This window comes from Plectropomus leopardus, chromosome 4 (genome assembly GCF_008729295.1).
Source record: "Plectropomus leopardus isolate mb chromosome 4, YSFRI_Pleo_2.0, whole genome shotgun sequence".
In the NCBI taxonomy this organism is placed as follows: Eukaryota; Metazoa; Chordata; class Actinopteri; order Perciformes; family Serranidae; genus Plectropomus; species Plectropomus leopardus.
Window position 1 is genome coordinate 8,515,275 of NC_056466.1, and position 71,550 is coordinate 8,586,824.

The 71,550-nt window shown below is 38.0% G+C and overlaps 5 protein-coding genes across 8 annotated transcripts in view; 3 read left to right on the forward strand and 2 right to left on the reverse strand.

Moving 5' to 3' along the window:
- Nucleotides 1-1,354: 1,354 nt before the first annotated feature.
- On the forward strand, nt 1,355-14,127 carry mtmr7b (myotubularin related protein 7b). Of its 2 annotated transcripts, none has more exons than XM_042484318.1 (14): nt 1,355-1,641; nt 2,843-2,968; nt 4,515-4,677; nt 4,969-5,126; nt 6,544-6,672; nt 7,082-7,216; nt 7,336-7,468; nt 7,698-7,807; nt 8,745-8,870; nt 9,063-9,112; nt 10,128-10,328; nt 11,147-11,281; nt 11,582-11,708; nt 12,927-14,127. In XM_042484318.1, exons 1-14 carry the CDS (start codon nt 1,618-1,620, stop codon nt 13,299-13,301), a joined length of 1,992 nt encoding a protein of 663 aa, XP_042340252.1. In that variant the 5' UTR covers nt 1,355-1,617; the 3' UTR covers nt 13,302-14,127. The 2 variants fall into 2 exon arrangements, with proteins under 2 accessions (XP_042340252.1, XP_042340253.1); XM_042484319.1 differs by having other exon boundaries at nt 11,582-11,760; nt 12,927-13,085.
- A 3,848-nt stretch (nt 14,128-17,975) lies between these two features.
- pmm2 (phosphomannomutase 2) lies at nt 17,976-24,448 on the reverse strand. The gene is made up of 8 exons (XM_042484344.1): nt 24,156-24,448; nt 22,483-22,594; nt 22,301-22,377; nt 21,464-21,555; nt 21,214-21,313; nt 20,402-20,477; nt 20,105-20,220; nt 17,976-19,855 (listed from the first exon to the last, which is right to left on the reverse strand). Exons 1-8 carry the CDS (start codon nt 24,228-24,230, stop codon nt 19,751-19,753), a joined length of 753 nt encoding a protein of 250 aa, XP_042340278.1. The 5' UTR covers nt 24,231-24,448; the 3' UTR covers nt 17,976-19,750.
- Nucleotides 24,449-27,830: 3,382 nt separating this feature from the next.
- On the forward strand, nt 27,831-30,906 carry hmgb2a (high mobility group box 2a). Its single transcript, XM_042484346.1, has 5 exons — nt 27,831-27,869; nt 28,683-28,845; nt 29,180-29,328; nt 29,423-29,597; nt 30,206-30,906. Exons 2-5 carry the CDS (start codon nt 28,696-28,698, stop codon nt 30,380-30,382), a joined length of 651 nt encoding a protein of 216 aa, XP_042340280.1. The 5' UTR covers nt 27,831-27,869; nt 28,683-28,695; the 3' UTR covers nt 30,383-30,906.
- A 4,102-nt stretch (nt 30,907-35,008) lies between these two features.
- Nucleotides 35,009-62,767, forward strand: wdr17 (WD repeat domain 17). The gene is given in 33 exon segments (XM_042484351.1): nt 35,009-35,039; nt 39,876-40,004; nt 40,334-40,517; nt 40,635-40,823; nt 40,826-40,864; nt 41,324-41,434; nt 42,101-42,241; nt 43,765-43,887; nt 44,284-44,471; nt 44,572-44,740; nt 45,491-45,582; nt 46,148-46,230; nt 46,341-46,427; nt 47,424-47,588; nt 47,795-47,910; nt 49,093-49,179; nt 49,481-49,630; nt 49,714-49,844; nt 51,659-51,784; nt 52,468-52,623; nt 52,958-53,022; nt 53,609-53,741; nt 53,931-54,019; nt 54,435-54,534; nt 54,701-54,840; nt 55,059-55,170; nt 56,341-56,482; nt 56,854-56,956; nt 57,082-57,183; nt 57,790-57,888; nt 61,007-61,074; nt 62,110-62,207; nt 62,292-62,767. Coding segments are annotated over 32 exon segments (3,831 nt in total). The 5' UTR covers nt 35,009-35,039; nt 39,876-39,881; the 3' UTR covers nt 62,412-62,767.
- A 1,757-nt stretch (nt 62,768-64,524) lies between these two features.
- hpgd (15-hydroxyprostaglandin dehydrogenase) overlaps nt 64,525-71,550 on the reverse strand; it is a 22,919-nt gene continuing 15,893 nt past the window's right edge. For all 3 annotated transcript variants that reach the window (XM_042484342.1, XM_042484340.1, XM_042484341.1), the window contains 3 exons: nt 68,377-68,453; nt 68,079-68,242; nt 64,525-64,945 (listed from right to left, as the gene is read on the reverse strand). In XM_042484342.1, coding sequence (XP_042340276.1) covers nt 64,822-64,945; nt 68,079-68,242; nt 68,377-68,453 — 365 coding nt within the window. In that variant the 3' untranslated portion in view covers nt 64,525-64,821. The remainder of the gene's footprint in view (nt 64,946-68,078; nt 68,243-68,376; nt 68,454-71,550) is intronic.

Sequence of the window (71,550 nt, forward strand, 5' to 3'; positions counted from 1 at the left end):
AATTATAATATTTTCTTTACTTTTACTTTACTTTGTTTAACTGTTGATTTTGTTTATTTTTGGCTAAATTTCTACAAAATGCTAAAATTTTCTGCAGATATCTTTTACAGCACCGATCACCTCAACTGTGGACATTCTCATTTCTAACACTGTCATCTGGTGGCCAAACGTAGACTGACAATTGGAGTTTATGGGCACATTAGTTCAGGCTCAATTCAGCTTGAATTGTGGGTCAAAGGGTCATTTAATTACTTGGAGCAAAGTGACTGAGGTGTGGTACTGTAACAGTAAAACTGCAGACACACCCTCTCTCTATATTACAGTTTCAAATCAATGTGGTGTAAAAGTATCACGTAACAGTGTGAAAATGTTGTAATGAAACAGTGTGGCAGAGTTACTTAATTATGTAACAGTCGTGCAGTTGCAGTGTAACATAGAGTGTGAGTTACAGATAAGGAAGTAAACCATTTTCAAAATGTCAGATAACTAAAAACACAATTGTACAATTTAAACACGTTAAAAGAAGATAAAATGGAATGAATGAATTAAAATAAACATTTTAGGGAATATTAATAAAAAATATTACAGAATTTCATTTAATCTTGCTGTAGAAAGTTTCATTGAAACAAAATACAATAACTGCAGTGGCACAGAGTGTAGGGACTGTATGTGATCCCCATGTTTATGTTTAAAAATCTACATGGTTTATATGGTTATTTTGTGTCTTAAATCTGAAAATGAAAAGATATTATAAAAAGAATAATAGGCCTAGTGATAATAACATGCCCCAGATCTAATAATCTGTCATTCCCTTCAAACTTGGGCTTAATAAATTTACTTAGTTACAGTCCACCACTGTTAACATAAATATCTAACTATTTTTGCATGATTAGATTTTAGTATGTTTCTTTATTTTTTTTAATTTAATTTTTATTTTGGTCTGTATATCTGCAGCTAAATGCTATTGTAAAAAAAAAAGGACCAAAATAGAGCTTGCTCATCAAAAAAAAAAAAAAAAAAGTCCTGGGTGGAGGGGGCATCCAAGGTAACGCTCAATGTCCTCAATTTCTAGAAACGCCCCTGGTGCTTTTCTAAAAGATAAACATGACACTATGATGCAAATATAAATACAATTGATTTATATTCATGTTTTTCTTTTACAAAGGTTATGAAGCCGAAATGTCATTGCCTTACAAGAATGATCCAGGAATATTATTTTTTGTGCCTCCGAAAACAAAAATACTTTGTTTTATTTTGTAAGGATTAACCGGATGCGGTGCACGTTCTGGTCGTCACGGTGACAGTGTTGTAGTCACGCAGTAACGCAGCTGCTATTATCAGCGTCACCGTCAGTCGGAGGCAGACCGGAGAGCTCGGGTACCGTTAACAACGGGCAGCGGCGGTACAGGATCCCTTTACCTCCGGTTTAACAGAACAAAACCGGGATACAGGGACGCGGAGACCATGGGAAATAATCCAGAGCAGTGCGGGTACAGCAGCCACGGAGAATACAGCTCATTTATTGGCGTAAATCAGGGAATATAACCGTTGACGACCCAAAACCGTTGAACACATCGGGCCACTGCTTCTCCATCTCCACCATTTTGGTTGTCAGTGATGGAGCACATCCGGACGCCCAAGGTAACAACATTTCAGCTCCAGTAGCTCCCGCTGTCTTTTGTTTTCTCTCTCTTTCTCTGCTTTTCGTTTAATTTTCGATTTTTTTTTTTAAATTAATGACACGCGAGTTCCTTCTTCCCCCTCAGTCTCCATGTCTCCATCTCTTGTTTCTCTGATCAATATCTGGGAGGCATCTTAAAACTGACGTCTGTCTCATCATGGGACAGCCTGCAGGGAGACGTCCTTTCATCATAATGCCAGTAGTATCTACATTTTGTGGGCTCCCAACAGTGTAGCCCATTTTATTTTCTGCTCAATAAATACCTCCTTTATTTATTCACAGGAAACCTCTAATCTCAATGAAGCCAACAGCGTGTGTCCGATAATGGACTCACCCACTGACGTAGCTCTAAACAAACCTGGCGCATGTGGCTGTTGTGATGCTATGATTTTTTTTTAACTTAATATATTATATTTTGGACAGCCATGACGTAACATTGTGCTGGTAACCACCATTTTCTTCCTTTTTTACCATCCTGGCAAAAACACACAGGCCTTATATGGACCTCATCCTCCCTATATCACTATTGTGTAAAGGTTGTTAATAAAGGATATAGATTAGTTGATAGTGCAGGCAAAGTATGCAGATTTTTTAATTCTACATTATAATAATGCATTACAATAACAAATCCCCGTAACCACTTCTTATGTGCCAACACTTAACTGAATGACCTTGATATTTCAGAGCTCAGTGAACGTGCCAGAGGCTACAAAAACATCTGTGTTGTGTTTATGCACGTGTCTTTTTTTCCTATGATTCATCATGTGTGATCCTAGGGTTGCAGAGATATAGTAGTTAGAAGCAGTAGTAGTTAGATCTTCATATAAAATATAAGCAAGAAAATAAAGAACAACATCAGGATGCCCATCGGACATATTCAGTAAACAAACATAAGTATTTCATGTTTGAAAAGGAATAGGAGGAGGTGAATACTTATCAAACGCTACCCCCTTTTTTCACATGTATATATATATATTTATACTCTATACACACACACACACACACACACACACACACCTACTTTAAGGGTCATTCTGACTGATAATGATAATGATAATGATAATAATTATGTAATATTTTCTGAGACCATTATCGTATCGTTGAAATCTCATACTTCTGCAACCCTATTTGATTCTTCAACCACGTGTGTACCTCTGGCAGTTGGAAAATGTGCGTCTCCTGGACCGGTCGTCAGGACAGAGAAAGGCCAGCATTGGGACTCTCTACCTTTCTGCCACACACACCATCTTTGTAGAGAACAACCCTGAGACACGCAAGGAGACATGGGTAAGCTGGCAGCAGCATGAGCAGCACCTTTAACATTTGATCACATGGATCAAATGTTAGTAAAGCTGGATACGTATAATTAACAGTAATAATTGCTTGAAGAAAGGCATCATCAAGCTGTCTTCAAATGTGCAAGTTACTGACATTCCTAATTCAGTTTCAGGTCATTTCTCTGTTACTTATAGATATACAATTATCTTTGACATAAGATCACTCTAAAAAAATCAGCTTAAAGGCACTTCTTAAATCCTATGTAAAAAGAGAAGCTGTTATGCAATAGAAGAAATGAAATAATCACAGTGACACGGACGAGGCTCAGCACTAACGTTTGGTCTAGCAGCTGCATTATGTCATTTTACACTTCTTCCTCTTCTGTATTATTAGTAGAGGTGTCATTATGACAGAGCACTAAGCTGCCCATGGTTGCGCTTGAGTGTGATTTAAATTAAGCTCCATCTGGCATATTCACAATTTGCTAATAAAAAGCTTTTTTTAAGAGCTGGTGTAACGGCATCACTGTTAATGATGACAGATTGTGTGCTAAGATGTCGAGACACAGGAAGAAAAGCTGCCACCCTTCCTCATTTCAGATCTCCTGCTGAATGACACTGCCCTGTCCCCGTGGACCTGACTAGATAAAACAGGCATCCAGGGGTGTCACATTTCACCCGACAGGCACCAATAGTGTCGACTAGATTAGCAGGAACAAAGAAGACAGCTTCCAATTAGCTTGTGCAAAAACACAACTGCTAAAGAAACTGTCTTCTTCATCTTCACCACTGGGCATTTACGTCCTGTGAGAAAAGCCCAGGAGCTTCCCCAAAAACTGATGCTGACATTCTTTCCTGAATATTTGAGCTCACAAGACTGATTACACAATAATGTGACTTGTGATGATGACTGTTTTTTTTTTTAAAATTTGCTCTTTTTAATAGTGCTGACGGACTTCACTAGCTTGTGTGTTTTCCATTCAAGATCTTATGGTGGCAGTTTTAACATCCCCAGTTTTCTAGGCCACTTAGTCTGCAAGGTGTCTCAGTTTTGTTTGTTTTCTTTCATCAATATTTTATTGAACTTTTTTCCACTTAAAATTTCACCTATGGCCATCATATCAAAAGTCTCATATACACACATATATAACAAAAAACTCATTAAATAAAATAATAATGTACTTAACCCCAATCACTTATTGTAATAAACTCTTTTGACATGCGTACTAAACGCCCTTAAAGCCCTGTACCAGTTGCAAATAACTTTTACCTTTATTCTATCACAGAAATTATATGTTACAAATACAATATAACCTTAGCATAGTCCACGACTATACAGTATTCAAAATATACAGAAGATTTTGTGTAAAGTTAATATAAGAAGAAACTATTTAGCGTCACACACATTTTGCTGAAGTGGCTCTTACAGACTTTATTAGTGATTCACAAAAGGACCTGATAGAGATTTGTTTTGTTTGTGTGACCTCTTTATGTTAACTGAAAAATGTCCATAGTTGATAATAACAGGACAGGTGTGTGTGTGTGTGTGTTGTCAGGTGTTGCACAGTATGGTGAACAGCGTGGAGAGGCCACCCACCATCCCCGCAGGAAGTCAGCTGACCCTGCGTTGTAAAGACTTCCGGGTTTTTCAGATCCTCATTCCACAAGAAAGAGACTGTATGGACGTCCACACCTCACTGGTCAGATTGTCACGACCAGGTGTGTGTATCTATGTATTTAAGTGGGGTTTCATGAACGGGTGTGTCACCGTGCTGCTTTTACAGTATGTTAATATTAGAGTTATATATATAGTAATGGATGAGTTGAAAGAAAAAAGTGAGAAAGGGGTAGGGATATAGAAGTTTTACTTCTGCCTACTCTTTTTCTGACACTGTACTTTGGCCTTATTTGCTTGTTTATAATATATTTTAATTTTTGGTTCAAAATAAACTAATTCATTCATTTATTCACACTGATTTAAAATTGTTCTTGTGTCTTCTCGTCTTTTAGAGAAGTACAGTGAGCTGTACTGCTTGTCCTTCAATCCCAATGTGAACAAAGTGGAGCGAGAAGAGTCCTGGAACTTCATCGACCTCATGGCCGACTACAAGAGGATGGGAGTTCCCAATAACCTGTGGGTCGCTACAGCAGCTAACAGTGAATACAGGGTCAGTTTATTTGTGACTTGTGCCTAAGTAGAAAAAAAAAGAAAATGAAAGTATTGTCAGTAAGTTGGAGAGTTTGAAATTTTTAAGAGAAAGTGGGTAACTTGGGTAAAATGTGACTGTTTGAGATGAAACATGTTTCTGATGTTACTCTATGGTTCTCTTGTTAAGTGCAGTGAGCATGCCTTGTACTCAGGGCTTTTACAAGGTCATAGATAAGATACTCCAGCTCCAGCTGCAGCACTGAGAGCTTATCAGCAGCTACCTTCACTAACATGAGGAGCATACAGCTGCCCTCTCAAAGCAAGACCACAGAGTAACTCTTTCACTCACATTTTAAGCTGGAAAGAAATGCAGAAGTCTGTCCCTGACTGAATGAGTGAGTGATGAACTTACACCATTTGTCAGTTGAGTGTTGGCACTTCTTCACCGACTCTTTCCAAATGAAAAGCTGTGATAGTTTTAACTTGTAATATTTTGCCACTGTGATATTTTCCAGGTGAATGAAAAGCAGACAAGGTCAGTAAACAGTGCAGGCATTTAGTTTGCTAAATTAGCTAGGCTTTATGCCCGTGTGCATAATATCTAGACAATAGATTTTGTATATGTAGATGGATAAAATACCCACCTCTGCTCCACGTACAGAAACAAGGCCAAAATATCCCAGATACAGGCTCTGTCATCTTGTACCTATTGCAAGCAGTGCCATTCATCGTGAGATCACCAGCGGATACACATAGCTGTCAATCATGAAATCACACCCCCTTTTGTTTAGTTTCCCCATGTGACTATTTTATGCAGTTTCATAAACTTTGCACTTTTCCCTGTTTTAAATTCAAGAGTTTGTTCTTTTACTGGCATCCTGCCTTCTTTATATGAGATCATCTCCTTCATTAGCATCTTATCTGCTTGTTCATATGGTTATTTCTTTTACTCTTAATGATATCTGCTTATGTAAACCTAATTCTCTTATACACATTTTACTTATTTATGAAGTTGTATTTCTGTACTTGCACATAAACAGAGTGCTGTTTAATATTTGTGCTCTAAAGTTCTTAATGTTCTTAATTTTGGTTATGTCATAAGGGGGGAGGGGCTACACTTTCTGATATTTTATTTTAATTCTGTAAATCTTTTGATCTGGAAAACACGTTGTGCTTAAGCTTGACAAATGCTTTATAATTATTATTTATTTATTTATTTGTAGCATTAAATAACTAATGGGAATCAAACTTAACAATAAAAAACCAACACTAACATGAATCAGTGTGACAAGAACTGTGTAAAAAAACAGAATGGAAAATCCCATTAAAAGACCCAAATCAGCAAAGACTTGATCCTTTATCTGCATTATCTCCGCACATACAGGGTGGACAGACTGGGTTCATCAATGTTAACGTGTGTGTGTGTTCTCTCCCAGGTGTGTGACACGTACCCATCAGAGCTATTTGTTCCAAAGTTGGCCACACCCCCCATCATCGTGGGCAGCTCACGGTTCAGGAGTCGCGGACGATTTCCTGCTCTGTCCTACTTCCACCAGGACACACTGGTCAGTCTGATGCACCATAAAACACAAAGAAAGAAAGAATCAGGCTAATTTATGTTATATGATAATGTTAGACTGAATTAATCCCACTGCGAGGAAATTCACACGTTACAGCAGCTCAAGAGTCAGAAGCAAAAGAAAAAAATGACTAAGTGATAAAAAGAAATAAGATTTTTATCTTTTATCTCATTCAATTATATTAATAATAAAATAATATAAAATCTATAAACACTATTTGCACCATCATATACATCATAATAAATATAATTATATGTTGGAAAGATTTTTTTTTCTTCTTTAACTTTTGACCTTTCTACTGATGAATGAATGATGAATACTGAATTAAGAAAATACATTTTTAAAAAAATTGAAAAATTTGATGTGATAATGATGACGCTTCATTGTCATGCAGGCAGCAGTGTGTCGGTGTAGTCAGCCATTGTCCGGCTTCAGTGGACGCTGTCAGGAAGACGAGATGATGCTGCAGGTTGTGATGAAGTCCAACCCTGGCAGTGACTACATTTATGTCGTGGACACAAGGCCCAAGGTAACGTCACACATCACATTTCCTCCCTCACACATCCAAATAATAGCTATAATATTGCCATATAAAGTACTGTGTGTGTGTGTGTGTGTGTGTGTGTGTGTGTGTGTGTGTGTGTCCAGCTGAATGCCATGGCAAATCGAGCAGCAGGTAAAGGTTACGAGAACGAGGACCACTACACCAACATCAAGCTTCAGTTCATCGGCATTGAAAACATTCACGTTATGAGGAGCAGCCAGCAGAAAATCATTGACGGTAAGAAGGAGAGAGTGTGTGTGTATGTGTGTGTGTGTGTGTGTGTGTGTGTGTGAGTGTGTTTGTGTCTAATTTAACTAAGACGTAGAGTGAAATGGAGAAAGGGAAAGAGCTGAGTGATTAGGAGGAAATAAAAGTTATCACACAGAGCTGATATCAGTAAATACACAGACTTCCTCTGATAACATCTCTGCCTATTTTCCTGTGTGCGTCTCTCTTTTCCATGCAGTGGGCGAGATGAGATCGCCGTCCATGACTGACTTCCTGTACGGTCTGGAGAACTCTGGTTGGCTTAAACATATTAAAGCCATACTGGATGCAGGAGTCTTCATAGCCAGGGTGAGTAATGTTTTAGAGACTGATAAACCTTCAAGCTTTAGGATCTGTTACTCAATTTGGAATCCCAAACAAAACACAGCTGCTAACCCTGTCGCCAGCACGGATGCATTATGTATTTGGGTTGTCCATCCGTCCATCTGGCACTTTCTTGTACACGCGATATCTCAATAACACCTTGAGGAAATTTCTTCAGATTTGACATAAACATTCACTGCACTCAACTATGAGCTGATTAGATTTTGGTAGTCAAAGGTCAAGGTCCGTATGACCTCTTGTCTCATTCTTGTGAGCGCAGTAGCTCAAGAACACCGTGAGGGATTTTTTTCAAATTTGATGTTCACTTGGAATTAATGATGAACTTACAAGATTTTGGTGGTCAAAGGTCAGAGGTGAAGCTCACTGTGACCTTTTTTAGTCTCATGTGAACATGATATCTCGGGAACAGGGTGAGCTGGTTGAATTTTGGTCAAAGGTCAAGGTCACGCTGACCTTGCATTCCTCTCAGTCTTGTGAACGCGATAACTCAAGAACAGATTAAGGGGAATTAGTTTAAATTTGAATCAAACAGTCACTTGCACTCAATGAAGAGCTGATTAGAAATTTGAAGTTCAAAGGTCAAGGTCACTCTGACTTTGCATCCGTCTCATTTTTGTGAACGAAATATCTGAAGATGGCCCGGAGGAAGTTTCCTCAAATTTTGCACATCCACTCAGATGCAAGAATGAACTAATTAGAATCTGCTGGTTGAAGGTCAGAGGTCACAGTGACTTAGAGTGTTGGTGCGTGAAACTTTAAGTGCAACCTAAGTGGTGTGCAGAGGCACACAACCACGTGGCGGTATATTTAGTTTTTAACAGATGGCTGTTTTTGGTCTGAATGTCTGGTGAGGAAACTGTTGTCTTTTAACGGCCCCCTTTTCGTCTCTCTCTGTCTTCAGGCAGTAGCTGATGAAGGTATCAGTGTGTTGGTTCACTGTTCAGACGGCTGGGACAGGACGGCCCAGGCCTGCTCTGTAGCCAGTATACTGTTGGACCCGTACTACAGAACCATTAAAGGACTCATGGTAACACACACATGCGCACACATACACACACACACACACACACACACACACACACAATACTGACAATCTCTTATTCTAAGACCTTGTCCGTCTTTATCTCTGTTTTGATCCTCCTCTGTCTCCTCCCTTCCTTCCTTTCGTCTTTGTCCTGGCTTCCTTTATATCTCCACCTCTTCCTCTCCTTTCCTCTAGGTGCTGATAGAGAGAGACTGGGTTTCCTTCGGGCACAAGTTCTCCCACAGGTAAATAACTGCAAAAAAAGTCTGAATTTAAGGTTTCTATATGCAACACTCAGAGCATTGATTTAGCTTATGGACGAAGAATGAAGTCACGCTCCCTCTGTGTGTGTATTAGAAGCTTCTAACTTTGTCGTGGTAAGCTGGTCCCACTGTGTGTGCATAGAAGTGTAGAGTAACTATGGCTAAGATATATCACTATAATGAGGGCTCAGACAGGTATGAACTCTGCCCCTACACCTATCTCTTAAACTGAGGATTACAAATGATAACCTTTACATTTTTTTTATTTTTTAAAGATGACTTTTTTTGGGCTTATGTATGCCTTTAATTGATAGGACAGACTAAGTGTGAAAGGGGCAGAGAGAGAGGGGGCGACATACAGCAGAGAGCCGAGGCCGGAATCGAACCCATAACCGCTACAATGATGATACAGCCTCTGTACAGGGGGCGTCTGCTCTATTCACTGAGCCACTCTGAATTTAGTATTTGGCCTCACTATGTTTGCTTTTTTTTGGCACTGTGTCTCTTAGATAACTGAACACAACAAAATGACATGAAAATACAGACATAGGACAGAGTCTCTGCAGAAAAATACATCACCACACACTTCTAGTTAGTCTTAAGCAATGATTGAGAGGGAATCCTTCTGTATGAGTCTACACACTGTTTTTCCAGGAAAATCCTATATAATACATAAATAGTCAGACTTCCTGTCATCAGCTGCCTGCTTCTCTTCACCTTCCACTATTTATTTGTACCATATTTGCAAGAATGCCATTGTTGTATCTTAGGTTTTGTGCCGCCCAGGACTATTGTGATTGATTTAAAGAAATACAAACAACCCAGAGCGTTTTTTTTCCCCAATAGTATAGAACCATGACTGGTTCAGCCAGACCATTCTCCACCTCTTAGGCAAAGTGAGATATTTAATAAATAATTGGTACCAAAAATAAAAATTTGACTTTTTTGAAGAGCATTTTGTGTAACTGTCAGTTAAGAGTAATCTGTGCCCCTGCAGGTACGCTCACCTGGATGGAGATCCCAAAGAGGTGTCTCCCGTCATCGATCAGTTCCTGGAGTGTGTTTGGCAGCTGTCCGAGCAGTTCCCATGTGCCTTTGAGTTCAACGAGCGCTTCCTCATCGCCATACACACACACATCTACTCCTGTCAGTACGGGACCTTCCTGGGCAACTGCCAGAAGGAACGCAGGGATATGAGGTATAACTGATACATACAGTATAGATTCACACTGGATTGTCTGAAGAGATGTGTTAAAAACCTGGCTCAGGACTTGAGTCTCCACACTGATTAAAGGTGTCAAAAGGTGTCAGCCATTCTTAGGCCCTCCCTCTCCAGGTGCAACCAACCAACACTGACAGCATTTTTGGCACACCTGAAACACAACAGGAGAGATTAAAGAGGCTGTTAAACATGCTGTATCAAAGGTCTTCACTGTTTTGCTGCCTATGTCCGAAATAAGCACAGCACAGCACTTTTTTATTAGAGTGATAACATCATAAAATGACAGACATTCAAAGCTTCAATGGAAAACTTCAGTAGGAGCTTCAAATGTTAAAAATGACATTCGATAAAGCCGTACAGGACTATATAACTGATGCGTTGACTCATTTTTTTTTTGGTGTCAAAGTTGTCTTGTTCTGAATTAATTTCTGACATATGTGTCTGGATCAGCAGCTTTTAGTGAAGTCCTTTTCATTTTGTGAAGTTCTGACATCACTGTGATTTAGGCTGAGCTTATATTCACACAAACATATCGACAGTTGATTTTGACGATTCAGATTCAGTCTATGTTAGCTCCCTCATCTTTCAACCAAAGCTTGAGTTCTGTATTTTAGGTGTCATGATTTTTAGTACCTGGGAATATAATTTGTGACAGAAATCACCTAAAAATGAAGATGATTTCATACAGCTGAAAAGCTAAAGAATATAACGAAAAAAAAACAGCCCTCTTTTTTTTCCCCCTCAATGCAGTGCCACAAACTTGTTGAGTAAGTGTGTGTGTTGTGTGACTACAGACTTCACGAGCGGAGTCATTCTGTGTGGCCCCAGCTGTGGAAGGACAGAGCCGAGTACACCAACCCTCTGTACAAAGCCGAGCTGAGCCAGAGTCAGGGCGTCCTGAGACCCAACACCACGCCCTACTGCTTCAAGTGAGCTGCTGCCGCAAACACACTCACTGACATCACAGTAACACTTCTGTACCAAGAACAAAGTGTTACTGTGATGTCAGTGAGTGTGCTGTAGAAATATATATATATATATATATATATTATGTACGGTCCTATATATATATATCATTACTTCAGAAAGCATTTAACGGTCCTAAAAGGGGTCCTTACTACAAAAAAAGTGGGGTTAAAATATAGAGAAAAACATTTTAAAAGAATTATAATACTTTAATTTCTTTATTCTATTTTATTTATTTTCTCCTGCTCTGTCCACGTCTCCAGATTGTGGAAGGGTCTCTATAACCACGTGGAGAAATCGACGCCTCCTCGCCAGTCACCTGCTGACTTCCTGTCTGCTGTGAGGGAGGAGTCCCAGCAGCTGGAGGAGGAGCTGACCAATCACCAGGAGGTACCGCCAGGAGGAACCGCCCACCACCACCACCAACTGGGCTCCAGACAAGGCATACAACACACAAAGACACCCCCCAATACGACACCACCATAACTCCTGTTCAACATCCAAAGACTCAATTTAAATCTTACAATCTCTAGATTGTCCCCTTTTCCATCCTAATGTGAATTTAAAGCGAAAACAAGCAGCTTTTCAAACACCCCCCAAAACATTAATATTGATATTTAAATAAAGCATTAATAAGTAGTCTGGTTTTGTTACTTACTGATCCCATAAAAAAATGCCAACTTAATGCCAGTTATTTACCTTTTTGTGAGTTTCATGTAGGCACTATTTTCTTTCTACCGAACCACACCTGCCAACTGTATCAATGCACAGAAGGAAGCGTGCATCATCTGCTAGCTCACCTTGCACCACTGGGCCCCCAGGAACTGCACCGGGCTCTGAAGCCAATTTTTGTTGTGGCCTGCATCCGCCACGTGATGCCAAGTGGCCCAGAAATACTTTTTACATTTATCTATCGATCTTTATCTATTTCTGTAAGCAAGTGGAGAAATCATTTTGAGCATCACAATTTCTGCAAAAACGACTCATTTCACTATTTAATCCATTCAGTCTGTTGTTTTCTCTTTTTTTTTTGGCCTTTAAACACCACAAGCCGAGTGTCATATGTTTCCATCATATTGGAGAGGAGGCAAACATCTCTTTCGCCCATATTTCCAACACTCTGCAACTCTAACCAAAACAATCTAGATTTCTAACTAGCACTACAGGTGACGGGGATGATATGGACTTTTGATTTTTGGGGTGAAATGTCCCTTTAAAATATGTCTGGTGGGATCTTAATGTGAAATTAAATATAGGCACTCCAATGCTGCTAATCTGGCAGAATTTTTAAAAACTGAGGACTAACTACAATTGTGTAAACTGGTGGCTTCTCTTTAGAGAAATGCAAACCGTAAAGCCTGACATCTTCGGTCAAGTTCGAAAGAGAATTTGATTTTACACATCAAATAAATGTCAGATAATCCTAGTGAGAAAGAGTTGTGTCTCTGATCACTGGTGTCCAACTCAAGTTCAGCCAGCGACATTTCCCACCTCCTAACCCGCTCAACATTCATAGTGAGAGAGGGGTTAATATTAACACTGCGGAGAGATTAATTACAGAGCGCCATCATCAAAGACCATGTTTGTCTTGTTCTCTCGTCTCTGCAGAGGATAGCAGCCCTGACAGGGAAGCCAATCACGTGGGAGAAGGTCACGGTTCCGAGGAGGAGGACTAGCCAGCTGCGGCAGAAACACTGCGGGCCCGACCCGCCCACCACTTACACTGACCCAATCACCAGCCCTGCACAGGACAACGGTCACGCCCTCTCCTCCAAACCAGCCAACCAGAAGACTCAGACCAAGGACCCCGCTCTCACCCTGCCTCTGGGGCCACACGCCCAGCTCAAGAGTCACCACCCTGATGACCTCTCCACCTGCAGCGACCTGGAGTCGGGCGTGGCCGACCTCAGCAGCCGCTCGTCCAGCGGTGGGGACGACGGCAAGGACCCGGACTCGGATGAGGCTGTCTTCACTACTGCCTGAATGGATGAAAAGGGAACAATGCCACCTGTCTGGAAGATCAAAAAGGAAAGACTGCTCTCATAATCGATCCCCAAAAATATTTATTCAAACACCTGGAGGGGAGGCGGACTGTGACAAGTTAAAGATTGCTAATGACTGAAAGACAGTTGGATTTTATCTCTCGTTTCAAACTGTGTTTGTCTCGTTCCTTCTCCGTCTAAAGGGATTCGCAGTGAGTTAGAGAGAAACCTCACTGGCTGTTTTTCAGTTCACCTTGTTGACGAAGGCACTGAAAGACATTTAATTTAACTTTTTTTATTTTAAAAGGCCAGAAAGGCTGTTTTTTATATGTGGATGGACTCAGTTACTGTCATTTGTACATTGTTTAGGGAATGCACTAGTACTACTGTGAGAGGGATAAATGTAACATGAGCCTGAGACAATGGAGGACACAGGCTCGACGAGGGGACTGAAACAATCCGATGAAACGCTTTTACATTTTCAGAGAGGAGAACAAACACTCAATACATAAACAGAAGCTCTTATTATACCTATCATGTTATTTCTTCAACAAACACAGCCACTATTCAAACAAATCTAAAAATCATCTGCAATGTGATTTACATCCGGTCTTCCCTCCTTCTCAGTGTTAAATAATATTCAACATGACAGAAGTCAGATTTCTTTGTAGAGCCATTAGACATTTTAACTTTACACTCACTGGAAGAAACAGATGCTGACCTGCTGTCAGTAACATCATATCCATCACACCATTTCAGCTACGCTGTAAAATAAAACTACCTGTTTTACTTGAAAAAAAAAAGCTAATGTCCGTGCGCCCTAAACTTTTAAGTTGACTGAATTTCAGATGAGAAATTAAGGTAATTTTTTAAGGATTCTGCCTTTCTTCTCAAATTCAGTCAGCTTAAAAACATCAAGGCAACCTGGACACCAGCTTTTTTTAAGTTAAAACAAAAAGTATCTTCTAGGTGTGAGTCACTTAAATACTTTTTCTCTGGAAAATTATATTATTTGTTTACGTAGAGTGAGTTTAAGGGTTTTCAGATTTGGCAGATGTTCAGCCTCTCCCTAGATCGGCCCTCCGTCATCCTATTTGAAGCTTTATTGCTGAACGGAAGAACAGAAAACAAGCTGCATCAAAATGTAAAATGTTCTACTGTGTAGTCTTAACACTGGGAGGCCCTGACCTGAACTTTGATGAAACCTTGTCCTCAGTAGCACTCAAGTCTTAAATTATTTTTTTATTCATGCCATAAAAACCATCTGCCACTAGGAGTAAGTAATTAGAAACCATAGAGTTCAAAGATAAGCTTAACTCTTGTTAAAAAAGTGATCTTGATCCAGGTTTCAAAGGGTTAAATTGAACAAATGTGAAGTTTGCTCTCCTTTCCACGATGGAGCTAAAGGAGGAGAATAATTTGAATGGAGAAACTGTTGGACCAGTTTGAACTAATGGTCAGTGAATGAGGATCAAAGAGAACGAAATGTGAACAAAAATATGAATGTTTATTTAAAGCCATGTATTTTTTTGCTATGTTTCAGTGTACTGTCTATATCCACACTGATGTAATAATAATATTAATACTCGGACCAAGTGAATCCTTCCGACGAGAACGTGTACATCATGAGATCCAGTGAAGTCTGTCAGATAACTGATGCTTCGGCTGTCATCATATAGACTGTTTTTGACTGATGTGCGCTTTAAGAGCTTCAGACTTTATAGTTTGTGTCCTTTCAGGACATCTGTATCTTTTTACATTCCCATTTGGATGAATTACAAACAGCATTTGGGAAAATGTCCAATGAGGTTTTGTTCTTTGCGCTGGCCAGAGGAATCTCTCTGAGTGATTCCACATTTTAACAAGCATATACAGTCAAAGGGTATTGAAGAGTAACCTGTAGGAGCACATTTTTACTGTTAAACTCACCGTGGCTCCAGATGATGATGTCTGGCTCCGTGTCCTCCTGTAACCTGGTGGACAGACTGTAAAGACAGACTGTAATTCAAACATATGCTCACTGAGTAATGCATCTTAAAGCCACAGTGAGGGCAACAGAAGAAAGAACATGTTAGCACGGGAATCGTCACCCAATTTATAACCACATATTTTAAGAACAATGGACCTCATGCAGCAACATTCATTTAAATTTCTCTTAATTTTGCAATCAAGATGCACCAAACGTTCTTAACCATCCAGATCTGCTCTTACCAAGCTGTGTTCAATCATGAATCCCACTTGACCTTAATTTGGAGACGTGTTGGCGATTGGTTGTTCTTATTAAAGGGCAGGTGTGCAAATACGTTGTCACATGCCCAAGAAAAGACCTTTTTTTCCTCAGATATTGATAAGCACAGGTGTATTTAATAACATCAATGATTGCTGCGTTCCATTCAGGGGAGATTCTGGTGGTAATGGAACTGAGCCATCGTTAATGTTAGTTTCACCCGTGCTTTTTCTATAATGACAAGTCAAAATGCCAGCTGTTAAAAAGGTCCATTGGAGAGAATAGAAAGGCTGGAGGAAGAACAAGTTCAGCAGTGGTGGAATTTGTGTACTATTAATTAAACTTAAACAAAATGTGATTTTACAAAGTGTCAGTGTTGGCATTACAGGGAAATCAAAAACCCAGCTATGAAAAAACATTTTTGATGTTGTAAGGCTGTGAGCAGAGGGCTGGAGCATCTACGAGAAATTTGTAAACAATTCAGAGGACGAATGCACGCAATATCATCCAAAGGTTTTTATCATCTTTATTAGGATCAGTGGACCAATAGTTTTTCTATAGCCCAGAAATGTGCTGTTTTGTGGACTATGAAAAAAACAGATATTTTCTTAAGTTGGTAAAAGTGATCTTGACCACTTGTAAAATTTCCTCTTATTAAGAGAAGAGCAAAAATAAGGAAATGACGGTGAATACCAGAAATAATTGAATTCCAACAAAATAAGAAAACAAATCTGGATATAAACAAAAAAAAGTTGTTTCCTGCATGAGGCCCAGTGTCCTAAAACAATGTCTACCCTTGAAACACAACTTAATCAAGAAAAAAGGAGTTTTTTTTCTCTATACACTATTGGTTTCCTTTTTTTGAAGCTGTGTGGCTCATGCAGCAGTTCTTAATTAGAAGAAAAGCAAAATTTTCATTGGCCCTGGCAGATGCACCAACATGCAGGTATAAGAAGGTAAAAGAACATCATCCAGCGTGTGATGATTCGTTTATGTGACAACACTGATCTATAAGATCCCCTCTCCTTCTTAACTTGAACATTTCACTGTAGCCTGTGGCGTGTGTGTGTGTAAGTATGTGTGTGTGTTCTGTATCCATTGATGTAAATGATTTATCAATAAATGCACTGTTAAAGGGAAAGAACGCAGCATACTGGTTGTGAAAAATTACTCAACATGAAAGTATCACAATATCTGAGGGGACTAATACTGATGAACAGAGCAGATTTTTCTACTTTAATTTTACAAATGTTTTACTTTTTCTAGAGCTTGCTCTCGAACTTAAGGTAACAAGTTTCTACACTCTAAATGTGGACTCAATTAGTGATGCTGAAATCAAGGATAGTTTTTTATTTAAAAAAAAAAGGCTTGTTTCCACATGTTAGTCAGGAAATAACTTGTGTAAGCTACCCTGTTAGTGGACTATGGTGATGCTGTTACATGCACGTTTCCTCTTGTACACCATTTTCTGACGCTCCAGTCCCAAATGTTTCTTTAAAAGCCCTGAATCTTTCAGGTTTACAATGTCTGGCTATGTGTAATACATCAGCAGATGCAATTATGGTCCGATCTGTTTTCCAGATATGTTGGTATAAATTTGTATGTCAGTAAATGCCAAAGAAATGTCTGAGGATGTATGAATCATTATGACATACTTTGTCCAGCAGAGAGCATCGCTGAGTCTATTTTTAAACTATAAAATGTCTATCCTGGTCACTATCTTTTTAACAGCTAAATTTCAGGTATCTTTTGCAAATATGTTTTCATTATGCACTTGTTAAAAAAACACCTCTGTTTCAGTATCAGGCTACAACAAAAATCCAGCATTTAACCCTTTGAAACCAGAGCATATAGACTTGCTAGCTTTTCAAAAATATGGGAATAAGGCAGTAAAAAAATGAAGAAATGACACAGAAAATAGCAAGATATTAAAAAGTACAAGAAATGAGTTTTAAAAAAAATTTAAAAAAAAGAAGAAACAAAGAAATGACCTGGGAAATATCATTTAAAAACTAACTAATAATTCTGTGACATAATTTTAAATATGTAGTTATAATTATATTTAAAAAAAAATCCCTGGCTTGTTTCGTTTTTTTCTTTTCCCCTAGCTTTTAAAAATTTATTTTCTAAATCTACTAATTTTTTTGCAATTTGTAGGACATTTTCTTACCAAGTTGCCCATTGCGCTATTACTAATGTTTTTGAAAGAAATCACACCAATCTGCTCAGGATTCAACAGTTTATATACTTGTGAAAGGCATCTGAAAAGTGTGTAAAGTGAGTGAAAAGTATCGCTCCAGGTTTTAAAGGGTTAATAACTAAAGTATATATTGAAATCTCCACTGCACATCTCAATTCTCATTATTTATACTCCTTAGCACTGATTTATAATATTTATTTCCCACATTTCACGTGTGTTACAGAAAAATAATACAAACTGATACTTCATTCAAGTTCAAGTGCCATCACGCATTTTAGAAACTGTATTTTTCAGATTAATTCTCACACATTTCTATGAGGTACCATAGGGGCCATAATAAAATATTAATACACTAATTGCTGATATCTCCATGTAAAAATGTACATTTTGCTACTGACAGCCATGACACTATATGCGCTGCTCTATAACTGGTCTGATGGCACACAGCAGGTTATCAGTACTGTGGTTCCAGTTTGTTCATATAAAATGCATCAGTGAAGTTAAACACGACTGAACAAAGAAACCTGCACAGACTTCATCAGAAAATTAAATGAGGAAGACATCATGGTCCCGGCAAAATTTGCTCTGGGAAAAGAAAAGCAGCATTCAAGTCATACGACCAGTGGAGGCTTTCCTCAAAGCCTCCACTAACCGCAGAACACTACAAAACCCCGACTGAAGACAGTCAAAGAGTCGTCTGTGTTTGAGTCCCTGAAGCAGCTCGTCAGAGGCACAGCGGGTCACATGGGAGTTGGAGTTCAGTTTAAAGCACGTTCAGAGTACAGTGGCATCGAGATGCAGTGCGTAAAATGACAAATCCAAGCTATTTTGGGCCAAAAACAAACAGATTTCTAGTTGAATTTTGTTTTCACAATCAAAAACATGATTACAGAATTACATGTGGTGGACCACCACGGAGCTGATTAACAGAGACAAATTAATTTTTGATCCTGTCCGAATTGTGCCATGAGTTACACTTATTATATGTCAATTTAAAAGATAAATTTGCAAGTCAAGAAAGTTGCCGCTTGTTGTAAAACTGTTAAAAAATAAGACTGTGAAAATACGTCATCAGAGACCCAAAAGTTGTGCATGTGATGTCGTAACTTTCTCGCTGACTGAAGCTTCACTGCCTGTGTGTTTCGTAGTGGATCTACTCGCATGAGTAGACAAGTTAACGATAAAAACAGACACACTTGTTGTCCCTGTACACGTGGACAATAGACCAGTAGCATCGCTGGTGTGGCCTGCTGCACACCCACTCTGTAAACAACATACCAGACAAACAAAAAAAAACACGTTTCATGCCACACCTGCAGCTGAGAGACTGTTGCTGAATGTGGTTGATGCTGCACAGTAATTATCATGAATTTTTTTTGCAAAGTGCAGCCGTAATTAAACTTGACAGTATAATATGAACCGTTGCACATTTTACTGTGGTTTATCGTGCAGCTGGGAAACAGACCAGGAGTTAATGGATGAATCACATCAAGAAAGATAAAGTTACATTTGGGTGTGGAACAACTTAATGCTGTTGGTGACGTATATCGGGCGAGACACAAAACTAAATTTTACTTTAAAACAAGGATTAATTTAATATGCAAAAGTGTAAACAAATTATAAGTGTGATTCATGGCACAATTAAAATGAGACCAAAAATGATCGCTCATGTTACTTTTCCAAATTAAGGTCCAACGAGAGACACCGGAAGGGGGAGGGACTTCCCCTCTCTATGGTCTCTGCCATTTTTGTTGGCTCAACGTTTTCCTTTTGAGGTAATGTTGAAAATGCAAACCGGAGTCTCATTTAGAAAATTAAACAATACATTTTAAACCATTACTTTTACTCACGCAGTTCATCACATTTAAAGGCAGGACCGCTCTCATACAAACCCCCCAAAAAAACCCAGAAATCTCTCTGCTAAGTCTTCCCTCTTCTTCCTTGAATTTACCAAAGGCGCCATAATGCTGGCTCTTTCTGAATTAGATCATTTCAGTAATTAAATCCCAAGATAAGATGATGATCATGAGAAGAAAAGCTGCTGACATTGTTGCTCAGTTTCCTCTGGACAGGCGACTTCGTGGCCGATGGTCCGAGCGTCGCTGTAGATCTCGTAGTCGTTTCCTCCCTGACACAAAAACACACGATGGATGAGACTCATAGGAAAAAAACGCTGCTTCGCTTGTGCATTTTATCTGAATAGCAGACTGGATGAGCTCTGCAGAGTCTCAACGTTTGTTTGTCTGGTTTCACATGTCAGTTCTGTTCAATCAACAGAATATTAAGAATAACAGATATTAAGCCACTGAACGAATCGCGTGTCCTCTGCAGTCATTCAGTCAGCCGTGTGTGGCTCGGCTGTAGTTAGCATACTCACAGGTTTAGTCTTGTCTCCAAAGAAGTGAATGGTTGAGTATTTGTCCTCCTCAATGAACCGCAGACAGTATCTCTTGTCCCAACCGTCAGGAAACACGTCAAAGCTGATCTGCCCTCCTGCGGAGAGACAAAGAGCGGGAGGCAGGAGGAGATGAGGAGGAGAATTTACATGACAAAGAAATAGCCACAACTTTGTAGTTGTATTTGCTTGATGCTTCGTGCCCTGCAGAATTAAATATATCTGTGTACAGATCCTCTGTAAATTCAAACACTGTATAATTGTCGAGAAAGCACTCACCAATTGAAAACGATAATCCTTTTCCTTTGAACTCTTCCCTTAATACGGACACAAACTTCTCTCGGATTTTCTCTCTCTGAAAGGAGCGAAAGAAAAAATAAGTTATTTACCGTAATTCTTCTTTTTATTGTGACACTGAAAGGATTTCTGTAACGCTGATTCAATTCAAGAGAAACTTCGATTTTATTAATTTATATTTAGCTTCAATATAGTACGTAAACACAAAAAACAAACACCATCCTCTAATGCAAATACTCACTGCATGTGTTTTGAGGGTGTGTCGGCAGAGTAATAAGTATTCTGTCACAGCTTTACTCTCCTGTGAGTGACAGATTCACTCTGCAAGGAAGCCTGAAATATGAAGCCAGTGCAACTGTGCCGAAAGCTGCAGGTCAGTGATACTCAACTTACAGCCCGTGGGCTGAATTTGTCTCACGATAGGGTGCGAGGTGGTCCCCAAACCCTTTTTAACAAATTGATTCATACTGGGAATTGCTTTCTTACTTCTAGAATACATAAGGTACCAAAGTGCATAAAATAGCATCAAAAAAAAAAGAATGAACATCCGACATTCGCTCTTCTTTTTGCTCTGTTTTGGTCTCCATCGACTCCTGAGAAAAAATATAGAGCTTTTTAGCTGCTAAATGCTCTACTGTGCTCACCAGCTTGTCGCTGAATGTGTCTGCTTGCTGTTCCTGAGTGTGTAGCTAACGGTGGGTTTATGTGAGCTTTTCCACCGGAAACAGCTGCCTACCAAAGAAATGAGCGTAAATGTGTGTGTGTGTGTGTGTGTGTGTGTGTGTGCGCGCTACCTTATCGAGCTCGTAGAACTCGTTCCTCTCCTCCTGTGAACAGCTGCGTCCGATTGGGGAGACGTTCAACATGCCGTTACGGAATTCAATAAATGTCCCCCTGTAAAAAATTACATATTACAATTTACTCTGCATACACTGAACTAGATCATAACTACCTATTTTTATTATTATTATTATCATTTATTTATTTTTTACACAAAAAACAAATAAATATTGATATGTGGTCATGTCCCTGACATGTCTGTACCTCTTCTTGGGCAGTTTGATCTTGGCCATGTAGTTGAGACAGAAGTTAATGAAATCCTGGAGGAGCTCTTCTCCCATGTGGGCCTGGATGGACTGACAACAGCAAACAGACAAAGTAAACCTCCTGGAGCTGTTACACGAGGTAACGTCATCATATTCGGGTATTTTTCTTTGTTTTTGGTTCACAGAACCATGATAAGGATGGCGTAACTCTTTGAAACCTGAGAAAATTTGTTTGATTTCCTGTAATAACATGGGGAGAAGGCAATTAGCAACCTAATAAGACATGGCCAAAAAAAAAAAATTTGTTTAAAAAATTACAAGAAAACTACCAAAAAATAAGCAAAAAAAAACAAACAACAAGAAAGAAAATGACCCACAAAAAGTGCAGAAAATAAAAAAACACTATAACATTTTTAACATTTAAATTTCACCATTAAAAAAACATAGAATTATTTTCAGGTCTTTCCACCCTTTACTAATTTCTTGCAATTTGTGGGACATTTTTCTCGTTGCTCACTGCCTTTCCCGATGATTTCGAAAGAAATCAAACCAATTTGCTTAAAAGGGTTCGGCAGCGTATAAAAGGCACAAAAAAACAATGATGTCGATCCAGGTTTGAAAGAGTTAATATATCAAACACAGACTTTGACCATGCAGAAAAAAAACCAAAAGTATTCAAACACCTGGCAAAACTCCAAGCTGATATCTGCCTTTTACAAGAAACACACTTTTCAGAATCAGACCACAAAAAGTTAAAATCATCACAATTCAGACAGCACAGACTTAAAACTGTCCCATAAAAAGGTGTTCTTTGGACACATTTTGGCCGTCTTACCTGGACAGAGAGTAACTCTCCGTTCTTGTAGGCCACAAGGCCGTTCTCAGCAAACACGTAGTCCACTTTTTGGATCACTGCACACGTAAAAATACAAAAAAAAAGGGAAACTCAAACTACTTCCACACTCGACAGATATTTCTAGAACTGTTTGACGATGGAGGTACGAGTGTTTGTCTCACCGTCATCTCCCAGCTGCTCTTTGATCTTGCTGAGATCCGACCCTCCCACCACGCCGACTCGAACCCGAGTCCTCAGCTTGTCAAGGAACTCTGCCATGTGTGGAGTCACACGCTAAAAACACAGATTACATTTACAGGCATGATGGGATAAAACACAGCAATTATAGCAACATAACTTCAGTTTATCATAACAGTTTTAAGCTTTCGCATATGAAATTTAAGACCAGACCAGACTATATTTTCTTCTTTTTTTTTTTTTTACAACTTTACTGCATGTTTATCGGGCAGAATAAAACAAACACACATTTCTATTATTACAACATTTTTCATGTAAATTCTACTGAGCGAGGATCTAAAACTTGTAGTTGAGACTAAGTTAAATATCTGCATGTTTTTCTAATTGCTGGGATTAAATCAACTGTGGCGTTGTTCTGTTTATAACACTGTCTTGTTCTTTCTGGTGGTTTTCTGTTCATTCTTTATGCAGTGATTGCACATTAGTTTGCTCTTCGTGTCTGTTGCACATTACTTAACCACTCTTATGATACAACTTCCTTCTTTTTATTTCACAATTATTCTCCAAACACTGACGACAATAATCAATCACAGACCAAACTCAAAAATCACATCATGACATGAAGAAAAAACAGGCCCATATAAGATCTATATCTGGTATCATTAAATGGCACGGACCCAGCGATGGTGCTATCTGGACCCTTGACCAACTTCTGTAAAATGAATATTAGAAAATGTGATGATTTCCCCTGACCTGCCTTCATTAGTGACAGTCAGCCAGGTGACGATATTTGTTTGCCCTAAGCCTCGCAATTGTTTGTCACTGTTGTGACATTAAACCACGATTCATGGTATTAAAATACATACATAAGTAAAAGATGTGCTACTGAATGTAACAATATTTTTTAACCCCTTGGATCTTTTTCCCCCACAAAAAAACATGGCAAAAGGCAGAGAGAAACTTAAGAAGGAATTATAAAAAATAATTAGCACAAAAAACAATGTAAAAAGTACAAGTACCTGAAATTTAGAAGGAAAAACAAAAGAAAAAAAGACAAGAAAAAAAAACAAACAAACAAGGAAGTAACCTGAAAAGGGTGATTAAAAACAGTAATAAAAATTCAAATATATAATTATGGTAATTTTAAATATAATTTTCGACATTTTCCAATGCATTTTAATATATATATATTTATATATATATATATATATATATATATATATATATATATATATATATATATATATAAAAAATCTACTAATTTCATGCAATTTGTGAAACATATCCAGCCAAGTTGTTTATTGCCTTTTTCCCCCTGTGTTTTCAAAAGATAGCAAACCAATTTGCTCATGGTTAGAAAGAGGGGTGCCCTTTTCCACATGAGCGCCTGACCCCCCCAAATAAAGGTCTGTGCACGGCCCTGCCTTTGAGTGTTTACATCGCAGCTCGCAGCAGCCTGACCAAATATCAGCTCATGTTTCAGGCAGGAACCTTTTTTACAGCGCAAATTTCCACGGAAGACATTATGTCGCGGAAAAACTACAATAACAACGTGGAGCCGGATGTTGCACTGACGCAACGCAGCCTGTCAGCTGTCTGCATGAATGAATGTAAGTGTAACCATAGTTTTACACACATACACACACATGTGCACTACCTGTCTCGCGGCGGTGAGCGTGCCGTCCACATCGAAGAGGCAGATGGTGCTCGTGTCCACAGTGGCTTCACTCATGTCTGCTGCTGTCTCCCTGTCCCTCACTGTGGACACTGTCCCTCTATGTCTCCCCGGCGATCACTCTGTGTGTGTCCGCAGTCGCTCTCGCTTTGCTCCCAGTGTTTTAGTATTTCTGTCTTTGTCTCCAAAGTAAAATCTGAGACAGTCCACCTGCAGAACTGCTGAGGACAACACCAACAAAGTGAAAGACCAGCTTCTTCTTCTTTGGTGTTCAACTACGGGTCGCGTGCATGCTGCCACCTGCTGACGGGAAGGTGCAGAGTCAGAAAAGCTTTTTTTAATAAACTCTGCTCAAGCGTACAAAGCAGGTCAGATGAGGATACAGAGAATTTTGGGCACCACAAAAAGTCGTTTATTTATGAAGAAATCAGATTATCAACCTGGACGATTATTGGGGGCCGATATTTGTCATTTTGCAGATGATCTGTATCGGCGTTTTACAGAAATGATGCAGATAAAATTAATTCATTAAAAAGTGCAAAGAAAGTGTCAGCATGTGATGAATTTTAACTTTGTAAAACCTCAGGGAGCTATTTTTATTTCTTTATTTTCATTCAAATTTTCACTTGACTTCATGAAAAAAGGTTGCTGGGAACTTGAGCTGCGTCTTTAATAAAGTGTTGAATTGAATTGAAGTTCTGTATTTGACGTTGATTTGCTAAAGGCATTATGTATTTTAGCTTTTTTTTTTTTTTTTTTTTTTGCTTTTTTTGTGTTGGCAACAATGCTTTATAACAGTGTTTCCCAGCCTTTTTCCTCAATCCTTAAAACCTGAGCAAATTGGCTTGATTTCTTTCAAAAACATGGGAAGAAGGCAATAAGCACACAAAGATTATATTAGCAAGAAATTTGTAAAAATGAAAGAGAATGAAATAAAAAAGAAAGTTACCTCTAGGCTAATAAGCTAAATTATAAATATAATTAATAAAATGAATCTATTTTTCTGGAACCTAATTTTAAATACATAATTAAATTAATTATATAATTTCCCCAAATTTTGGCCTTGTTCTATTATCATTCTTCCCTCTTTTTAAAGCTAATTTTCAGATTTTTTTCTTCACTTTTTGTAATAAAAAAATGACGTCCCTGTAGGCTTCAAAGAGTTAAGTTGATCTCCTTTTTATTGTTGAGTAACTTGATTGTAACTCGGACTATGTGGTATATTTTATGGATATTTCATAATGAATAATAACAGTACAGAGCATCTGTACATATAACCCCAATAGTGAAAGCAAAAGCTGTGACAAGTTTGTATAAAATGAGTGATTTGGATGAATTTTGAGCAGACTGTTTACTGTGACTCTTATATCAGTGATGAGTTGAAAATCAGAGTGAAAGCTTGGTTAATAAAACTTGTGTCAGACTTTAAAAATAGCAATTTAATTGAGTTTTATTCACAGAAATGATGACATGCCGAGATAAAGGCCCGACGAATATATTCTTAAAAAGTTTTCTTACAGACATTTAAATCCAGAAGGCCTCACAGCCCCCCATGAAGCTTTGGCAACCACTATTGTGGGTCAGGGCCCCGGGTTGGGCCCCAGTGCTTTATAGTTATGTAGTGCTGTAGTTGGATGGTCTTCGGTTGTTGCATTGGCTCTGAGCGTTTCACTTAGTGGGGAACAGATTTGCAACAAACCATTTGCCCCGACAAAAGGAGAAACATTTTGCTGATGGTGTTTCTTTGACATGCAGATGACACCCACCCCCTGCAGGAAGATAACTTATCTACTAAATGCCTGAGTGACTGAAAGACAGTCAGGTCTGACCACCAGCTCACAACAAATGCTTATCCTAATTAACTAAATCTTTTGGGGTTTTTTTTCATTTACACTGCATGGTTAAAAAATAAAATAAAATAAAATAAAATAAAATAAAATAAAATAAAATAAAATAAAATAAAATAAAATAAAATAAAATAAAATAAAATAAAAAAAAATAAAAACAGAAATAAACAAATTCTGCAGAAAACTGAAAGTGCATGTATTCGAACCAGTGTTAGAGTATACAGTTTTATTATTTTTAATGATTTTTATTTGTCGTTTATTTTACTTGAAAGTATTATTTTAAGTGGTATTTATATTTTATCCTCAGTCTACGCGCATGCATTATATAAATGTTCCAACTGTTGTTGAACCACAACACACTATTATGTTTCAATTAGAATTAATACTCATGTTAATCATGTTTACATGTAGTATTAATATTTGCACTTCTGCAACAGCTCTGGTGGACGTTCCTGCAGTCAGCACCCTCAAAACTTGTGACATCTGTGGTGATGTGTTATGTGATGAAGGTGCACATTTCAGAGTGACCTTTTATTGTGATCATCCTTTGGCACACCTGTGTAGTACTGATGCTGTTCAATCAGCATCTTGATATGCCACACCTGTCAGGTGGATGGATTATTTTAGGGAAAGGCGACAAATTTGAAACCAAAGTTTTAAAAGAAATTCATCTATTGAATGCATTAAAAAATTAAGTCTTTGAAACCTGGACCAGCATCTGTTCTCTTGTGCTGTGTTAAGATCCTTTCACAAGATATTAAATCCTAAACCTGGATTGATTTCTTAAAAACAAAAACAAAAACAAAAAAAAAAAAAAAAAAAAAGAGAGGGAGAGAAAGGCAAGGATCTACCTGGCAAGAGATTTAGCAAAGTTCAAGAAATTAGTAAAAGAAATTACTAAAAATTACTTACCTAATTACTAATTAGTTGTTTTTTTTTTTTTTTTTTTTTTTAAAAAAGAGAGGGATTAGAAATGATCCGAATAGGAAAATGGGGAACAACGTACAGATAAGCATATATATATATATATATATATATATATATATGTGTGTGTGTGTGTGTCAAAAAATATTAAAATAAATACATATATATATATATTTTCCTATTTTCTGCACTTTATTTTTTTTTCTAATTTTGCTTATTTTCAGGTAATTTTCTTACAGTCTTATATTTTTTTTTTGTGCCATGTCTTGTTGCATTATTACCATGTTTTAAAAAGAAAACACGATGAAAAATCGGAGCAAAAACAAAATCGCTGAGTTTTAATTTAGTTCGGCATATATCTGTACATAGCAGACAAATATAAATAAACCTAGTCTCCATGTTCAGCTGTGCTGTCTTTTCTGCGTGCGTAACTTTACACTGAAAACAACAACGTGCACACATACTTTGACCAATAAAGTCGTGTGTTTTTGACTTTTGGGTCGCCTCCTTGTGTTGCAGCCTGCAGAGTGAGACGCGGTATACACGGTGCTGCAGCTGTTTGCACTGCTGTCAGTCTCGCGCAGGAAACAAACGGCTGAGCGCACATCAACAGATATTTTTGACTCGAGACAAACAAAGGGAGTTTTCGCGCCGTACGTTTAAAAGCCCAGTTCAACCAATCAGAGATCACCGAGCGCACACAAACATGATGACTCGCTCTGGCTTGGTTGAACCAATCACGGCGGCGCATAAATCTTGTTGACCTACGTTCAAAGTAAATGCTTGAATCTGACCAATCAGGTGAGGGCGGGGAGGAGTCGTGGAAGTACTCCTAGTTAAGTTAGGTCGGCCTCGAGGGCAGTGACAAAACAGTCCCGCTTTTGTCCCTTATTCAGTCGTTTACAACTTCTCTAGCTGAGATCAGGTAAGGCTCCGCTGCTTTTACGGTTTTATCCAGCTAATTTTACCATTTTCAGTCTCTGCTGTTTCTTTGGTAGTCTGGTGTTGCGTGTAAAACGAGAAAATGTCCTATTTTTGCAAATTCATCAACTAACTAAAGCCTATTAAGGAATTAAATCGTTAGCTTAGTTGATTAATAACGTTGTCTATAACGTCTCTACCGAAAACCTTTGTATTCTGTTGAATCCAAATCACAAACTGTGAATTTTGGGGCCTTTTTCGACGTTGTGACACAGCACTATAACGGTGTCGTTAGTCTATTGCTGTGTGCGCAACATGCAGTTCAAACGCCATTTGGATTGGTAGCATAGCCACCAGGACAGTTAGCCCCTACATTTAAAGTTAATTTTCACTGTTTGGTTTAAACGCACACTGTGGTCGATTATAGTATAGTTAAAGGCCAAATAGCCGCCGTGTGAAGTCACGATAAAAGCCGTTAGCTTACTTTGTTGAACAACCTTTTGGCGCAGTTAAGTTTAGGCGGGAAGAATCAAAATGGAGTCGCGTCTTTTTGTCCCAGAGAAGCAGAAATCCGATTAGAGCCTTAAAACACCCGTGGGCGTCCGCCGGCCCTGTTTGTGTCACAATATCGTTACTTTAATTACTCGCAACCACGAAACATGTTTAAATACTCGACATTCAGTAAACAAATAGTTTACGCATTTGTTTTCGTGCAGATACAAAACTTTACAAACAGCGCATGCACAGATGATTTTGCCAATAAGTGGGATCGTTGTTACTTGCGTGTCATGTTTTTTTGCCTTGTTTTTCATGTTAGATAAACCGCAGCAATGACAGGGAAGGACCCAAATAAGCCGAGAGGAAAAAGCACCTCCTATGCTTTCTTCGTCCAGACCTGCCGCGAGGAGCACAAAAAGAAACACCCAGGGACCACTGTAGGATTTGCAGAGTTTTCCAAGAAATGCTCCGAGAGATGGAAGGTGAGTTTGCATCCATTATATATATTTTTTTAAAAAGTGATAGGTTTGCCCGAAATATGCATAAACAAAAACTCATATTTGTATCAGTTTTAAGATTTTAAGACTTCAGGTATAATATTTTGAAGGTGGAAATTCTTCAGTATCGCTTCTTTGATGTCCTCATTTTACTCACCTCTTGCACAGCCTTTCTCTCTCTTTTCTTAAATAAATATATAAATAAATATTTAAAATTTAATATCCAATGAAGATTTTCTTGAAGGGTTGCAATTTAAAAAAAAAAAAAAAAAATCAGGCTTCTGAGATGTTTACTGATCTTTGTGCTGTTGTGTTATAGACCATGTCAGCCAAGGAGAAGTCAAAGTTCGAGGAGATGGCTAAGAACGACAAGATTCGGTATGACAGAGAGATGAAGACGTACATCCCTCCCAAAGGTGCTGCTAAAGGCAAGAAGAAGAAGGACCCCAACGCACCCAAAAGACCACCGTAAGTTTGAAATGAAAATTTCTTTAAAAAAACAACAAACAAAAAAAAACTAGCCGCTATCTAGAATTAATTCATCCTCTCTTTTTCCCCCCAGTTCTGCTTTCTTTGTGTTCTGCTCTGATCACCGCCCCAAAATTAAGGAGGACAATCCTGGTATCTCCATCGGTGACATTGCCAAGAAGCTGGGCGAGTTGTGGTCTACACAGTCTGCCAAAGACAAGGCTCCCTATGAAGCGAGGGCTGCCAAGCTGAAGGAAAAATACGAGAAGGTATCCACCCGTTATCCTTTTTTTTTTTTTTTTTTTTTTTTTTTTTTGCACAGTGCCACTAGAGTTTATGTTGCATGTTAAAGGATAAGTATGTTTTTTTTTTTGTTTCTTTTCTTCTTAACAGTCATTTCATAAGTATCAGCTGATACAGAGTCCCACTCTGATGTATTTTCATAAATACATCTGCACAGTGCACATTTAAAGAACATAAAAGTAATAAAAATCCAATTATATGTATATAGAGTGCATTGAGGGGGAAAAAATATTCCTGCATCCAACTGTCCCTAAATTTCTATTTTAATTTTGACAAAATCAGGCATAAAAAGAAACGCCCAACTTTTTGACCTTGTCGTCAGGGGTGAATTTCTGTCCATTTAAGAGCTCGTTCTCCCTTGTTTGCTATGTAATATATACAGACATACACGTGCGTACAGGCCTTTTATTGCTCTCGTGGTGTTTTGCTGTCGTTTCACGGAGTGGAATAATAAAACGATTAATATTAACAAATCCAATGCTTCTTTGCATTGGATTTGTTAATATTAATTTAAAGACATTCACAGAATCCGACATTCGTATCAGCAGGTTACATAAACATTTTTTTTTCTTAGGATGTTGCTGCCTACAAAGCCAAAGGCGGCTCAGGGAAGAGCGATGCCGGTAAGAAGAGTGGCCCAGGCCGGCCTGCTGCCAAGAAGGCTGCGCCAGTCGACGACGACGACGATGACGACGAGGAGGAAGATGACGACGACGATGAGGATGACGACGACGATGAGGATGATGACTGAGCGGTTAATACGTTAACGGGTGTGAATTTCGCAATGCATTGTTCAGCTAAACTTTTTTTTGTGTGGATGATTCCAACAGTATAGTCTGCTGTCCCTGTTGGTCTGCCTCTGTAGGAAACCAGACCTGTATTCCTTTTCAAATTCAGGGATTTAGTTTTTATTTTATCACTTAGTCCCCTAATTTTTTTTTTTTTTTTAAAACAATTATCTGAATTCTGGTTTGTTACATCTTAGACCTCGTTGCTACTTAACGGGCAGCTAGATATGAATTTCCTGTGAAAAATTACATGACTGAAACTCGTGTACAGGCAGTGGACAGCAGCAAATCAGTAAAGTTTTAAAAATGTATTGTTTGTGGAAGCACTGCTTATGTTTTCTGTTTAGTGGTGCTGTTTCTTCACTGTCATTTTACTACCAAGAGTTATCTGTAGTTTGATTAAAAATGTTGAAGCCATTTTTAATGTGGAACTTTGAAAACTTTCATGTAGAACAAATTTTTTTTTGTAATAAAATTTTGTATATTATGATTGTGTGGACTCATTGTTTAGTCGTCTGTAGTTGGATTTCTAAAGGGTTCATTGAAGGTGCTGAATTCATTTATCTAAAATAAGGTCATAATTGACATTAAAATGTCTTCAACAAACCTTTTATCAGTACTAAAAATAAGATGTGGGGAGCATGATTTTCTTTATATTCTGTTATAAAATTAGTAATTTGGAACATTTCCTTCCAATTTATTCTAAAATTGGTAAAATTAAAGAGTTTAGAGCGCTTTAAAGCTGCAAAACTAACCTTTGTGACATAGGAACCTTGTAAAGTGATTTTTTTTTTAAAGGAAATCACTACATCTTTTGTCCAGTGATATTTCATCACAGGTAAAGCTGCATGAGATCACAATCATGGCCAAGATGCTCTAGGAATTTAGGTTTTAGGAAGCAAATGTACTTCACGTCACTGATAATACTCTGAACAAAATCTTTATCAAGGGACAGAAGTTATGTTTTAGAGGCTCCAAATTTAAGGACGTAATAGATACAGTTTCCCCAAAGTCACAGAGAACCTGGAAAAGTCAGGGAATTTCATAATATAGTTGTCCAGGCCTGGGAAGGTCTTTAATTTGGTCAAATCTAATATTTTAAATTTCAGAGGGAAATTATGACCTTAGGTCACGCTCTACTGAAGAACAGGTGGCAGGATGCACAACAATGCAGCAGCAAAGGGCTGCAAAAAGACAGAAACGATGTAGGATTTAAAACAGACCCACAGTTTTACAAATATTTTATGTAGAGGAAAATACACGTTTGTTAGATCTACAGAAGTGTCAAACATATGGCCTGAGGACCAGAACTGGGCCGCCAAAGGAGTCACTCTGACCATCTGGATGACTTTGCACAAAAACAAAAAGCCCACTACAGCTAAACTCTTTTTAAATGATAACTGCTCATCAATTCTTGTGCTCGAGCGCACTATTTTGAGTTAGGGGAATAAGCTCATCTTCTGTAATCAAAGGCATTTTTAAAAAAGTACTCACTTGATAATTGATAGCAACACACAAGTTTTTAAGTAAGTAAATGTCCCTTGTGTCCTAGCTGTTTGGCCTGCGGGTCTCTAACACTGTCTCAACTGTCTGAATGTTGTGTTCAGGGGAGGGGACGTGAAATCCTGAACTGAAGGTGGAGAAAAGTTAAATTATTAAGCCAATTTCATGAGGTTACTACAACCTGAATTTTGTTTTTAATCAGTTAACAGAGAAACTTGAGATTAAATTGCATTTATGTTGAGATAATTATCAATATTTTTATGTCAACACAACTCATCAAATATATGTTTGCAGCTTAAAAGGTTTATCTGAATCGATGAGTCCTGCAACCATGCATTTTGTTAGGTAGTAGTTATACGTCTCCTGAATTACTATTTAGAGTGTAAACTCTAATGAAGGCTGAGGGCGATTTTATTAGTATGAGTGCTCCACCTCTCCAATTAGCTGTCACATTAGTGAGGTTTTGTACCTGAGTACATATGTGTCGAAAGAAACACGACATTTTTGTTGTGCAGCAGTGAAGAAAAGGGCGCCACAGACCTGCACCTGCAGGGCACCATCATCAGCAAGGACCATCAACAGCAGGGACCATCATCAGCAGGGACCATCATCAGCGAGGACCATCATCAGCAGGGACCATGAAGTAAACCTCGTCTTCTAGCCTGAGGAGGAGCAAAATATTAAGTTGACTGTTTCATAAAATGCTAAAAAAACTCATTGTGGTCACGTTAACCAGCAGTCCACTTGTGTTTTGGTCTTGATGTTCACACCTGATGCGTGTTGTACCAAACTGCATGGAAACTGTAAAGAAGACCACCTTTTCATGTAGCCCACATCATGTAAACTGCTCCTTCAGAGGCTTTTCCACTCTGACCAGAACAATTTTCTGAACAAACAATCTTTATTGTGGGCTTATTCAACGATATTGAACACTGTGCAAAACATTGTTAATCGATGCAAGAGTCTGTGTCAGATTTTAACCTGCCTCATCAAGTTTCCACTAGAGTTTGGTGTGGTTGATGCCAGTATTACTAAATGTATGGAAAAATGCAAAGTTGCAGACTGACAATGTGGAAAAACTGAGGGAAATTGTTTGAACTGCACCTATTTTTCTGAGATCCACTCATGCTATTCATGTTTTGTAAAAGTACATATTTTTTAAAATGCATATCTTTTCATTAAAATAAAGGGAAAATGTAGATATCATTATTTGTTATGCAGTGGTTTCAAGCCCAGTTAAACACTTCTAGTACACACACTGTTTTAGTGAGTAACACTGAATGAAAACATAACTTACATCAGGGATCCCACAGACTCTTAAAAAATCTTGAAAGGCATTAAATTAATCTAAAAATGTATTTAAAAGTCTTAAATTAATTAAATAAAAATATTAAAAAAAAGCTCAGGCTGCAGTGATTTACTGTGATTTAAGTGGATCCAAGAGCAAGACCTCTTGTCAAGAGAAAAAAGGGGGTAAAAAGGAGTTTATTGACTTATGGAGATGGATGAAGTTGACAGACAGCGGTCAGTCTGAGGCTGGTGGCCAGAGGCTGGAGTAAAGGTAGGTGAGCTCAGGGTGGAGACACAGGTAGTGAGAGGCTGGGCACAGTTGGCTGAGAAGTTGGAGTTCGGAGGAATGAGGTACTGGAAGTGTAAAAAGCAAATTATCAAAAACCAGAAAACAGTGGGGACAAATACTGGCAGGAAGTTTGCTGAAAACTACACGAAAAAGAGGCCGATACTACAACTGTGAGGAGCTGAACAATGTGGCAGCATGGAGGGTTATTTAAGCTGCAGAAGATGAGTGTCAGGTGTGCATGCAGAGCTCCAGCAACACGAAGCCACGCCCAGCCTCTGCAGGAACAGAAAACACACAGGCAAAAAAAGTCAAGAAAAAATACAAAACAAAAACAAAAAAAAAAAACCCCTGATGAAATCCTCCATACCACCACACAGGCATGGGAAGTAGGATTTTATGAATTGTTTTGTTTTCTGACCTCACATTGTAAATTCACAACATAATTGTAAAAATGTACATATCATGATACAGTTAAAATTAAAGCAAAATTGTTCCTGACATTAAGTAATAGGTGTTGGTTCATATTGCTTTTTTCTTCAGTTTTGATTATGTTAATTTATGTTATAAATTTTACTATAAGTGGCATAAAAAAGTAAAAAAAAAATTAAAAAAAAAAGTCTTAAATCCATTTGCCTTAAGCTGCAGAAATCCTGTTATATGTTTGTTTACAAGAAAATATATTGTGCCAATAAAAGTAATATTTTGAATGCAGGACTAGATTCTTTGCATCTCTATTATCCCTTTTCGAACAACATGGAATGGGTTATGATCCGGTTCTTGCACTTAATTTTAAACCATTCAGAGTGTTTTGACCAAAAATAATAGGTTCAGAACCCGAAAAGTTGGTTCCCACCTGGAATAAAAAAAAAACAAAAAAAAGCAGCAGGTTTTTCTTGACTAAAGTGCAAACAGGAAATGTGTCATTTTCTACAAGTTGGAAGCAGAGTATGGAGTCTTGCAAGAAATAACATTTGGTCCATGCTTGTGTAGCATCATTACATGCACCCAATTCAATATTAATTCCTGTGTCAATCTGGATATCAACAACTTTTTTAATGGTCCAAAAATAAGGACATTAGGTAGTAAAACATGAGGTTTTATACATCCAAAGAACTTCAATAAAAATGAAGTGCATTGCAATCAGACAGAACTTCTAATTGAGATAGGCCTTTATTTGTCAAAATGTGTCGCCACATCAGGCTAGTAAAAAAGGACTGGGTGTCTAATTGGGACTAGGCTTATATTTGAAGTTTTACGGTATTTCTGATCCAGGTTGACTCAGGGAGCTGGATCCCTCCAATGTAATCATACATCATGTTGGTCAGAGTCATGAGGGGGGGACTCACACACACTTCAGGATTTACACAGAAGAAAATGTTTGACTGACACTGCAGACAGCCAATAGCTGATCAGAATGATTATCCCCGCGGACCAATCACAGTCGCCGTTACGGCCCACCTCACGCGGAGGACAGTGAGCAGGGAGCATTTCAGCACCTGGGAGCTGTCCGTTGTGCACGAGCCGGCTGACAACAGACGGTAAGAGGACAAACAGACACACCTCAGCTGCCTGCTGCCGCTGTTAGATACATCAGCAGCGATGGCACATTAACGATAGATGTAAAATGATGCTGAATGCACGTTTGTTTTCACCAGCCTGCCGCTCTGTGATATTCAGACACACACACACACCACATCTGCGACACTCAAGTGCTTTAATAACAGACAGTTCCCACACGGATTAGTTTGTGCTGCTGAAACCTGTTGATGCCATCTGTATTTTGTTGAAATATAACAAGAAACAGTTCATTAAAACGCCAGACCGCGTGTTTTCAGCGAGTGGTGGCTGCAAATTTGGAAATAGCTTGTTAATATAGCTTACAAACAGCTAGCCTATTGATTAACGGGGGTTCAGATGAGTATTTGTTTAATGTATTTTTTTGTTATTATTATTATTATTGTTATTATTATTATCATGTCTGAAACAAGGTATTTGTGTTAATAATAGTTTCTCGCTGAATGATGCCTCATTTGTTTGTACGTCTATTTTTTTTGCGATTTGCATGTGAAACACACGTCTGGTGTCTGGGTTACAACCAATTCGCCTTAAAGGGACATATTTTTCTTCTCACCCATAAAGCAATTTATCCATCTAAATTTGTTAGTTGTGAGTTGCAGAGATGTCTGCTGTCTTTTGAATATAATGGAACTAGATGGCACTTGGCTTGTGGTGCTCAAAGCACCCCCTCCCCCCTCTAAAAAAACAAAAAACAAAAAAAAAAAAAACCCAAAACAAAACATTTGAAAAATTCAACAGCAATATCTCTTTCCAGAAATTAGGACCTGGCTAACTCAAGATAATCCTCAGACCTTGTTGTGAGCAGTTTCATCTAGAAACTATTTTATTTATTCCAAAATACACCCGCAAATTGGATCACCACACACAAGGAAGAGTGCATCAACGATGTATAAAGAAAACTGGATACAGCATTAGTTGCTCAGTGGCAAATATGAAGCCAAACAGTTTAACTGCTGCATGTAAGATTACACAGATGATCAGCACTGCTTCTGCACTGTGTGGCCCAAAGATTATACTTAATTCTGCCAGCTAGCATTTTTTGAATTTGCATTGGAGTCTTGTGTCCTGTTGGCTCTGAACAAGGTCCGTTGGTGGAGATCCTCTTGTGGTCTGTTGCATTCAATCCAAAACCCAAAAATCTTTTCCAGATATTGATAAGTGCTTATCTATAGTAGAAAAGTTGTGCTTCAGCAGAAGGGGCCATGGACTAAAAAAAAAAAAAAGAAAAATATGGCAAAAGAAGTAACAGAGATTTGAGGAGCTACTGGCCGCTGCATCTGCATGCGCTGCCGTCGTCATAGCAAGTCATAGTTCAGTATAAAAGAAAACAATTCTTACATGAAACTGCTCACACCAAGGTGTTTACATTATCTTGGGTAACCAGGTTGTGACTTCTGGAAAGCGACATTACTGTTGAGTTTTTCAAATGTATTTTATGCTTTGAGCGTCAAGAGTGTCATCTAGGTTTATTACATTGAAGAGAAGGCAGACATCTCCACAGCACATATCTCCAACACTTGGAAACTCAGGCCAAAACAATCTACACTGATAAATATCACTACAGGTAAGAGGAGAAATATGTTGGATGTTTTTGTTATGATTTTGGGGTGAACTGTCCCATTAAGCAAAAGCATCAGCTTAATTCAGTTGAACATATAGTAGGCTAATAGATCTATGTAATGTAGGCATATAACAAAACCGTGTTTGGGTCATTTTCTTGGTTTTGTTTTTACTCCTTTTTTGTGCTTATTTTCAGATTTTCTTGCAATTTACCAATCTAATTTCTTGCTTATTTTTAGGCCATGTATTGTTAAGTCGCTCCCTGCCTTGTCCCCATTTTTTTTTTTGCAATAAATCAAACAAAATTGCTCAGGTTTCAAAGGGTTAAGGAGCAAGACAGCACCATTAACTTATCTGAGCATTTTTCCAATTCTAAATAGCTGCATGTCTTTTCATTATCTTCATAAGCTTCTTGTTTTTCGTAGTGAGTGTGAGCTAATGTACTGTGGGTCCATAGAGAATACTCTCTTTAAAAGATGAGAAGTCTTGATTGGTCTCCTTGGGGCACATTTAGTTTTAATAGACCGTTTTTACAGCCGACAGTAATTATTATCTGGGCTGTGTTCCATTTAGGTGAGCCAGATCCAGGGTCCTTGTAGTGCACAAGCTGGTTCATTTGGGCAGTTTTTTTGAGACACTTAATGAAACAGAGCCATTTTAATGCTAATAGTTCAGTCTGTGCTTTGCTGCTTCAAGGGGTCCCCTCAACTCTTGCCTAAAACTCTGAAGTTCAGTTATGGCTCTTGGTTTTGGTGTGCCACACCAAGATTTTTAATGTCCCCATCTGGCAACCCATATGAAAAAATTCTGGGGGCACCACAGAGGTAAACCTTCTTCAAAACCCTTATAGCTTTGTGACAAATATAAGTAAAATCTAATTATGGGATGTCCAGAAAGGTCCGCCTATAGCACAACATGTACGCTCATCAAAGTGCTGATGATGTGTGCATCACTAACTGTGCATCATTAAGGTTTGGATCATGAGAGCACCATTATCTAATCAGAAAGAGAATGAGAAATTTATATGTAAATCAGCCAATTTGCACCTGACAGGAGGAGGTTACAGGGTAACTGGTCCACAGGGTTTTGAAGAGTACCTTTGATAGGAAATCCCCACTCCCCTGTTTGGGTAAATAGTCTCTTAAACATAATCACTCATGATGCTGCAAAAAAAACAACTTTTTATAATAAAAGTCTTTAAAAAAATGGAATTAACAAATATACAAAGTATGATAGGCAGTACACATTTCCTCCTGCAGGTGTACGGACTTGAAGGGATTGTTTTTTTCAACCTGGACCCATGTTTTATGTCTAAGTGACTAATGGGAACAATGGTTTTTAAAATTGGTCCAGCATTGAGTGGTCTTTTATGTGCACTCAAAGTGATGTTTTTGACACTGACAGGCTCAGATTTTTATTAACAATGTCTGACCAAATCTTGGAAAGGACCTTAGAGTGGTCGACCTGTTTGTTTAAGACTAAGATCCTTTTTGTTTAACCAAAAATCACCATCCCTAAATACACCAGACTCTTTTTAAATAAACAGTAATTTTAGTATGCATAGAGCCAACGTATTTTCACATCAAACTGAGCGAATTAAGGGTTTATTTCAACTAAACCAGAGTTGGTGATTGTTGAAAGAGAGATGAACAAAGATGGCTTTTGATAGTTTTTGCCTCTGTTGACTTTGAGTGGGGTGTGTTTTGCAATTATATAAAATTGATAAAATTTCAATGTTTATTTCAATAAAGTCTGGTTGGTTTGATGACAGCGACTTTGGGGCTGTTTCTGGTTAAACATAAAGGATCTTCGGTATGCTTTTGTAGGGTCCTCTCCGTAATTTTGCCAGTCACTTTGAATAACAATCTGAGCCTGTCAAGAACTTTTAGTGGATGTAAATTGATAGTGTGCAACTGCCCCGAGAGTACATAGGAGCCTATGCTGCGGCACTAAATACAAGAACAACTTAAAAAATTATTGTTCCAATTAGACACTTAAACACACAAAAAAGGAGAAAATAGTGTCTAGGTTGAAAAATACCAAAGTTACCCTTTAAGACGCTTACATTTCTGTGGGTGAGTAGGAGATAATTATTAATAATTCCTTAGAGCATTTTTTCCCTTTTTACATGAGATGCTTTTCAGAAACTCTGCAGACACAAAAGAGCTGATTTAACGGCTTATTTTCTCGTGGGACTCTTGGTTTGAAGATGTGTTGTTGCTACAATGAGTCCAGTCCCACCACTCAGACACACTGTGCATTGAGTCAATATCAGCTCCTCACAGCAGCAGTGTTCACTCAGTAGATAAGCAGCAGTCTTGGCCAATCACAGCAGAGATTAATTAAATCCTCTCTTTAATCAGCTAATCCTCTTCAACCTGTGGATCGCCGTTGTATTGTGAGTGTTATTCTGAAAGTGATGAAACTGTACATAATGCATGAGAAATATTAGTTAGAGAAGTGTTGATTTAAAACTGAGGTGTGTGGTTGATGTTGCACTGGTGTTTTTTAGGCGACAAATTATTATTATAGGATACATTTCAGCCTTAGTGTGTCCAGAGATACTGAGAATCTGGGGAAGTAAGCTATATGCAGAGAATTTGCTTGTCACTATCATTCATTTACATCTGACATTTATGCTTTTCTGTTTATAAAGTTGTACCCACTTAATAAACATTTGAGCTACAGGTTATAACTTATAAACATAACTTTTTGTCATATTTGCTGAAACTATCACTACATCCACACAGTAGCATGAGGCAGATTTTCTGTGAAAAAAAATCCTCTCCAGTCTGTGGACAGTGCTTTGATAACAATAATAATGATAATAATAACACTAATAATAATACATTTTTAGCACTTTACATTTGAAACAGATCTCAAAGTGCTAAGAAGCAGCAACTGTGATCCTGTTCGACGGTGTCCAACATAGAGGCCAGATCACTGACGTTCTCATTTTACAGCTAAACAGTACACTAAAATATGTTTGACAAACACTTGAGGCAAAATTAAGCAACGCAGTAACAGAATCTTGATTCACACTGGTTACTTCAGACCGGTTTCACAGTTTCAGCAAATATGACAAAACAATATTTCTACAAATATTACAAACTACAGCTTTAAATTGATAGAAAAAACAACCTATAAAATCGAACCGAAAGCTGTGCAAAAGGCTTATCTTTGGATTTGTTAAATTCTAATTATAATTAGAGTCTGCATGTGTTGCATGTCTTTAGGTAATAATGGCCAAGGTGAAGCAGGTGGGCTTGCTGGCAGCAGGCTGTCAGCCCTGGAATAAAGACGTGTGTGCTGCTAGTGGAGACCGCTTCGCCTACTGTGCTACTTTGGCGATATATATCTACCAGGTGAGCTACTCATGTGAAAAAAAAAAAAAAAAAAAGCTGCCATCATGTGCTAGCAGTTGCAGGAGCAGCTCTCGCGTACTGCACCTACGCTACTTTACTGATATAAACAGTGATCACCTTACCACCTAAACTTAAAATTCACGTTTTTTTTTTATTGGAAATGTTAGGTCACTGACTAAATATGAATGGTTTATCTAATGCAGTGTGCATTTACATGAACCAAAATACATATATTCTGAGTGCTGCAAAGCCCATCAAACACAGTTATTTCTTTAATTCTTAGTTAATTATTTATTTTCTTTAATTCCTTGTGATTCTCCTTGTTTCAGTTGGACCAGCAGTACAATGAGTTTAAGTTGAGGTCCATCATGTCTGAGCACAAGAAGACTATAACAGCCATCAGCTGGTGCCCTGACAACCCCGACCTGTTTGCATCAGCCTCTGCCGATAACCTGCTCATCGTGTGGAACGTAGCAGAACAAAAGGCCGTAGCACGACTGGACAACACTAAAGGTTGATGGGTGATCTGCACCAGGATTTATTGACGAACTGGAGTGTTTAAGGTTCCAGTACTGCAATGCCCCCCCCCCTCCTTCATGAATTATCACAGCCTGTCCTCTTCTCTCCCAGGTGTCCCTGCGTCTGTAAGCTGGTGCTGGAACTTTGCTGATGGAGTGGCGTTTGTCTCCCAGCGTGGTCCGTTGTATATCTGGGTATACGGAGGTCTCGAGCCCGGGGTCACAGTGCATAAAGAAGCCCACTCCTTCCTGTCTGATATCTGTCTCTTCAGATGGCACCCCACCAAGAAGGGCAAACTGGTGTTGGACACACCGACGGGAGTTTGTCTGTTTTTCAGCCAGGTACCAATGCTTTCTGCTTGTCCGTAGGTTTATTTGAAAACTTATTCTAGTTTGATTTTTGGCCTTTTGTCTACACACAAACTGCATGTTCGTGTAACTGAAAACAGATCTTTCGTAAATCTCTGCCTGGAGGAAAGACGTTTAGAAACCCAGTTGTCATGTTTACACATAAATGTTTCAGGCAGTTAAATTGCTGCCTGTCAGTTTAGCATGCTCTTCAGTGGCTGCTTTGTGGATGGGATTTTTTTGAGAACCTGTTTTCAAAAATACCAGTGCCTATGAAGACAAAGACTAAAACATACTTTGTGTATTTGTATGGACATTTTTTTTAAACTTTCATTCACTGTGTGGGGGCATATTTGAGCCTAACTATAACATACTGTTTAATGTATATGCTGTATAAAATATATAAATGTGTTTCTGTAGACAAACACATCTTCATTAATCTGTCTTGTTTAGGAAGTAAAGGCCAAAAGCACGTGCTGCGACCGGAGTCATTAGAAGGGACAGATGAAGAGGATCCAGTCAGCGCTCTGGAATGGGACCCTTTGTCAACGGACTATTTACTAGGTTTGACCAAAAATATGAACCCTCTAAAACCTGGAGAACTTCACTTTTCTTGTGGTGCTCTAAGGCACGTTTCCCAAGTTTTTACCTTTGGACATATAGCAAATTGGTTTAATTTCTTTCAAAAACATGTGACAGAAAGGCAATGAGCAACTAGATAAGAAATGGGTTAACAATTGTGAGAAATAAGTAAATTTAGAAAATTATTTTAAAAAAGCAAGGGGAAAATGTTTTGGGAACGAAAGAAATGGGAAATATAAATATATATATATATATATATATATATATATACATATATATCTTTTCTTAAAACTGATTTTCTGGTAATTTTCTTGTACTTTTTAGTAATTTCTTGCTAATTTTTGGGTCATTTCTTCTTTCATTGTTTAATTGCCTTCTCCCCATGTTTTTGAAAGAAATCAAACCAATGTGCTTAAAGGGAGTCACCACCATCATCAGGAGTTTGTAAGCTGGAGTGATTTAAATTTAAAACGATTTTTATTATATAGTAGGTATTTCCAGTGTTTGCTGAGTTATTACAAGTCAGCACAATAAAAAACAAGCTAGTAATCAAAACACTAAATCTGGTCTCTCCTGTATTAAAAAAAATCTCTAACTGTAATTGCAACCACAGAAGCTAAACTGATGGACACATTGTCTCTGTCACAGTGTCTAACCTCCATAATGGTATCAGGCTGGTGGACAGCGAGGCCTTGGCTTGCATCACGTCCTTCTGCTTCCCCTCGGCTGCTGCATCAGTTCAGTGTTTGGCCTGGGTTCCCTCTGCACCAGGCATGTTCATCACTGGAGGTAAACACTGTGTATTTCTGTGTGGGATGTGTCTCTGTGTGTGATCCAACGTACTAGCCAACTGATATGAACCTGTTGTTGCCACAGAGCCATCTGTCCTTTTATACGAAATGTGTCTGTGCACTGTATCTAGTACATTTATTTGTCTACGAACGCATCAAACACTTAATGTCCTGCATTCTGGTGAATGTTTATGCACCGCTTTGCGCCTTTATCTGCATAAATTCTTAACAATAATAAAACTCTTTGTTCATAAAGCATTTTTTTCAAAATGAAGTTACAAAGTGCTTTTGGGGGATTTAAAACATTGCAGGATTTAGGGAAATGAAATCAGACAATTCAAGTAATACAAAAAGTTAATGGAGAAAAAAAGATTCCCAACAGTAAAGATAAATACCAACTATGAAACAGATAGGGAACAATGTCAATTAATTACCCTGAAGACTGCATGAAGGCAAATAATCAAACAATTAGAATAACAAAAATAATAAAAGAGTAGACAACAATAGTCAATAAGTCAATAATAGAATATATTAAGGTGTAAATATCTTTAATGTTGTCAAAATTAAAGTCACACCATCCGTGTTTAGAACCGATATAAAGGCTGATGGTGTCATTATGGTATAGCTATTACAATGTGCAACAAACATTTACTTTATAATGATAACTTAAAGCAAAAAAAAGTCTATTTCCACTTTAATGAGAACATCTGGCTTCTTAAAGAAACCCAGTAACAACCCCCTCCTAGCATAATACAACTTTAGGATAGAAGATAGAGTTCGTGTTACCACCCATGCATTAGGAGAGTAGTTGTAATAACAGCTTCATTTGTATAACAAAAATACAGTTACAATAAATAAGACAATGTTAAGAGCTAAGATAATAGTGTGCCCTGGGCCAAAACACAGCAAAAGAAAATAAAACACAAAATCTCCATATCACAAATGTACAAATCAGTCATTAAAATTAAAAGCTTTCCTATAAAAATATGTTTTAAGTAATTATTTAAATATGGGCAATGTGTTAGCAAAACTAATCTCCTGAAGTCGCCCTGATGGCAGAAACCTGGTCACCTTTAGTCACTCGCCTTGACGCCAGGATGACCAGTGAGGGTAGACTAGAGGATCTCAGATCCCGACCAAGAACATAAGTCAGAAGTTCAGTTATATAATTTGGGGATAAACCATGTTGAGCCTTAAAAGTTATTAAAAGAATCCTAAAATCAATTTTAAAATTAACAGGTAACAATGGAGTGAGGCAAGAATTGGGGTGATATGTGACCTACGATGTGTCCCAGTTAAAATTCGAGCACCAGCATTCTGCAGTGGTTGAAACTAGGCCAGTGATGATTTACTAAGGCACGTAAATAATGCACTGCAGTCAAGGCGCGAGAATACAAAAGCATGAATAAGCCTTTCTAGGTCTGGAAATGACATCTTAAAGACGGAGAAAAACATTCCACATATTTGCACGATGGTAGAGACTCTTGAACTGTTTAAACTCATTTTTCTTCTGTCTGTCAGACTCGCAGGTCGGAGTGTTGAGGGTGTGGAATGTGTCTCGCTCGACGCCTTTGGACAGCTTCAAACTGAAAAAGACAGGATTTCATGCCTTGCATGTCCTCAACTCCCCTCTTGCCAAGAAAGGTACGAGCTAGAATAAAACATGTTGAACTTATAAATGTTGTAGAAACTCAAAAATCTTTATACCGCAGCTGTTACAAGTTACAGGGGTTCTTTTTTTCAGGTTGGTATCACAATCTCCAAATTTACATTAATTTACATCTTCAAATTTGGGCTTCTCGATGAAAGCTGTGTGTGTGTGTGTGTGTGTCAGCCAACAAAGCATGACAGATGAGAGTGAAAATTTGCGTGTATGCTGTCTGGGTATAAAACAGCTATTCAAACACTGAGCACTCGTACTTCTCCTCTTGTGAGGCTTCATTTGATGAGCTCATCAGCACTCTGGCCCTGAAACAATGTTTTTAGAGTGCCACAACAGGTATTTTCTCCTTTCACTGACCCCCTTCACTGTCTCTGCAGCTCAGAGTTCCTGTTCTCCCAGCAAAAGTCAGCACACCAGTTCTACCAGTGAGGCTGTACCTCCCCCAACCCTGTCCCAGAACCGATCCTTCTCTCTGCCTCCTGGCCATGCTGTGTGCTGTTTCATGGATGGAGGGGTGGGACTCTATGACATGGGGGCCAAGAAGTGGGACTTCCTAAGAGACTTGGTATTCTTTAACAGAATGGGGAAACCAGTATAACAACATGCCTTTAACTGTGTTTTTGACTTGTGAATTATTTCTGTCTGTGCTTTCACATTGTTTCCAGGGCCATGTAGAGACGATCTTTGACTGTAAGTTTAAACCAGATGATCCCAACCTGCTGGCCACGGCTAGTTTTGATGGAACCATCAAAATCTGGGACACAAACACACTAACAGCTGTTTACACCTCCCCCGGCAACGAAGGAGTGGTTTACTCCCTGTCTTGGGCTCCAGGTACATCAGCTCAACCTCTACATGTAAATGCTCTTCCCCCACTAAAACTAGTGGTCATATACATTTTTTTAAAACCCAGGCAATAGACCTCTTTTCTATTGCCAGTAGCTCTACAGTAGATGCCTAGTATACCTCTCTGTTTTTTGTTAGTGGTGTGTCTTGTTCGACATCACAAAAGCTCTGGAAACAGGGTTAGTAAAGTGTGGAAAGCATCATGGAGGCCGGTGAAAATGTGCTTCCCTCTTTTTTTTAATATATCATTGTTGTTGGGCACAAACCTTGTATCTCCACATTTCTCTATTTTATTTCTTTCATAAATTAATTCTATCGGCCCCCCTCCTCCACGTCTATCAGCGGATTTTTACAGTTTCTCAACCAATGAAATGTATTTAAAAAAGCTTGTGACTAAACCTCCTTTCTCCTTTGGATTATTTTGAAAACACAGCCTTTTTTCAAATTCCTGAAAAATAGCAATTTTGGAGACTGGAGGTTTGTGCCCGACAGTAGCGATGTGTTACTTATTCGGTCTCTCTTTCAGCATCAGTGCCAACTAATTTTAAACGATTTCCAGCTTCCAAACATACATAAATGTAACATAAATACAGCTTACAAATACTACCAGGTCATGTGTATGGCACAAAATAGTTCTAGTCCCATCCCAACGGCAACCATTAAATAAAGTGTATCATCTGTTTCTCATGTGAAACGTTTTGACCTTTCAGTCTGTGTGTGTTTTGGTGTGTTTTAAAGGAGACCTGAACTGCATCGCAGGTGCAACATCTCGAAATGGAGCATTCATCTGGGACGTCAGGAAAGGAAAGATCATTACTCGCTTTAATGAGGTTAATTTGACTTTAAGTGCACATTAAATCACATATTGGGATTTAATAATGAAGCCTTCAAAGTTACTAGATTTTCTTAAATTTGAAGTGTGTATTGCAACAAATATTTAATCAAACTGAATGTATCCATCTTTTACTTTCTTTTTGCCAAAATAAGTCAAGCTATTTTATGTGAAAGTCCACATCTTTACCTGAGCTTTATATTTACCTGCATTGCTTAAGATGAAAAAAAAGTCTTAATTTTGATTAAAATTGTGCTTGAAATTGTCTTTAAATGCCTCAGATTAAGGTGTGTGATTCCTATGGAGACCCTGCTAAAAAATCACCAGTGTATCTCTTATCTTCAAATAATAAGTTATAAGAATAAATTATATTATAGCTGCTGTCTCACCCTTTTTTTTCAACTGACAATCCGAACAAACATTACAATTTAAAAGTGTTGTTTCCATTCCCATTGGACATATTATTATAATTCTTGCCAACTACCTCTTTATGAAAGTTGTGACTCCATCTTTTTAAAATGATAAATGGAAGGTGCAGTGACGACATGTCTGTCTCTCTCCAGCACGGTAAAAACGGTATATTCTGTATATCATGGAGCCATAAGGATTCTAAGAGGATCGCTACCTGTAGTGGAGACGGATTCTGGTGAGTCCTCCTCCTCCATCATACCTCTTTTCTGACAATAGTTTGTTCAAATACGAAAATATTTGTTCTTTGTAAAATGTCTCTCTTCTTTTATATTGTTTTGACAACAGTATCATCCGGACCATCGATGGGAAAATCCTCCATAAGTACAAACATCCTGCTGCTGTGTTTGGTTGTGACTGGAGTCAGAACAACAAGTAGGACCTCCATCCATCTGCCATTGTTCTCAGCGGGAAAGTCAATATGCATTACAGCATCACCTCGTGCTGCAGATGGCTACGTTTTGGCAGACGTGTTGATCATTGCTTCACTTCACTAAACATTTCATTTACAACTAAACCTGAAAGTCAAAGTCAGCTTTATTGTCAGTTCTGCTATGTGTGTTAGAAATACAGGAATTGAAAATATGTTTTTCTCCATACCTGCGGAGAAAATAAAGAATAATGATTATATACATAGAATTAAATAAGTACCAAATAAACTTTAGATCATCCACAATGCCACCATTCCCTTTATCACCGATTCCCATTTCAATATTCATCACTGTGACCTGTATTTTCAAGCAAACTGGCCATTACTCCATACCAGTCTGCAGATTCTTATCAGTTTATTTGTAAAACTATCATTGGGAAAACCCTTCATATCTCTGCCCACTTTTTTAACAGTTAAACTTAACAGAACAGAATAACTGGCAATGCAAACTTAGACCAGCGTCCATTTATTTCTATAGTGCTGTTCTGGCACATTAACTCTCTGAAACCTGAGCAATTTGGCTTGATTTCTGTCATAAACAGAAAGAAGGCAATGTGCAAATAGAATTGACCCAAAACATTTGTGAGAAAATAATTTTTCAAAAAGCTAAATAAAATTACCAGATCTTTGCAAAAAAAGAGAAAAGTCCTAGTCCTAATAAAAATATATTTTTCTTTTTTTTTGGTTAAATTTAAATATATAATTATAAATATAGATTTCTTGATATTTGTCCTTTGTTATTTTATGATTTTCCGTTAATTCTTTTCTCTCTGTCTCGCTTTTTAAAGCAATTTTCAGGTCATTTTTTGTCACCTTTGATTATTTTGCAGTTTGCGAAACATTTCATGTCAAGTTGCTAATCGCCTCCCAAATTGTGACAAATTAAGGTGTTGTGCCCGCTTTTGGTTTTTTAACATTTTCCTTTTCCTTTCTCTTTGCAGAGACATGATAGCGACAGGCTGTGAGGATAAAAGTGTCCGTGTGTACTACCTGGCTACCAGCTCCGATCAGCCTCTGAAAGTCTTTACTGGGCACTTAGCTAAAGTTTTCCATGTTCGCTGGTCTCCGCTGAGAGAGGGAATACTGTGTTCTGGATCAGATGATGGGTGAGTTTTTATTTTTTTTCATCCCTCAGTTCTTTGAGCATGAAATGCAGAGTGCCATGTAGCTCCATTATATTTGAGAAAAAAGAAACACTCGGCAACACACATAAAAACAATCTAGATTGATAAATATCACAGTGGATTCAGGTGATTCAGTAATAATATGTACTAAAAGAGAGATCCCTGTATGTGTGTGTGTGTGTGTGCAGTACTGTTCGGATATGGGACTACACACAGGATGCGTGTATCAATGTGCTGAGTGGTCACACAGCTCCGGTCAGAGGCTTGATGTGGAACACAGAGGTCCCTTACCTCCTCATTTCAGGTAACGCCTCTCTGTTATCAATATGCTGTCATCGTCTACACTGTTGAGCTTCTTCTGTTCTGGCTCGTCAGACTTTCCAGTGTTGTCTGAACAGCCTTGATTGTGTCATTTTGGCCATCACCATCTTGGGTTTGGAGTCGACACTGACTGTATTTGATCTGGAGGGTGGAGATAACCCTACACTAGCTGCTACCTCAGATTACACAGTGCATTTACTGCTATAGTTAACTGAGATGGTGCTAAAGCTAATGCACATTTCACAAGCAAAAAACAAGCTTAAAAACACTAAAATAAAATGTATTTAGACCCACTGGAAAACTGTACATTTGGCTCCTTAGTACGACCAACCACTGAAAAAGACTTTTTTAGGTGACCAAAACATTACAGTTAACTTTCATGATATGAAATCAAACTGATACAGTGACAGCTAAAGCTACACCTATGATCTGTGTATTGGAGCAACACCATTTTTTGTACTAGGCTGTAAACACACAAGTTCTGCTGTAAAGTTCGACATTTTAACATGGGGGGTCTACAGGGATTTGAGCCAGCCTCAAGTGGCCGTTTGAGAAACTGCAGTTTTTGGCACGTCAGAGGTTTCTGCTTGACTGTCATATAAACTGCATACTATTGCAGCAGTATACAGTTATATATTCAAAGTCTTTTGTGACATGACCATTTTTATAATGCCTCACAAAGTTGCACAGCAGAAACAAAGTGATCTCCATAGTTATGAGGTCATGCTGATGGAGGTTTGAGATTTATTTTTGAAGCACCAACTGGCTCTGCTGAACTGTAGAGAGCTGTTGTATGGTCTTTGATAGTTCAGTACTCTATTGTCTCCACAAAGTTTCATGTAAGATTTGAAAGGAAAACAAGCAGCTGATGAATTAAAATGATTTAAAGTTGCATCGCTGTGACTTCCACTGACACCACTGGAAAAATTTAAATTGCTGACATTAAAACATGGCTCTCTAGTGACCTCTAGCATCAGTGGTTGGAAACTACAACATTGGTAAATACATTTCTTTGCAATATGCAGGATTTTTTTTCTGTTGTTGATGCATGACAGTTGTTTTACTGGCAGCTGTCTGATGCACAGTTGTTTGTGTTTTATAGTGCTGGGCCCGAACTGTCAGAGTGTGTTGTAATAAATTGTAAACTGTTGGATGATTTTTTTAGGTTCATGGGATTATACAATCAGAGTGTGGGACACAAGAGACGGCACATGTCTAGACACAGTCTACGATCACGGAGCTGATGTCTACGGTAAGACAGAGCCAAAGAAAGAACAACCTGTTAGACTGTCAATACTGCAGATACATGATGTGTGACAAGTACAGTGTGTGATGAACAACTGTCTGCACTGAATATGCAACAAAAACAGAGAAATGTTTCAAATTAAACATGACCTGCTGTATAAACATATTGCATGCAACAAATTGGTTTTAGAAAGGCATGGTATACTCCAGTATTTCATTATTTACATGATTGCCAACATTGAGTTTTAAGCCTGAGTCCTCTACCACCATCGTATTAACCCGCGTTTTCTATTATGTGTGTTGTGTAGGTCTAACATGTCATCAGAGTCGTCCGTTCACCATGGCGAGCTGCAGCAGAGACAGCACAGTGAGGCTGTGGTCCCTCACCCCTCTCATCTCTCCCCTGCTGCTGAACATCCTCACCAACCAGCCGTGGGAAAAGATAATAGGAAACACAGGTGAGAATAGACTCCTTCTCAGTTTTATTTCATGGCGTTCTTCTAAAACCTCATGTAACCATGTTGGTTGTGTGTGTTTACAGACACAGCTATGGTGCCCGGCTCGCCGCCACTGCTCTGTGGAAAAGTGTCTCGAGACATTAAGCAGGAGTTGGATAAACTGAGCTCTGATATCAGGGCCAAGAAGCTCCGCTGGTTCTCTGAGTGCTTTTCGGTAACTGCGTTCTGAATACTAATTTATCACTGATGATGCTGCATTTGTCACACTTGTTTTGTCCATGCTGTGTCTGCTTATTTAGCAGTTCATCTTCAAATATGCAACACACAGTTAGGACACGATTTTGCATCAGATTAAGTTGCACACATGCAATATGTCTCTTCAGCTAAACATGATTACACCCTCCTTTTAAAGTTCATTACGCTGACCTTTGTTGTTGGTGTTGCACATTTCTGCAAACCACATGTTCATTACCGTACATTCATCGCCATGCATTCATACGTTAGCCTACATTTCTACATTTCATATGTTTTTTTAGTGACGAGTCACTATTTGTCCACCGGGGAAAGTAACATGAAAAGAGGTTGTATTTTTACAGAAACGTCACTGCTTTTCCAGCCGTAATGTGCTCCCAAACATGTTTTTTTTAGGGATCTGTTGCTGCTTTTCATGCAGCTTTCTAGCCCCTAAACATGGATGCATTTTTAACGATCTGTGGCTGTTTTTTTCCAGCAGGGATATTGCTACAAAAAGCAGTTATTTTTTCAACTGAGATATTGCTGTGTTTGCAGTGGTGATTAAGTCACCATAACTGTGTATTTTAAACACAAACATGATCTTTTTCTAATCATAAACAAGTTGTTTTTTTGCCCAAACTTACCTAGACATTAACCACAGTGTTGTTGAAATGTAAAGTTTCAATGTACATTTTCAAAGTAACTACTACATAATAACATTTCTGAAAAATGGCTTTCATATTCTGTGCCCAGCTGATGTGGCATAGATCTTGGGTGATTGACGGGTGAGAGGCTGCATGACTGAGGAAATTAGGGAGCATAATTAACACTCGAAGTCTCGTCCATCGAACTTCCATAGCTTTTGCTCTGGTTTTGTCACCCTCTTCTGGCCTTTATATGCCATTAAAGGCTTTTCTTAAGAGATATTTTGCCATACAAAAGCAGTTAAGCAATATTTATAAAACATTTTAAAATTTTTCATGTGTTGATGATCAGCTTTCTGTTCACACGACAGACGCTGCCGTAGCGAAGGACAGATTGTGCTCATAGACATTCACAGGTTAAGATACATTACTCCAGTCATGTAACACATCTTTCAGAGCCTCAGTGTCAACAGAAGTGTAGCTTTGTTGATTCGGCATGAGGATCATTTTCACTGTTTGGCTTTGGAGTACAGCTGGATAGTGAGTCAACAAAAGCTTCTCTCCCACACACCTTTTATTCACTGTTTACTCAAAGAAAATCACACAGAGATTAGAAAAGAAAGTCTTTAATATATCCTCTCTTTACTGAAACATAGAAATACAGCTACACCTTTTATTTCTATTGAGAGTAACAGTCATTACAAAGGCATTACACTTGAACACCAGCAGATATTAGCAATCTGCTTTTTTAATTTAAACGACAAAAATAAAATAAATATACCACTTTAAACCACTTTCTTGAATGAATTTTCTGACAAATGTCATGTAAAGCTTTATTTATTTGTTGCCCCCTGCATGTGGTGGAAAGTAGTTTGTTATATTATATATATACATATTAAAACGATACATTTAAATAACCTTTTACAAGCTACAGCATGCATAATCAATTTAACAGGCTCAACTTGTGTCTCAGATCCTGAAAAACACAAACAGTAGACATATTTTTTGGTACACTGGTATGTACAAATTAAAAATACAGCTAGAAAACATGTCAAATGGTAAACAAACTGCACTGAACATAGTTTTCTGCATGCTGCGTGTGTCTGTGTGTGTTTCTGAACATAACTGTGTGTACTGCATTGTGTGGCAGCCTCCAGGAGGCAGCAGTAACCTGTGGGACTTGGTGTCAGTCATAAACGGCCAGGACGACTCGCTGCTGCCTGCCAGCTACAGCAAAGGAGTGATGCACATGAAGCACCTGCTGAAGTTTAAAACGGTACGTCGCTCCGATTCCCTGAGTCACACAAACAGAGAGATCATCGTGTGTGCAGGAGAGAAAACTCACTGTGAGGGAGCTGATGGAACAGACAGCCTGTTAAATCAGTGGATGGATGAATAAATACAGCGATTCTGCCCCTGAATATGGAAATAAACACTCTAAAATTTAAATTAATCTTTATTTATTCAGCACACTAAAACATATATTGACTAAATATAATCAAAGCCTATGATTATAAGTGCTTGAATACACTTTGCTCACGCTGTTAAAAAACAGTGAGTGGAAGTCTGCCCATGTATTTTATATTCACCTTTACCATAAATATCCTAACTTTTTAAAGTTTATTTTTAATTTACGAGGAGTGGGTAGTAAACCATTAACATTTACTACATTACATGCACTCAAGTAATTTATTTTCAATAAATTGTACTTTCAAGAGTAGTTGTTTTGCAGAATAGTTTACTTGAGTAAATTTGCAATAAAATATATGTACTTCTACTCTGTTTCACTGGACTACACATAACTTTACCCACCACTGTTTACAGTATTTCAAACCTGCCCAACAGCTGAAGATAACATTTGGCTTTCTAATACATATCCATTTCATTTACAGACTACATGAGTAGTGATTACTAAAGTTTATTTCTCATTTTTTCTGTTTATCTTCCATTTTCTTTCAGTCTGAAGCCCAGGAGCTCACTATTGTCAAGATGTCTAAATTTGGAGGAGGGATCGGAGCTCCCAGTAAAGAGGAGCGACTGAAAGAAGCAGCAGACATCCATCTGAGACTGGGACAGATTCAACGATACTGTGAATTAATGGTGGAGCTGGGACAGGTATGGAGTGAATGTTTGTTGTAATTTTTCTCTTAAAAAAAGCACAAATTAAACACAAATTAAAGTTTCTTACACTAAAATCGCAGGGTCCAAAACCAAGTTACGTTTTCCCATCGTTAAAAAACTGATGTTACTGAAATCAAAACCCAGGGAATCTGCTTGTTATAGTGGAAGCCCAAGAGCCTTCAAGTGACCAATCAGTTCTTAGTTTGACGTATATTTGGTCACCGCCACCGTAGTGATTCTATTTCTATTGTCAGAAAAACACAGAAGTAAAAAAAACAAAACTGATTGCCAGTGTAAGTTAGGGTGAGCATTATTATCTGTCTTTCAGTGGGAGAAAGCTTTATCTGTGGCACCAGGAGTCTCAATGAAGTACTGGAAGAAACTCATGCAGAGGTAAACCAGGTTTAACTTTGTTTCTTTAGCTTTTGCGTTTTTTTTTTTTCAGCCTGTTTTTCAGTCGAAGTGTGAACTGCTAAGATGATTGTTGAATATGTGCACAAAAAAAACAATACTAATGCACTCTTGTGTAGTACTGTGCAATCCAACACAATAATTGTGTATAAAAACTGCACTGTGTACTTGAATTTCAAAACGTAGCTTTTTTAGGCATTTTGGCTTTTTGTCCACATGCAAACTGCAATTTAGGTCACTGAAAACGAACGGAGATGTTCAGATACTTCATTTTCGGAGTTGATGTGTGTAGAAACAGGGAAAACTGAGTTTTTGTCTTTTAACAGCAAAGTGTGCTGCATTATCTCCTTTGTGAGGCATCACAAATGAAGCAACATTTCCTGCAATGGCAGACAACCAAAGTGGTTCTTTTGGCTCTGACTTTTTGCTCTCAGGATTTTTTCATATTTATACGTACAGTTACCCTTCCACTATATTGATGAACAGAGGCGTCAGACACAAACTTTTATATGTTGCATGTTGTTAATGGTTTTTTTGTCTGTGTAATTATAATCTGCTCATGTTGCAGGAGAGCTGACCAACTGATGGCGGAGGATAATGATGACGCTATCCCGTACTGCGTCGCCACAGGAGACATAAAGAAACTCGTTACTTTCTTCACCGGCAGAGGACAGCTGCTCGAGGCCTTAGTAATAGCACAGGTACAGAATGGGGGGATAAAGGCCCTGGTGAATATATGCTTACAGATGGGTGCATGAAGAGACGGGGGGACATAGATAAGTAATGGAATACAAAGACAGAGAGGTGAGGAAATACTTGAATAGTAATTTTGATGGTTGCGAACAGTATTGATAAGTAATTATATTAATAACAATATTCTTTGTTTTTAGGGGGCGTTTGAAGGGAACATTCGTGCACCTCAAAGCTCCCCAGTTAACCACACGACTAATGATGTCGATAACAGACAACAATACCAGAGGTACAGCGCACACACACACACACACACGCACACACACACACACACACACACACACACACACACACACACAATCAAGTCTCACTATATGCTCAGTAGTTCCCAAACAAACATCTTTCTGATGATAAAAGGCCAGACTCCACTGACAAACACTGTAAGTTTTTTTTTGCTAAACATGGAAACTTCTGATCTACCGCTGCCTCAGTCAGTTAGTTAGTCTGTGTTATTGTGTGACTTTGTTTTAAAAGGATTAGTTCAGATTTACTGAAGCCTGTGGTAAATCTAATACATGACCAGTTTCAAAAACAGTTGTCTCTATTGGTCATCCAAACACAAGAACTTTGGAAAATCCCATATTTGTGAGATGATACGTTGTGATTGTTGTAATGGCTTTATTTCTTTTTTTTTTCCTGTCCAGTCTCCTCCATAAGGTATGTGAAGAGCTAGCGGAGTGGTATTTCCAGGACGGATGCTCTGTCCTGGCAGCATGCTGCCACCTCGCTGTGGACAACGTCAAGGTAAACAGTCTGTGCACATCACCATACGTTAAATTCAGTATATTTGCATTTGTGTGTATGTGCAGGGATATCGTGCTGTTTTATTTGTTGTTTCTTTATGATTTCGATCATTAATGATGATATAAAGTCTGATGGCTAAAATGTGTGTGTATGTGTGTGTTTTTAGTTAGCCATGTCGAGTCAAATCCGAGGTAATGAGCTGGAGTTGGCTGCCTGCGTGGGTATCGTGTTAGGGGACGCAGCCAGTGAGAGCACTGCGTATTGTCTTGAACTCTTGGCCAGAAAGTACATGACGGCGCCCACATGGTATGTCTCCATTATGCATGTCCATACAGTGTAACCTCTATTATTCTTCTGTAAACATACAGTATGAACTTAAAATCATTCAAAATTCACGTTTACATTTATTAGTGTCAGTGACTTTATATGAGAAGGGAGCTGTAGTTACACACACCTACGCTGGCTGCTTCTAAGGCGTAGTCCATGAACAAACACATCCTTATGCCTTCTGTGTTTACATTTAGGGAGCTCTCAGCTGACCTACTGCGAATGATCCCTGACAACGACATTTTAATGGCTAAGCTGTGTGCATTTTACCCAGGAAGTGCCGCTGAGATCAACCAGTTTCATGAAAGGGTGAGTAGGTAATCATGAAAGCTGGGGTAGGCAGAAATAAGAATAAAAAAAAGATGAATACAAGCATATGAACATGCTTCATACAGTGTTTTACATACACTGGTTTATTTAATCTTTTTCATTGTACAGTTGATTGCAGCGTTATCTCGGCTCCTCCGTGCCCGCCTCTCTCTCTCACAAATGAGACAAGAATTAGCTATCTAGGCACCCAACAATCCTTATCTCTTTCTGATAAGTCCGTCTTCCTTTTTTTTGCGTTGCTGTGCATCGTAGGCACTTGTTGCCAATGCTAGAAGAGCAACTTTCTCTGCAGGACTCTCCGCCATTAAATCAGTATTTCACAGAAGGGACGTGCATCTGCATTTGTAGAAAAGTAACTCGCTCTGACATGAGCTGTGATCGGCACAAGTGTCTCGCCACAGGCTAGATTATCTAAAACATGAAAACAGAGACAGGAGGGGACGCAGAATCTAGTTTTCTTGATTTACAACAAGTGTATTATGGGACTTACTATGGGACGCCTAAATTTAACAGCCAAGCCCAGCTTTAACCCTTTAACAGTCACACTAAGAAATGCCTTTACTAAAAAGTTATACAACATTATAGCCCGTATATTTTAACAAAATGCATTGATATATTAACCATTTTCCCAGTATAATGTATTGTAAAAAGGCCAGAAGTCAATGAAGTGATATAATAGATATCTGAAAATAAAATTAACCTAATAAAAATAAATAAACAAAAATAAATACATGCTAGTAAAAAAAATAGTAAAGAAAGCATAAAACATTCTAAAAATTATCAATGCTATATTATAAAAAATTGAAAATAAAAGAAATAAACAAACAAAATAAATGTAAAAATAAACAAATAAAAAGGCAAATGCAAATATCAATACATTTATTATCAAGTCAATTTAATATAATAAAATATAACTAAATCACAGTATAATCAAAATACTAAAATAGCTTGTGTAAAAACATCCGTATAAAATTAAATTGGGTTTGGCAATTTTTTTAGAAAAGCAATTTGATCATACAAAATGTTGATATATTGATATAGATATATTGTGGTTCAAAGGGAATGGATGGTCCATGTTTGATGTTACTGATCTCATGAACATTTATGATGATTATAGTGACTACGATTATGTGTTGTTTGTCATTCAAGTGCGGTCTCCCTTCATTAGAGGAATGTAAGGCCTTGGCAGAAGCAGCCATGAGTGAAGGAGATTTGTTTTCAGCAGTTAAATTCCACCTGCTGAGCTCTGAACCGGAGAACGCCCTCTCTATCGGGCTGGACCACGTTAAAGGTACCGGCAACTCAGTTTTATTGTATTTCATTGTTTTTCCATTACTGTTACAACATTTTATTCTAAAAGGAGACAATATTTTATATATTTTTTAAAATTAAAACCATTCACAGTTGTCCCATATGTTGGCGCAGTTGCCATATTAATCTATTAATGACCAGTTTCCAAACTAATCTTTAACAAGACCCCCCAAAATGTCTACTTTCTAATAAATTTTGAGTTAAAAAGATAGTTACAAGAATAACTTCTTTATTATAACTTGTGCATTGTAGACAGTGTCAAAAGAAAGAAAATATAAATATATGTATAATTTTAATGTCCGTCTTCATTAAGCATTAATTAATCAGCAATTTAATTTTCCTCCTCACCAGGACAGCTGACTGGATCTGATTGGACGGTGGACAGCGTTCAGCCAATCCTGGACCTGATGAGTTACATCAGAACTGACTGCCTCATCATGGCCAAGCTGACCGAGTGAGAACATTTTGTTACTTTATTTATTAGTATCAAATATTAATTTTCCATTATGCATCTGTCCATACATTGTAAGACTTGATCGTTATCTTGGTCTTTGTGTGTGTGTGTGTGTGTGTGTTCAGAGCCCGCAGTGAGCTGTTGATCCTTTGTGGTTATATTGGAGGTCTGCTGGCCATAAGAAGACAGTATTGTAGCATCGTACCCGCACTCTACGAATACACCAGGTAGACACACAATTGTCTGTGTGTGTGTGTGTGTGTGTGTGTGTGTGTGTGTGTTACAGGGTTTCTGCAATCATTAAAATTCCTGGAAAAGTTATGAAATGACAAATACTGTTTTTTCAAGCCCAGAATGGCATTTTTAAAAATATGTTTAGAAAAATCCCCAATTACTTTTGTAAAATCGTCACTTGTCTGGTTCGATACACATGGACCAGACTGGTATCGTGTCATCGCCAAGCCCCCCTCTGGGGTAAAGAAAGGCGCTGTCAAATCAGGAGAGAAACACTTCAACATTATTATACAAACACACGTAAAATTGCATCGACATCATATAGCTCCTCGCTGTCTAATGAGCTAGTAACGTTAGCAAGTGCTACCAGTTTGCTGATCCCCAAATTTCTGGGAAGTTTCTATTAATAATATGAAATAGTGTGAAGCAGGTGCAGGAGGAGTGCTTTTAAATGATTGGAGTGGACAGTGATAATGAGATCTTTCGCACTGATTACTTGGTGCTGTTTTTTCAGTATTTTTTTTATAAATTGCCATAATAATAAATTAGATTCACGATTTGTAAGTCTGACTTCCACGTGCTTTTTTTCTGTTTCTCAGTCAGTTGTTAAAGCGGAGGGAGGTGTGTGTCCCTCTGAAGATTGAGCAGCTGTCTGTGGAGCTGGATGCCTGGCGGGCTTGCACACAAAGTAACAGCAAGTAGGTTACACACACAAACACACACACACCAAGATAATGCTATTAGAACTGAGTTTTGATAATACCACCATTAAGTACAATATTGTAAAAAAACACAAATAATTTAAAATCCAGTGTGATCGGAGCCTTTAAGGAGAAGATGAGGAGGAGGGAAACACTGAGGCGGTTGTCACTGTCACGACTCAATACAATAATCACGCCTCGACTCAGCTGCCCAGTGGAGCTAAAAGCTAAGGCCATGATGAGGCCCGTTACCACGGCAACACAGGAGAGGAGGGAGATGACTTGAGATACAAGAAAAGCAGCTGAATCACCTCTGGGGAGACAGATGTGTTTGTTGTGTCGAGTAATGACAAAGACGGTCATGTTGCTGCTGACTGACAGATCTGGTGACTGAAGATAAACATGTTTCGGAGGTGTCGAGGACTCTCAGAGGAGGAGACGCTGTATCGAGCCTCATGCTAACTGCACCGTGGAGGAGTTCAGAGTGCTGCGCAGTTTTCATAAAATCAATGAAGCTACAGATGAGAGAATCTCTTGACAGACTTCACTGGGTCTGTGTGCAAGAAACAGACTTTAAAGGGTCTAAATTAGCCTGTAGGCTTTTTATATATACAAAGTTGAGGCTTAAAAATAAAAGTGACCACGTCTTTTTCATCAGGGCTTCTCAGCTTTGGAACAACCTGCCTAAGGAGATAAAATGTTATATTGAGCTCAATTACCAGAAAATAGGTTGAACAAAGAAGAAATCATATTCTGTATTTTCTTATAAAGTAATTTGTTCGCAATTATGTGTATTTTTCTATGTATTGATTGCTGTTTCCACCAAGGAACACCAAAATAAGTGTTTCAGTAATGCTGCGCAGTTTTTCTCTGGGATTTTATATCATGATACTCCTTTGAGTCATTGATCCTTTAAAATTCGCAATAAAAATCAAATCAAAATGTGAAAATAATCAAATATTTGGCTTCCCCATTTGCCATCCGACAGCCTTTTTTAGTAATATTGTAATGGGCAGGGAGCTTTGGGAGCTTGTGGCATGCATCAAACCTGCACCATGTCAGATAAATGGCTGCGTGATAAATGGCCATGTGGGAACATGTTTGCTGTAATTCTGTCACAATAGGAGGGCTGCCATGCGGCGTGGAGCATGTGGACCCAAAAACATGTGACTGAAGGCAACATGAACTCAAATAAATCAATCCTTTTTTGAGGTGGGAACAGGGAAAAACAAACTGAAGCTCACATGCAAAAACCAAGAATCAAACAGAGACTGAACTGAAAACCAGGACTTAAATACAAACTAGTCTGATGAGGGGATGAAGTGCAGGTGAGGACAAGAGTGGAGAGGCTCAGGTGGGAGGAGTGAGCAGGCAGGGAGCTGAGAGACTGAGGAGCACAGGGGACCAACGAGGCTGATGTAGAGCAGGTGTGTAGACAAACAAGTGAGGGAGAGACAGCAGGAACACAGGAGGAGAAAAAAACACAGTAAAAAGAAACCCAAAAACTCAGAAAACACAATCCTCTTAACCCTTAGGGCCCGCTTTAATATTACACACACTTGGCTGTGCACAAAATGCTTTTCAAAATCAAGCTTAAAAAACATTATACATTAATATTATTTTCTACTTTGATTGAGATAGGTTTTTAACCAGTATCAGTGCTAATTATAAATATAAAATATTCATTAAGTTTCAGAATTTTTACCCTTTAAATTTTTGTCATGCTCCCACTGTTTTAGATGAAAAAACAACAACAACAACAACAAAGCAACATTGATTAGGACAGTGTACCGAGTGGAAATGATATGTATTTTATCCATTTGCCAAATATGGTGAGAAATTACATCATCAGGTGGAAAATAATAAAAATGACAAATTCCAAGGTAAAAGCCCAGAAAGATACCCAGAAATAACACAATGCATGTTTTATGCTTTGATGGCTGTTGGATCAAACATGCAGTTTGAATGACTTCCAATGGCACATTTTTTTTTTGCACTTAATAGTATGAATGTAACAATTTTATTTAAATTGTGTATTTTTGACTTTTTGTAGGAGCTGAGCTGGAAATTCCAAGATTAAACAAAAATACACAATCTTGTAAAAATGTATGCCATATGCATGAACACAACCAAAATTATCAAAATAATGTAGAATGAAAAGCACATAAAATGTGTCAAACAGTCCCTAAGGGTTAATAATAAGAAACACTGTAACAAAAACATTTTCCAGGCCACTCACTGAATTAGTAAAAGTTTTGGAAAAGTCACAATTTAGTTTGTTACAGTGATCTTTCATGGATAACCGTACAGATAATTAAACATAACAGCAAATGTATTCCCGGTAGCTGATGATGTAACCATTTTGTTTGAATGGAGTTTAAATCTGATATGTTTGAAAAATGACAGACAGGTGGGGCATGAAACAAAATTATAATGTGTCCTTGAAAAATTATGGGAAAGTTTTAAAATGTTTTCCATTAAAATTGTGTGGGAACCCTGCAGATATAGTCCAGTCCTCCAAAAAAGTCTGAAGGCATCAGGATACATCAGACTAATGCATCTGTCAGAGTAATTAAAATATACAGGTGTTTCACCATCCCAATCACATTTTTCAAACATGGAAAAGTCCTACAATTAGTCTGAATCATTGACAGTTTTGATAAAGTCATGAAATTTTGTTGTGTATAATGAAATTGTTGCAATAATCTTTCCTGGATAACTTTCCACATCATATAATATAAAGGCAAACACATTTTCTGTAGCGGCCCCCTAATGTAGCTTCAATATGCATCAGTTTGTTTTGTTTGCCATGATGCACATTTTGTCATTTTCTCCCTGGGTTCGTCTCTCCCTTCCTGTATGTCAGCTAGCTGAAATCATGTTTCTTTTAACCTGACTTTTGGAGCCAGCCTCAAGTGGACCTTTGAGGAACTGCAGTTTTTCATCTGCATTGGCTTCATTTTTTAGCACTTGGTGGAAATACCTGTAAAACTCACACATTAAATATGGATCTATCTATGTTCATACGGTCATATGTTTAAATTCACTGGCAGGCGTCTGTTATGTGAACGTACACGTGTGCTTCACAGTCGTATCTCTTGTCTGTTTTCAACAGTCCTCCATCAGAGTGTCAAAGAGAAGAGTTCAGCTGCCTGGAGAGGAGAATCCAGTCAACAGACTCGGGTATAAACAACACTTTTAAACACAGTTTATCAGGAGAGTTTATGGAAATAAATCACTGCTTATAATAGTTTTTGGTCATATTAGGTTGGTGCGTTGGTGCTGGTAGAGGTCCGGCACTAACTGCTCAGTCAGTCTTTGTTTGGACATGTTTTTAGAATGGGCTTTATGTCAGTTGCACCAACCCAACTTAAACGTAGTCTTAAATAAGCTCAGTGTTAGCTATGCATTAATGTGAAGCAAAGATACAGTGTTAACAACTTCTGCTGTCTAATTTGTAGAAAAGGATTTAAAAAAAAATAGAGCTTTATAGTTAGAATAAGAATACACTGAATGCCAAGTGGTCAAACATGATAACAAATAATAATAATAAGTTGTCTTGGAGCAATGTAACAGAGGTGTTAAACTGGCGGCGGTCCTCCCTCGAAAACATCATTATACAGTGACAGTGATATTTTTGGGGAAAGATTCTCCGGCTTTTAGCAGTTTGGATCACACTAGTATTGACCAACTGCCGCAAGACAAGCATGCTTTACAGTTAAAAGTTTGCTTGCTTGCTACAGCTAATATATACCTATACAAAAAATGTGCAACTACTTAAAGTAAATGATTGATTATATTGTTGACACTGTTTCCATGCTTTCCACCATGTCTGCTGCCCTAAAATGTCATGCAAACGTCACAACGGGGCAACACGGTTATCATCGAAAGGGCTGTTCATGTGCTCATAACTTGTAACTCATAAATACAGTAAATACGATATTCCTGAGGACCATGTGACCAAGGCAGCATTAAACACCGAGTTACGACAGACTGTTGGTACAGCCGCCCCCTGGAGCTGGCTGCAGTTATTTTTGATGTTAAAAAATATGCTGTTCAGTGATTGTATGTAAGTGGCTTAGAGGGAGAAATGAAAGAAGAAACAGAGGGGGCTGAGTTATACTTGCTAAGCTCCGTAATTAATACAGAGCAGCTAATGTGTGAAACCTGGTGTCAGTGAATACACATCATTAACCAGCGAGACGTTTCCTCTCTCAGCAGCTTTAGTCTTGTGCGGCGCCGATTATGTGACGGGCTCCAATCTGCCGAGCCACTCAGATGTTCAACTGTCCTGTTTCACTGGGCACAGAATACAGGTGTGTGCTTCGTTATTGTTTTTATAAGTGTGTGCTTTGACAACTTGTGAGTTTTCTCATGTTTTTTTTTTTTTTAATTTGCAGGGTCCAGTGTTTTTGCTGGAGGACGGTAAATCAGCAATCTCTCTCAACGATGCTCTAATGTGGGCTAAAGTCAACCCTTTCTCCCCTCTGGGAACAGGACTCCGCATCAACCCCTTCTAACACACACACACACACACACACACACACACACTCATACAGAGGGCATACCATGCAAAGGGTTACAGAATTGAAGGGGGAAAAATGAAAACTGGGCAGAAAATAATGTTTTTGTGATTCAGATAACTGGCCATCTGTATTCTTTACATAATTTACGAAGCCAAAACAACAAACAAAACATTTCTGATACAAACACGCTCATGGTTATGGTAGATTATGACATTGGTTAGCTGTCATGTGATAAGAACTTAGCCAACAAAGTCATTACGCTTCAGTTGTGGAGGGGGTTCGTATTGACTGATATGTGATTTATTCCCTCCTCTCTCCAGCTACAATTTCTCAAAATATGAGTATGTACATACAGGGTATAAATCTGAATTACTTTCTTCTATTGTAAAAAGAAAATACCGAAATAAAGCAACAATTGCATATTTATACACGATTTGTCCTTGTGCTGAACTCATATTGACACGTAACACCATGCAAATAGTTAAAACACTAAAAACACTATTGCTACATCATATAAATCAAAATGATCAAAATGAACGAGAAAAGGTATTTTGTGTGTGAAATGCATTTGAATGCTAGTAACTGAACAAAACATTGCTGAACATGCAATTGTGAAATGGATTGCTTGAAAATGCTACAGCCCAAATGCAGCATCCTGCAATGCTGAAAAAACAGCAAACTGAAATGTAAAACTCGCAGAAATGGAAGTAGATCTGCATTACCTAAAAAAAGCTGAAAAAAAAAAAGAAAAAGTAATTAATACTAGCAAACCAGAAGCTAAACTGTTAGGAAGCTAAGTGCCAACGCTGGGTATTGAAACAATTAAGATATGAAGGACTAAAGAAGAAATGTTCTGTGACAGAAAAAAGTATGGAGGAAGAATAATTGATCATTTCTTACCTTTTGGGACTTTACTTTATTAAATCCAGCTTAGTGTAGGGAAGTTTTTGCCAGGTGTGGAGACATGTGGTTTGTGCTCTAACCACGGCACCACTGAGCATCTTGAAAAGGTTTGAAATTATTGGTAAAAAGTTAAAAAAAGAGAAAGAAGTCCTAAATGTTGAAAACTGCTACAGGTGTAATCAATCACCCAATCAAGTCAAGCTCCCCATGACCTTATCTATCTCGTTCGTTTGAACACTATATCTCTAAGAATGCCTTGAGGGAATTTCTTCAAATTTGGCATAAATGTTTGAATGGACTCAAGAATGAGCTCTAGTAGATTTTGGTGGTCAAAAGTGAAGCTCACGGTGACCTTGCATTTTCGATGTCTCAAAAACACCTTGAGGGAATGACTTTAGATTTAATACAAACATTCACTTGGACTCAATGATGAGCTGATAGGAATTTGGTGTTCAAAGGTCAAGGTCACTGTGACCTTGCATCCATTTAATTTTCGTGAACCCAACATCTGAAGATGGCCTTAAGAGAGTTTCCTAAAATTTGGTACAAACGTCCACTTGGACTCAAGAATGAACTTATTAGAATCTGCTGGTCGAAGGTCACAGGTGAAGGTCACGGTGACCTCATAAAAATGACAAACACAACTCTAGAACCTTGGGTGTCCACTTTGAAACTGTGCTGATTGTATAGATCTTCTGTGTGTGAAGCGTCTATGTTTTCAGACATGGATGTAAACAATAAACGAGCCCCATATCTTGGATATTAAACTAATACACTAGGTTTTTATTTTTGTTTTTACACAAATCACATAAACCAGCTGTTAAATAATAACTGTGACAGTTGTTATGAAATAACACTGTTTAATCAAAAAGCTGCATAATCCGTCGTGTCTGAGGCTGATGACACTGACCGTCAGTCATTTCCTGTAACACATAGAAAGGTAGATGAAAAAGACAGACCTATAACTTTGGTTTGGCTAGCTCTCATGATGTTCACAATCATTAATATAATATTATTAACACTTTGAAACCTGAGCAAATTGGTTTAATTTATTTTAAACACTTGGGAAAAAGGCAATGAGCAACAAAAGAAGAAATGAAGGAGGGAATGAGTAAAAAAAAGGAGGAATTCGTAAAACAAGAAAAGTAACAAGAAAAGTACCTGCGAAAACTAGTAAAAAAAAAAAAAAAGAAAGAAAGAAAAATTGACCTGTTAAAGGGGCTTTTATCATAATTTTGTAACATGATCATAATCACTCAAGATTTCAAAGAGTTAACATAATTGTTAAAATTAGACTGGCAGTATACTACTATTACACCAGTTGGCCTATATACATGATTTTCCCCGTAGAATCAAAAAGATGCTCTGACACAGTTCTGAAATGAAGTCCAGCAGCAGCCACATGTCCTGAACCAGTTTCTGGTGTTTTGCATTCAGACAGGATAAAGATTCTGCGTCTTTATCCTCAGCAGCAGCAGCGTGGAGTCCAGAATATCAAGGCTCAGGCAGACATGGGCTCATAGGTGTGGAAGTGGATTCCCTTTGAGCAGGTGATCTTCATCACGGCTCCGTTCAGACTGGTGTCTGTAATCAACTTCATCATGCCCTCTGCTATCAAGGACGGCCTGCAGAAAATAAACACGGAGAGGAAATGGGGCATTAGATAGAGCATTGCTGCACTTTCAGAAATAAGAAATCAATAGCCTGAAAATGTTACAGCAAAAATGCATGGACCTTCAGTGCTGAGAAATCAGGAAACTGAAATGTTAAACTAGGAGAAATGGAACTGCATTACCTAAAAACAGTTTTTTAAAAAATGCCTTACTATCAAAGCCAGAAGCTAAACTGTTAAAAAGCCAAGTGCCAAGACTGAGAATAATATAATTTGGATATGAAAGCCTAAATAGAACAGAACAGAAATACCTTAATAACTGAATAAAATGTTCTTAAAAAGGCAAATTAATGCAAAAAATGCAAAGTAAGGCACTTAACAGAATAAAACAGAATAGAATGGAGTAAAATAAAATAACAACAATAATAATAATAAAGATATATACAGTATGTACACAGAACAAACACAAAGAAATAAACAAAAAAGCCAAAAAGATTAAAAAGAGCAACAGAAAAGAAAAAAATGTGCAAATAAGTGTGCAAAAAGTGAAAAAAGACGAAAGAAAAAGAAATGTTAATGATGTTAATGATAAGGCTTTATTAATCCCACACCTGAAATTCACGTTTGTGCAACTCAAGAGTGACTGGGTGCAAAATAGGATAAGAATATTACAAAAATACAAATGAAATTATAAATATAAATAAAATGTACACATTATATATGCTACCTGTGGGACATGCAGACGACATGCAGCTTTACTTGTCTGTTAAACCTAATAACCTGAACACCCTTCATGACTGCACAGCTTTCATCACAAATTTGTTGTCTGAGGTCTTTGTGATTGGGCCCAACAGCTTGACTGCGGAGGTCAGTCGATGCATTGGCCACCTCACTCTCAATATAAAGACCGTCTGTAAAAATCTTGGTGTCCTGTTTGAGCAACATCTGAACTTCAAATCCCATTTTGCAAAACTGATTTAGTTCTTTTTCTTCCAATCAAAAAATATTGCAAAAATCAAACCAATGCTATCAATAAAAAACTTGAAACCTATGGTGCATAGTTTTCCCATTTAGACTTTTACAACCCACTCTTCACTTGTATTACACAGTTTTCCATAGCTCGACTCCAAATGGTACAAAAAGCAGCAGACAGGCTGTTAACCAAAACTAGTCATCAGTCCCACATCACCCAATTCTTGCCTCACCTGCTGTAAAAATATAGAAATATATAAATATTATTGCACAGTAAGTGGTAAAATATTGCACAGTGGGAAACTGCACAGGAATGTTAAACAGTATAAATGTAAAGGATAGGGACATACTGTATTACTGATGGGAAGAGTGAAGTATACACACACACATGCACGCACGCACGCACACATGCATGCACTCTCTCTCTCTCTCTCTCTCTCTCTCTCTCTCTCTCTCTCACTCACACACACACACACACACACACACACACTCAGAAAGAGACTGATGATAGTGTCCTCACTTAGAGGGGCCATTTGTGTGTATGCGTGTGTGTGTGTGTGTGTGTGTGTGTGTGTGTGAAAACAGGAAGTCATTTAGCCTCAGCTTCCTCTGACACTAAATACTTCCCTCCTGCTGCTTGTCTCTGAGCTGCACAGTTTAATCGGTTACAGAAAGCTTCTCCTGAGCCGCAGATAAACACAGTTTTGTGACGTCAGTAACAGTTCTGATCGATACTAATGACTATCTGTGATGAGCCTCCATCATGACATGATGGAGGGTCTATTGGCTCAGAGATGATCCTTTCATGGCTGTCCTGTTATATGCTGTTAGGTATGGTTGTTTATGTATGGCTTTGCTTCAGTCCCAGTTAGAACAGCTCCAAATAAACACTTGTCAGGTTTCCTGAAAGACAAAGTGTCATTCTGCTGCCAAGTGGACTCTGGATCACTCGTATGAAATAAGAATGTAATCAGAACGATGACAGAAAAAGGTCAGAAAGAGGCTGAGTGGCTCTGAGAGTTTTCAACGACTCACATTTTCACTGTGGTTGTTTAAAAAGAGCCAAACGGCAAATCAGTTCACAAGCTGAAAATCAGCAGATCTGACACTCTAAGTGGAAAGAGCAATTTGTTAGAGCATTAGTAGATACAGCGCAACAGTTTGTTGAACGCTCTCTGACTGAAACACGTGCACCTCTGGCTTTGTTCTCGCCCCATGAGGGTAGTGCTGTGTTTACATGGAATCAGGCTGAATAATTTCAGATAAAAAGAGCAGGACGGTAAAATGAGGTAAGTCAGAGAATACCAGCAACAGCACATGGCATTGCCATTCGAAATTAAAACACGGTAATGTTTTGCCGTTTCCCGAGACAGAAATTACAACCAGATGTTTCATAACTTCTTTGCGCATGAGTGATCTGGACAATTACAGGACATTTCTAGAAAAAATACATTAGATGATAAAAACTAAATAATTGTCTTGATTTCATTCAAAAACATGACAAGAAGATAAACAACCCAAAGAAGAAATGATCATAAAGTAAGCAAGAAAGAACAAAAAAATGCAAGAAATTTACCTAAATATTTGTAAAACTTTGTAAAAAAAAAATAAAAACAAAAAGTAGAAAGTTTTAAAAAAGAAAACAAGACTTAGGAAAAGTGTTAAGATTTACAATAATTCTGTAGCATAATTTTAAATATGTAATTATGATCATTATACATATAATTTTAACCTTCCTTTTTTTCCCCTCAACATTTTTCCTTAGCCTTTTTAAAAATAATTTTTTAAATCTACTAATGTCTTACAATTTGTTTCTCATGAAGTTGCTCATTCCCTTTTCCCATGTTTCTGAAAGAAATCACGCCAATTTGCTCAGGTTTTAAAGGGTTAAACATTTGTGAAAGGTTTCTGAGAGATGCAGAAGAAAAGTGATATTGCTTCAGATTTCAAATGGTATAATAAATATAAAGATAAAGACAAAAATATATAATATATTTTGTTCCCTCCTATCTAAACAATATGGCATCACCATAGCAACGTATTATCCTGCATGTTTCATTTTGCCATCCTGCCAGCAAAGCTGCAGGAAGTCAGTTTTCATTGACACCTCGAAACTGATCTCAGCGTTTTATCTGATTGTGTAACGCCAGAATCACGTGTGTGAGTTAACTTACTTTAAAACTCCAAACTTGCTCATGCTGAGTTTGAAGTCATCTTTGAACTTGACGAACTTTCCCATGTTGTCCTCATGTTCCACCGAGTGCAGCAGAGGAGTGTCGACGAAGGCCGGACACAGGACGTTGATGCGAACGCCATAGTTGCCCTGAGAGGACGCGTCCTGCAAGAACACGTGGAAGCTGCTTAGCTTTGAGTTTCCTGGAGAATATCCCATTTTACGAAAGCTAAAACTTACCTTTTATACTTACTCTCTCTCTCTCTGTGTGTGTGTGTGTGTGTGTGTGAGTGTCTTACCGCCATAGCTCTGGTAAAGCCAATGACTCCGTGTTTGGTCGCCGTGTAGACGGGCTGATAAGGAGAATGCAGGAAGGCTGAATTATAGAGAACAAGGAGACAAGAGAACAAACATGAGCGGAGGTATGAAACTAAGTAGATTCACTCGAGTACTGTACTTGAATGCGAGGTACTTGTACTTAACTTGAGTGTTTTTGTCATGCAACCTTAAACTTTTCCCTCACTGCATTTTGGGGGGAAATATCATCTTTTTCCTTTACTACATGTGTCTGATAGCTTTAGGTACTTTAGAAATGAAGATTTAAGCATTAAAAAGGCATGAGGAGAATTTATTAAATATGGTGTTTTGTTATAAATTAAACTATCAAATAGTTTATACAAGTACAGCTACAACAATTAGTTAGTTTATCAATCAGTCAATATACAGAAAAATGTACAGCTACATGTATTTTGATTAACATTTAAGCAACATTTTGCTACTTTTTTAACACACATGTGGAGTTGGGTGTTGTGGTTGGGTTGGGGGAGGGGGGTTTCAATTTTGTTTATAATTTTGCTTTTTTGTCTAATTTAGATTTTTTCCTTCTTCTTTTTAATAATTTGCAGGTTTAATTATTAAACAATTTTGAGTCGTGTTGAGTTTTCGTTTTAAATAATTTTGAGGGTGTGTTTTTTTTCTGCATTGGATACTTTTACTTTTCACACTTTCAGTATATTTTCTTGGTTACACTTTACATGACTACCATTTTTTAATGCAGAACTTTAACTTGTAACAGAGTATTTTCACAGGATGGTATTAATACTTTTACTTAAGTAGTGACCCAGTTTCATGAAAGAGCAGGATTCTTTGTGTCACTAAAACAGTGTTTTCACTACGAGCTTCTCTCCATTTATTGACTTTAAACATGTAGGCGACAGTATGTAGGGAGAGTAAAAGCTTGTTTTTTTCACATCAGGGCTGCTCCCAAACACAGCTGCAACTGCTTCTGAACAGCGACTTCTCATTTTAACCCCCGGAGGGTCATTTGATCCAGGTTCAAGAGATGAGGCTCGGCCTGTATTTCACACAGCTGCAACGGAGCATCTAAATCCACAGTTTTTATATTCCCACAAGGAAGTGAAACTGCTTCCAAAATAATTTTTCTCTCTCTTTCAAAAACATTCACTAGCACAAGCAACTCCATACCACATGAAAACTCAATTTCTGCCAATAAATCTCCCTAAATCCTATACACTGAACCTTACGAATGATTTTTTTTGATAAGGATCTTATTTCTCTGCTTTCAAACAACCATATTCCTGCAAATCTCAATAAAACTTACCAGGCCCCTACTTTACATGACAGTTTTTGAAACCTCACAAACAACAAAATAAACAGTTGTTGAGGAGCTGTTTGAGGTTAAGAAACACTTGACTGAAAAAACTCCCCTAAAGTACACTTTACAATTCAGCATATACAATTACATTTAAAACTAATAAATTAAGACAAATTTGTCAAAGAGGTTTTGGGTTTGGAAATAGTAGAGGTTTATAAAAAAAATGAGAGAAATTATTTATTTGTAAAAATGAATTAACCAATCAGGAACCCCAACGAGCAACATATGCACTGACTGAGATAGAAGCTCACGAAAATTATCCAGCAGCCTCTTGTTATTAAGAAAAGCATCAAATGTCGTAGGGTTCATTTCAACACTGAGGGGGACACATATAAAACAGTGGGCTTGAGGTCCTCCCCCAGGATATTTTAAATTTGCTGCATTTTTGTGTATTAATTTCTATTGGAAATGCCTTTAATTCTGTCAAAAATTGGTGGGACAAATGCACATGTTCTAAATACTGAGGGGGATGTGTCCCCTGCACCCCCCCGAAATCTACGCTTATGCATGCAATCACAGATTTCATCTACAATAATGGTGTCAAGGGCACAACACACAGGTTTTAAAGTACTATATGAAATATTACACAGCTGCTGTTATAAAAGCAGAACAGCCAGGACCATAAAGACAGTCAGTCAGTCTGACTCTATCCAAAATTATCTGAAAATGGATGTAATTCAAACACATCCATTTACCAGTACCTCACATTCTTTCTCCACAAAACAATATTCTTGTATACTTTACCATGTTTGGACAAGTCTGTGTTCACACACACACACACACACACACACACACACACACAGATGTTATCATAAGTGAGATGTGAAAAACGATTATTACGTCTGTGCTTCTGCTGGAGGCTGAGCCGTTCTAGATCTACAAAATGATGTGCTCGACCACGAGAACCGAAAGCATCCTCTGAAATCTGATCAAACCATACAGATCACATCTGGAAACTCAAATTAAAAATAAACAGGAAACAAAACCAACTAATGTTCAACATACCTCGTATCTTCACATTTCACTTTTTTTTTCATAAAGTAATTCTATTGGCCCCCTCTACGTCTATCAGTGGGTTTTACCATTTCTAAACCAATGAAATGTATTTAAAAAAGCTTGTGACTAAAGCTCTCTCCGTTTAATTCCTGAATAATAGCAATTTGTAGACAGGAGATTTGACAGCAGCAATATGCACTTTGTCATTACATGACAATTATTTCATATAACTGACATTTTTTCAAAGTAACTTATAAGAAGCACATTCAACAATGTGGATAAAACTCAAAGATTTCAAGAATCATGCAAGTTGAAAAACAGCAGAGCACACAACACAAAAAACTCTTTGACAATGTAAAAAAAAGAGCAGAGTTGTGGCAAAGACCAGAAAACAAAATACAGGCACTCATAGAAAATTTCACCTGGTAAATATGGGAAAACATAGACATGGACGTGTTTCAGCCAAAAATCCATCATCAGCTTAAGCAAATTGTATACAAACAGGTGAGATTCAAACCACAATCAGGACAGAGAATCCATAATTAAGTAATAAGATCCATCTGTGAATAAATTAACCATGAAATATTAGCCTCTCACAAAAAGGACAAGAGTCTTTGACACTTCTCCCACAGGCTAAGGCAAAAGAGAACAGATGTCCTGCACCGGAAAGATAGAGCAAAACAAATACAAATAAAGACCTATATAATCCAGATACAATAAACAAATGAATGTGCATGAACGAATGTTTTAAGAATCGTGCAAGAACATCAACTTCATTGGAAACACTCATCCACTTTAAGAG

Excerpts from the sequence above, each read along its gene's own strand:
- mtmr7b (XM_042484318.1), top strand. The coding sequence starts at position 1,618 with ATGGAGCACATCCGGACGCCCAAG. Across the intron at positions 6,673-7,081 it reads ACTTCCACCAGGACACACTG|GCAGCAGTGTGTCGGTGTAG; the intron begins GTCAGTCTGATG and ends ATTGTCATGCAG. Across the intron at positions 11,282-11,581 it reads ACCACGCCCTACTGCTTCAA|ATTGTGGAAGGGTCTCTATA; the intron begins GTGAGCTGCTGC and ends CCACGTCTCCAG.
- pmm2 (XM_042484344.1), bottom strand. The coding sequence starts at position 24,230 with ATGAGTGAAGCCACTGTGGACACGAGCACCATCTGCCTCTTCGATGTG. Across the intron at positions 21,314-21,463 it reads ATCAAACTGCCCAAGAAGAG|GGGGACATTTATTGAATTCC; the intron begins GTACAGACATGT and ends AATTTTTTACAG. Across the intron at positions 20,478-21,213 it reads AGTTCTACGAGCTCGATAAG|AGAGAGAAAATCCGAGAGAA; the intron begins GTAGCGCGCACA and ends CGCTCCTTTCAG.
- hmgb2a (XM_042484346.1), top strand. The coding sequence starts at position 28,696 with ATGACAGGGAAGGACCCAAATAAGCCGAGAGGAAAAAGCACCTCCTAT. Across the intron at positions 29,329-29,422 it reads AACGCACCCAAAAGACCACC|TTCTGCTTTCTTTGTGTTCT; the intron begins GTAAGTTTGAAA and ends TTTTCCCCCCAG. Across the intron at positions 29,598-30,205 it reads TGAAGGAAAAATACGAGAAG|GATGTTGCTGCCTACAAAGC; the intron begins GTATCCACCCGT and ends TTTTTTTCTTAG.